At 44.1% G+C, this 69226-nt stretch overlaps 1 protein-coding gene and 1 pseudogene across 1 annotated transcript in view; one reads left to right on the plus strand and one right to left on the minus strand.

Annotated features, from left to right (window-relative positions):
* The window catches only part of LOC139393738 (high-affinity choline transporter 1-like), a 23457-nt gene extending 13060 nt beyond the window's left edge, over window positions 1-10397 (plus strand). Inside the window, exons 6-9 of the mRNA XM_071142092.1 lie at window positions 5058-5211; window positions 6382-6599; window positions 7223-7393; window positions 9826-10397. Of these exons, the coding sequence (XP_070998193.1) occupies window positions 5058-5211; window positions 6382-6599; window positions 7223-7393; window positions 9826-10185 (903 nt within the window). The 3' untranslated portion in view covers window positions 10186-10397. The remainder of the gene's footprint in view (window positions 1-5057; window positions 5212-6381; window positions 6600-7222; window positions 7394-9825) is intronic.
* Window positions 10398-42565: 32168 nt separating this feature from the next.
* Window positions 42566-58297, minus strand: LOC139393735 (high affinity choline transporter 1-like; annotated as a pseudogene).
* Between the last annotated feature and the right edge of the window lie 10929 nt (window positions 58298-69226).

Consider the following 69226-nt stretch of genomic DNA (forward strand, 5'->3'; position numbering starts at 1 on the left):
TACATTACAGTCATATCACCAGTCTCTACATTACAGTCATATCACCAGTCTCTACATTACAGTCATATCACCAGTCTCTCCTCTCCTCTACATTACAGTCATATCACCAGTCTCTACATTACAGTCATATCACCAGTCTCTCCTCTCCTCTACATTACAGTCATATCACCAGTCTCTACATTACAGTCATATCACCAGTCTCTACATTACAGTCATATCACCAGTCTCTCCTCTCCTCTACATTACAGTCATATCACCAGTCTCTACATTACAGTCATATCACCAGTCTCTACATTACAGTCATATCACCAGTCTCTCCTCTCCTCTACATTACAGTCATATCACCAGTCTCTCCTCTCCTCTACATTACAGTCATATCACCAGTCTCTACATTACAGTCATATCACCAGTCTCTACATTACAGTCATATCACCAGTCTCTACATTACAGTCATATCACCAGTCTCTCCTCTCCTCTACATTACAGTCATATCACCAGTCTCTCCTCTCCTCTACATTACAGTCATATCACCAGTCTCTACATTACAGTCATATCACCAGTCTCTCCTCTCCTCTACATTACAGTCATATCACCAGTCTCTACATTACAGTCATATCACCAGTCTCTCCTCTACTCTACATTACAGTCATATCACCAGTCTCTCCTCTCCTCTACATTACAGTCATATCACCAGTCTCTCTACTCTCCTCTACATTACAGTCATATCACCAGTCTCTCTTCTCTCCTCTACATTACAGTCATATCACCAGTCTCTCTTATCTCCTCTACATTACAGTCATATCACCAGTCTCTTCTCTCCTCTACATTACAGTCATATAACCAGTCTCTACATTACAGTCATATCACCAGTCTCTACATTACAGTCATATCACCAGTCTCTCCTCTCCTCTACATTACAGTCATATCACCAGTCTCTCCTCTCCTCTACATTACAGTCATATCACCAGTCTCTCCTCTCCTCTACATTACAGTCATATCACCAGTCTCTCTACTCTCCTCTACATTACAGTCATATCACCAGTCTCTCTTCTCTCCTCTACATTACAGTCATATCACCAGTCTCTCTTATCTCCTCTACATTACAGTCATATCACCAGTCTCTTCTCTCCTCTACATTACAGTCATATCACCAGTCTCTCTACTCTCCTCTACATTACAGTCATATCACCAGTCTCTTCTCTCCTCTACATTACAGTCATATCACCAGTCTCTCTCCTCTCCTCTACATTACAGTCATATCACCAGTCTCTTCTCTCCTCTACATTACAGTCATATCACCAGTCTCTCTCCTCTCCTCTACATTACAGTCATATCACCAGTCTCTCTCCTCTCCTCTACATTACAGTCATATCACCAGTCTCTCCTCTCCTCTATAATACAGTCATATCACCAGTCTCTCTCCTCTCCTCTACATTACAGTCATATCACCAGTCTCTACATTACAGTCATATCACCAGTCTCTCTCCTCTCCTCTCCATTACAGTAATATCACCAGTCTCTACATTACAGTCATATCACCAGTCTCTCTCCTCTCCTCTACATTACAGTCATATCACCAGTCTCTCTACTCTCCTCTACATTACAGTCATATCACCAGTCTCTTCTCTCCTCTACATTACAGTCATATCACCAGTCTCTCTCCTCTCCTCTACATTACAGTCATATCACCAGTCTCTACATTACAGTCATATCACCAGTCTCTCTCATCTCCTCTCCATTACAGTCATATCACCAGTCTCTACATTACAGTCATATCACCAGTCTCTCTCCTCTCCTCTCCATTACAGTCATATCACCAGTCTCTACATTACAGTCATATCACCAGTCTCTCTCCTCTCCTCTACATTACAGTCATATCACCAGTCTCTTCTCTCCTCTACATTACAGTCATATCACCAGTCTCTACATTACAGTCATATCACCAGTCTCTCCTCTCCTCTACATTACAGTCATATCACCAGTCTCTTCTCTCCTCTACATTACAGTCATATCACCAGTCTCTACATTACAGTCATATCACCAGTCTCTTCTCTCCTCTACATTACAGTCATATCACCAGTCTCTTCTCTCCTCTACATTACAGTCATATCACCAGTCTCTCTCCTCTCCTCTCCATTACAGTCATATCACCAGTCTCTCCATTACAGTCATATCACCAGTCTCTCTCCTCTCCTCTACATTACAGTCATATCACCAGTCTCTCTCCTCTCCTCTACATTACAGTCATATCACCAGTCTCTCCTCTCCTCTACATTACAGTCATATCACCAGTCTCTTCTCTCCTCTACATTACAGTCATATCACCAGTCTCTCTCCTCTCCTCTCCATTACAGTCATATCACCAGTCTCTCCATTACAGTCATATCACCAGTCTCTCCTCTCCTCTACATTACAGTCATATCACCAGTCTCTCCTCTCCTCTACATTACAGTCATATCACCAGTCTCTTCTCTCCTCTACATTACAGTCATATCACCAGTCTCTCTCCTCTCCTCTCCATTACAGTCATATCACCAGTCTCTCCATTACAGTCATATCACCAGTCTCTATCCTCTCCTCTCCATTACAGTCATATCACCAGCCTCTACATTACAGTCATATCACCAGTCTCTCTCCTCTCCTCTCCATTACAGTCATATCACCAGTCTCTCCTCTCCTCTATAATACAGTCATATCACCAGTCTCTCTCCTCTCCTCTACATTACAGTCATATCACCAGTCTCTCTCCTCTCCTCTCCATTACAGTCATATCACCAGTCTCTACATTACAGTCATATCACCAGTCTCTCTCCTCTCCTCTCCATTACAGTAATATCACCAGTCTCTACATTACAGTCATATCACCAGTCTCTCTCCTCTCCTCTACATTACAGTCATATCACCAGTCTCTCCTCTCCTCTATAATACAGTCATATCACCAGTCTCTCTCCTCTCCTCTACATTACAGTCATATCACCAGTCTCTCTCCTCTCCTCTCCATTACAGTCATATCACCAGTCTCTACATTACAGTCATATCACCAGTCTCTCTCCTCTCCTCTCCATTACAGTAATATCACCAGTCTCTACATTACAGTCATATCACCAGTCTCTCTCCTCTCCTCTACATTACAGTCATATCACCAGTCTCTCTACTCTCCTCTACATTACAGTCATATCACCAGTCTCTTCTCTCCTCTACATTACAGTCATATCACCAGTCTCTCTCCTCTCCTCTACATTACAGTCATATCACCAGTCTCTACATTACAGTCATATCACCAGTCTCTCTCATCTCCTCTCCATTACAGTCATATCACCAGTCTCTACATTACAGTCATATCACCAGTCTCTCTCCTCTCCTCTCCATTACAGTCATATCACCAGTCTCTACATTACAGTCATATCACCAGTCTCTCTCCTCTCCTCTACATTACAGTCATATCACCAGTCTCTTCTCTCCTCTACATTACAGTCATATCACCAGTCTCTACATTACAGTCATATCACCAGTCTCTCCTCTCCTCTACATTACAGTCATATCACCAGTCTCTTCTCTCCTCTACATTACAGTCATATCACCAGTCTCTACATTACAGTCATATCACCAGTCTCTTCTCTCCTCTACATTACAGTCATATCACCAGTCTCTTCTCTCCTCTACATTACAGTCATATCACCAGTCTCTCTCCTCTCCTCTCCATTACAGTCATATCACCAGTCTCTCCATTACAGTCATATCACCAGTCTCTCTCCTCTCCTCTACATTACAGTCATATCACCAGTCTCTCTCCTCTCCTCTACATTACAGTCATATCACCAGTCTCTCCTCTCCTCTACATTACAGTCATATCACCAGTCTCTCCTCTCCTCTACATTACAGTCATATCACCAGTCTCTTCTCTCCTCTACATTACAGTCATATCACCAGTCTCTACATTACAGTCATATCACCAGTCTCTTCTCTCCTCTACATTACAGTCATATCACCAGTCTCTTCTCTCCTCTACATTACAGTCATATCACCAGTCTCTCTCCTCTCCTCTCCATTACAGTCATATCACCAGTCTCTCCATTACAGTCATATCACCAGTCTCTCTCCTCTCCTCTACATTACAGTCATATCACCAGTCTCTCTCCTCTCCTCTACATTACAGTCATATCACCAGTCTCTCTCCTCTCCTCTACATTACAGTCATATCACTATTCTCTCTTCTATCTTCCAACCATTTATTTTCTCTACTGCTCAAAACTCTTTGCTCCACCTTGATAAGGAGGAATCAATATGCAATACACTCGTTCATTACAAACTGAGTCAAGACTTTGAGTGACGTTCAGTTGTGTAATAGCAAAAGAGACTGAACAGCTGAATCCCCGTACCGTTGGAATGGCAGCACTCTCTCACATCCTATCAAAGCTCCCTCCTCTCATGCCATGAGATATTCAAGTATTTTTTCCACTAACATGACACAGCACTTTCCACAGACGCTTTCACCCTCATTAAGGACATGGTCTTGTGTTAACCATGACCCAGGAGTTTCTACAATCTCAACCAGTGTTGGCACCATCTTATCTTGTTGTTGTTAGGCCATGCAACCTATCTGTGGTTTCCAGTCTCAAGCTTTCTAACAGACAGTCCCCCAAAAACCACAAACAGCCCTTTCCTCAACTTCACCATGACTCTACAATACAAAAAACATCCTGGAGACTCAAGGCCTCATTCTACTTCTCCTTAAACAACACAAACAGAACTTATTAATGTAAGTCATTTAGCAGGGACTCTTATCCAGAGGGACTTACAGGAGCCGTAAGGGCTAAGTGCCTTGCTCAAGGGCACCTCGGCAGATTTATCACCTAGTCTGCTCAGGGATTCAAACCTTAACAGCGATTCTACCTGCCACCATTTCACAATCTAACAACCTCCTTTATGTTCTTGTCATCCTCCTTGTCATCTTCCATTTCTCCTCGGTCTCCTTATCCTCCCCCTCCTATTCTCCCTCCCTCCCCTCCTCCCTTTCTCCTCCCTCCTCTCCGTCATCTCCTCCCCTCTCTCCTCAGGCGTTGGGTAGCTTGTCTTTCCAGTGTTTCCACCAGAGGACGCTTTCTGCCTCTTCCTCGTTTAACGCCCAGGTCACCTGCTTCGCGGCTGCTGCCATGGTCCTCATCCTGGGGATCCCCTCTGTCCTGGTCGGGGCTGTAGCCGCTTCCACAGGTAATAAAGTACAAAAAGGTTTTCCAATCCCGGAGCGGACAAGGTGAATCATCTGTTGTTGTGCCCTTGTGCAAGGCACTGAAACCCTTATTGCTCCAGGGGTGAAATGGTCGTCTCTGACCCCAACTCTCCGCCGGCGTCTCGGGGGGAGTTGGGATATGTAGATAAAAACACATTTGATTTTTTATTTCACCTTTATTTAACCAGGTAGGCTAGTTGAGAACACCTTTATTTAACCAGGTAGGCTAGTTGAGAACACCTTTATTTAACCAGGTAGGCTAGTTGAGAACACCTTTATTTAACCAGGTAGGCTAGTTGAGAACACCTTTATTTAACCAGGTAGGCTAGTTGAGAACACCTTTATTTAACCAGGTAGGCTAGTTGAGAACACCTTTATTTAACCAGGTAGTCCAGTTGAGAACACCTTTATTTAACCAGGTAGGCTAGTTGAGAACACCTTTATTTAACCAGGTAGGCTAGTTGAGAACACCTTTATTTAACCAGGTAGGCCAGTTGAGAACACCTTTATTTAACCAGGTAGGCCAGTTGAGAACAAGTTCTCATTTACAACTGTGACCTGACCAAGATAAAGCAAAGCAGTGTGACAGAAACAACACAGAGTTACACATGGAATAAACAAAACATAGTCAATAATACAATAGAAAAAAAGTATATATACAGTGTGTGCAAATTAGGTAAGATAAGGGAGGTAAGGCAATAAACAGGCCATAGTGGCGAAATATTTACAATATAGCAATTAAACACATGTTCTCTTGTTCAAGAATAACGGACAAATATAAGCACCTCCAAGTTAATATTATTAAAGGGGATATAAAGTTTCAGAGAAGAAGAGTTGTGTGTCGTTGACTGGTTTGTCTGTTATCTGATGTCCGTATACTGCTCCTATCATCTACCTCACATCCTGAACCATAACACACTCCAATCTAGTGGCCGTGTCCTGGTGTTGTGGCTAGAGTGCATGTTTTGTTATTACTCTCTGTGGAGCACGAGATCCTTTGAATACATCTGGTTTCCCTGCAGCTCACATGAGCGGATTGCAAAATGAAAGAATTTAAATAACTCATACGCATGTTTATGCTTTTAGACTTCATCAAAGTGCGATTGTCAAAATGACCAAACTTTATTGAGACTTTCCTGGTGTGTCTCCAGACTGGAACCTGACATCGTACGGGTCTCCGTCTCCGTATGAGCGCAACGAGACGGGATTGGTGCTCCCCATCGCCCTGCAGCACCTGGCTCCGCCCTACGTGTCTGTCATCGGCATCGGGGCCATCGCCGCCGCAGTGATGTCATCCGTGGACTCTGGCCTGCTCAGCTCCGCCTCCATGTTCTCCTCCAACATCTACAAGAACATCATTCGGAAGCAGGTGAAGAGTTGGGTGCAGGCTTTTGTTCTATCCCATCACTTACACCTCATTCTAATAAATTGGTGTGTGACGAGATACTCAATACAGTAGAGGTGACTAAGGAATTTAGGTCTGTTTTCCCATACACAGATTAATAAACCTACTAGTCCAGAACTGAAACACATTCTCAATGGAGATGATGATCCATTATGTTCATTAGTCCTGTTCTAGGTCATAGGTCATGTATCAGAAAATCACCACTAAATGCATAAATAAGTGTTTTTTTCCTATTTCATAAATTTTTGGGACATTGGCAAGACATTTTTCAATTCCCATTTGAAAACATTGCATTGGGTTCTATAGTGTACTGGCATTTTGGGACAAATAGCCTAACTCCGTGCTCCCTCTTGTGACTTCTCTGAGTATTACACCACAGGGCTGTTCAAGCTCTTCTGACTTCTCTGAGTATTACACCACAGGGCTGTTCAAGCTCTTCTGACTTGGATAATTATGACTGCTGTGCCTCCATCTTGGATCTGTCCTGACCACTGTGCCTCGGTCTTGGATCTGTCCTGACCACTGTGCCTCCATCTTGGATCTGTCCAGCCCACTGTGCCTCCATCTTGTATCTATCTCTCCTCTAGGCCTCAGACAGGGAGATACAGTGGGTGATCCGTGTGTCGGTGGTGGTGGTGGGGCTGTGTGGGATGGCCCTCACTCTCCTCCACAACAGTACCTATGCCCTGTGGATCCTGGCGTCTGATCTCTCCTACACCATCATCTTCCCTCAGCTCATCTGCGTCCTCTTCTTCCAGGTGTGTGTGTGTGTGTGTGTGTGTGTGTGTGTGTGTGTGTGTGTGTGTGTAACATGCAGAGGTGATATTGTGTGGGCCTTATCTTTTCCCTGCATCACAAACATGGTGGTGTGTCACTAGCCTGAGTGCCAGTCTGTTTGTGATGTCGTCATGCCAACTCACTCATCATCATGCCAAATGGTCGGCTTGACATCTAGAGATGGCAAGAGCACAAACCGGCCCTAGCCACAAAGCGTCTCAGAGTAGGAGTGCTGATCTAGGATCAGGCCCCAACCTGTCCATATCATCTTATTCATTATGATCAGGTTCCAACCTGTCCATATCTAAATCATTATGATCTAGGATCAGGTTCCAACCTGTCCATATAATCTCATTAATTATGAACTAAAAGGCTAAACTGATCCTAGATCAGAACTCTTACTCAGAGAGGCTTTGTGGATACAGGCCCAGGTTATAATTCGTCTGGCTACCCAGAGTCCTTGCTCCAGCCAAACGCTAGGCCACACCCACAGATGTTAGTTTATTCTCCACAATGAGTCTGGATCTGAGTACCTCCCCGATTCTTCACCGAATGTGAACACATTCAGGGCCGTCTGATTAGTCCAGAAACCAATGGGTTGGACCAGAACCAAAACACATGTGGGTAAAACAGCGGTTTGAAAATGTGTAATTGGCTTTGATACTCTGATGAGTTATTTTACTGCTGCTCTTTAATTATTTGTTACTTTTATTTCTTTACTTTAAAAACAAAACTGCATTATTGGTAAAAACTTCTTAGAGCTGTAATCCCGTTAACGGGATCGATATGACAACAGCCAGTGAAAGTGCAGGGCGCCAAATTCAAACAACAGAAATCTCATAATTAAAATTCCTCAAACATACAAATATTTCACACCATTTTAAAGATACACTTCTTCTTAATCCCACCACAGTGTCCGATTTCAAAAAGGCTTTACAGCGAAAGCACCACAAACGATTATGTTAGGTCACCGCAAAATAACAGAAAAACTGGCATTTTTCCAGCCAAAGACAGGAGTCACAAAAATCAGAAATAGAGATACAATTAATCACTAACCATCACTTCATCAGATGACACTCATAGGACTTCATGTAACACAATACATATATGTTTTGTTCGATTAAGTTCATATTTATGTCCAAAAACCTCAGTTTACATTGGCACTATGTTCAGAAATGCCTCTAAAATATCCAGAGAAATTGCAGAGAGCCACATCAAATAACAGAAATATTCATCATAAACTTCGATGAAAGATACATGTTTTACATAGAATTAAAGATAAACTTGTTCTTAATGCAACCGCTGTGTCAGATTTCAAAAAAGCTTTACGGCAAAAGTACAACATTCAATAATCTGAGAACAGCGTTCAGCCACAAAAGGAAGCCATACAGTTACCCGCCAAATTGTGGAGTCAACAAAAGCCATAAATAGCATTATAAATCTTCACTTACCTTTGCTGATCTTCGTTGGAATGCACTCCCAGGACTCCCACTTCCACAAGAAATGTTTGTTTTGTACGGTAATGTCCATCATTTATGTCCAAATAGCTACTATTGTTAGCGCGTTTGGTAAAACAAATCCAAAGTCAGGAAGCGCGGTCACTAAAAGCAGAAGAAATTTCAAAAAGTTCCCATAACAGTCAGTAGAAACATGTCAAACGATGTATTGAATCAATCTTTAGGATGTTTTTAACATAAATCTTCAATAAATGTTCCTCCCGGAGAATTCCATTGTCTTCAGAAGTGCGATGGAACAGAGCTCCCTCTCACGTGAACACGCATGGTCAGCTCATGATAGACCTTACTCATTCCCCTCTCCTTCGCCCCCACTTCACAGTAAAAGCATCAGACAAGGTTCTAAAGACTGTTTACATCTAGTGGAAGCCGTAGGAAGTGCAAACTGACCCATATCCCACTGTGTATTCAATAGGCGATGAGTTGAAAACCTACAAACCTCAGATTTCCCACTTCCTGGTTTGATTTTTTTCTCAGGTTTTTGCCTGCCACATGAGTTCTGTAATACTCACAGACATCATTCAAACAGTTTTAGAAACTTCAGAGTGTTTTCTGTCCAATACTAATAATAATTTGCATATATTAGCAACTGGGACTGAGGAGCAGGAAGTTTACTCTGGGCACCTTTTCATCCAAGCTACTCAATACTGCCCCTGCAGTAAGTTAGCATTTCAATGTATTCGGCGCATGTGACAAATACAATTGGATTTGATCCAATCGCTGATGACCCTGTTTTGCACAATGCCCCTCATTGTCCCTCGTCCCCACAAACGACTTCAACGATGGCACTGGAACTAAAGTATGTAGGAAACGACAGAGCAGAAAAATAAGTTAGTGTGAGTCATCAGGCTAGGCTAGAATATCACTTCTTCAAAACAAATCTCTTCATCTTCCAACAGGTCTCCAACGGCTATGGAGCCGTGGTGGGATACCTCGTAGGGGGCCTGATGAGACTCCTCTGTGGGGAGCCCATCTTCAACCTCGCCCCTGTCCTCCACTTCCCTGGATGCACCCTGGAGGACGGCGTCTACGTCCAGCGCTCCCCCATCAGGACCATATGTATGCTTCTGGCCCTGGCGGCCATCTTGGGTTTCTCCTGGCTGGCTCAGCTGATGTTCAATAAGGTCTGGTTGCCCGAGAGGTGGGATGTGTTCCAGGTAAAGTTCCAGACTTTGCCACTTGGTGGCGCCAGAGAGATGAAAGAGAAGGAGGAGGATGGTGCAGTCTCTGAGCCAATGCTTGACACCACAAAGTGTTAAAGTTTTGATCTACCTACTTTTACAGGCCGGTTTCCCAGACACTTCCCTGGACTACAAAGCACTTTGTTTTGGTGCATATTTTTTGTTTATTGGACAAGATAGAGAAAGGAAAGATTTATTGAACATCCAAATCATTCTAAAGAAGGCTATTTAAAATCGATTGTGTAGCTCAATTAAGTTACTTATATGATTTGAACATAAAGAGTGAAAAAGGCTGTAACATCGGTACCACCGACTTGCATTGGATTTGTTCCACAAAAGCATGGATTGCGGTCGTACCTTGTCCATAGACTGATTACAGGGTAAGGCAATCAATCCTATTATGTCATTTGGGTGAACTCTCTCTTTAGTCTAGGAGTAGGCTTAATGATCTGTGTCTGGGAAACTTCATTACCTCATCCCCAGATTACCTCATCCCCACCAGATTACCTCATCCCCACCAGATTACCTCATCCCCACCAGATTACCTCATCCCCACCAGATTACCTCATACCCACCAGATTACCTCATCCCCACCAGATTACCTCATCCCCACCAGATTACCTCATACCCACCAGATTACCTCATCCCCACCAGATTACCTCATCCCCACCAGATTACCTCATCCCCACCAGATTACCTCATCCCCAATCCTAACCAGAGCCATTAAGGGGTGAAACTAAGATCAGACCTCTTATCAGTGGTTATTTAGAGGCAATTTCTAGCCTACCTACTCCTCATATCATACTGAAAGTTATGTGATGCTCACTTGAGAGGATCTTGGTGATAACATTTTATATACACTTTGAAATAAACAATTTCCCTTCCTATTCATAGTTAAAATGGTCATGGTGAATTGATTTACAAGCCTTGTTGTGAAAATGTATCTTTTTCTCAATTTGGGGAAACTGTTTTTTACATCTTCACTGTTGTTGTAAAGATATCTGTGGTTTAAAGGGTTGGATGATTCAGCGTCACTTGGAGAACAAGGAGCTCCAGGAAAGCCGAAGCCCACTAGGAGGGAGGGGTATACTACCCCATTATACTAGTAGGGGGGGGGGGGTATACTACCCCATTAAAGTATACTACCCCATTACAGGAGGAGTTTGAGACCACCTTCCTGAACGACCAGGCCAAGCACCACGCCTCCATCAGGCTCCTCAGCTGTAGTGGCGGGGGAAGGAGCGCTCAGGATCCATTCTGAGGACCAACTGTTCTGGGAGAGACCAGCTCTCTTTAAAAGGGATGGGCTACATCCAAACCATAGAGGATCCAGTGTAACTCTCCAGCAACATTGTCTGCTGTCTGTCTGTAGTCTGTCTGTAGTGAATACATTGCTACTTTGCAAACTCATTCCATCCAACCTGTAATCCCCAGGCCCAGACTACAAAAAGAGCCTGGATCAAATGAGAGTAATCTGCCATGCAAACTCATCACATGTCAGCTACAGGCCCTAAACTATTTCTCAGACTTGGCCTGTTTAATATTATATCTCTTACTCCTAAAGCTGCACTTATAAATTAACTTCTTACTGACAGTCAGATAGATGTGATCAGTTTAACAGAGACCTGGTATTACTGACAGCCAGATAGATGTGATCAGTTTAACAGAGACCTGGTATTACTGACAGTCAGATAGATGTGATCAGTTTAACAGAGACCTGGTATTAATGACAGTCAGATAGATGTGATCAGTTTAACAGAGACCTGGTATTACTGACAGTCAGATAGATGTGATCAGTTTAACAGAGACCTGGTATTACTGACAGTCAGATAGATGTGATCAGTTTAACAGAGACCTGGTATTACTGACAGTCAGATAGATGTGATCAGTTTAACAGAGACCTGGTATTAATGACAGTCAGATAGATGTGATCAGTTTAACAGAGACCTGGTATTACTGACAGTCAGATAGATGTGATCAGTTTAACAGAGAGCTGGTATTACTGACAGTCAGATAGATGTGATCAGTTTAACAGAGAGCTGGTATTACTGACAGTCAGATAGATGTGATCAGTTGAACAGAGACCTGGTATTAGTGACAGTCAGATAGATGTTTGTTCACCCACACTGGCCCATTTTTGGGATTTGATGCCTCCATTTTTTCCTCTCCAGATAATGACACTTTTGCACACAAAAAAAACAGGTCAGGTAGGCTCAGTGGGCTAAAAGGTTTTACTGTAAACCTCTCTTCTGAAGGACCTGAGTTCTATCAGTTTGGGACCGTAGGCTCAGTGGGCTTAAAGGTTTTACTGTAAACTTCTCTTCTGAAGGACCTGAGTTCTATCAGTTTGGGACCGAGTATCTACACCGAGTGAACAAAACATTAAGAACACCTTCTCTTTCAATTCAATTCCAAAGGAAAAGCTCAAGCTGGAAACATATTATAAAACCAACAATTATAAATCAACAGAAATAGTAAGTAATTTACTGATATATATTTAGCCTAGGTACACGCCATCTCTAAATCTGGTACCAGGATTCGATAACTAGGAGCGCTCATGTTAATGGCGTTTACGATTAAGAAAAGTGCCTAGTTCCAAATAGAACTCACAATACTGAATCCAAACACGGAATCCGTTTCCGGTTGTCCACGGTTTCCGGTTGTCCACGGTTTCCGGTTGTCCACGGTTTCCGGTTGTCCACGGTTTCCGGTTGTCCACGGTTTCCGGTTGTCCACGCGCGCGTCACCAAAATGTCTTGAAAGGCGCACAGCCGAAATGTTGAAAGGGACTTTGGCTGTCCCTTTGGCTGTCCCTTTGGCTGTCCCTTTGGCTGTCCCTTTGGCTGTCCCTTTGGCTGTCCCTTTGGCTGTCCCTTTGGCTGTCCCTTTGGCTGTCCCTTTGGCTGTCCCTTTGGCTGTCCCTTTGGCTGTCCCTTTGAATGCTGCAGATCCTATTTGGAAAACGACTCATCCAGGACTCTTCCATTAAAAACGCCACCAGTTCAGGGAACTACTATTAAATCTCTCTATTACCTGTCAGTAAATATATATATCATGAGTTACATCCAGACCACAGCACCCACATCCACATCCACATCCACACCCCCACCCCAACCAATCAACACCCCCCCCACGTCAACCATGCCCCCACCCCAACCAATCAACACCCCCCCCACGTCAACCATGCCCCCACCCCAACCAATCAACACCCCCCCCACGTCAACCATGCCCCCACCCCAACCAATCAACACCCCCCCCACGTCAACCATGCCCCCACCCCAACCAATCAACACCCCCCCCACGTCAACCATGCCCACACCCCATTTAGGCCCCCTCAGATCAGACCTATGCCCACCCCATGCACCCCACCCCCGCAAAGAGGGCCTCAACATGGAAGTCACACATACGGAACAGGAACATTTTACATTTGGCAAGAAATTCAAAAGGAAATTATCTTAACAGAGAAAAATGGCAGGGTAGCCTAGTGGTTAGAGCGTTGGACTAGTAAACGGAAGGTTGCAAATTCAAATCCCCGAGCTGACAAGGTACAAATCTGTTGTTCTGCCCCTGAACAGGCAGTTAACCCACTGATCCTAGACCAGTTAACCCACTGTTCCTAGACCAGTTAACCCACAGTTCCTAGACCAGTTAACCCACTGATCCTAGACCAGTTAACCCACTGATCCTAGACCAGTTAACCCACTGATCCTAGACCAGTTAACCCACAGTTCCTAGACCAGTTAACCCACTGATCCTAGACCAGTTAACCCACTGATCCTAGACCAGTTAACCCACAGTTCCTAGACCAGTTAACCCACTGATCCTAGACCAGTTAACCCACTGATCCTAGACCAGTTAACCCACAGTTCCTAGACCAGTTAACCCACTGATCCTAGACCAGTTAACCCACTGATCCTAGACCAGTTAACCCACAGTTCCTAGACCAGTTAACCCACAGTTCCTAGACCAGTTAACCCACTGATCCTAGACCAGTTAACCCACAGTTCCTAGACCAGTTAACCCACTGATCCTAGACCAGTTAACCCACTGATCCTAGACCAGTTAACCCACTGATCCTAGACCAGTTAACCCACAGTTCCTAGACCAGTTAACCCACTGATCTTAGACCAGTTAACCCACTGTTCCTAGACCAGTTAACCCACTGATCCTAGACCAGTTAACCCACTGTTCCTAGACCAGTTAACCCACTGATCCTAGACCAGTTAACCCACTGATCCTAGACCAGTTAACCCACTGTTCCTAGACCAGTTAACCCACTGATCCTAGACCAGTTAACCCACTGTTCCTAGACCAGTTAACCCACTGATCCTAGACCAGTTAACCCACTGATCCTAGACCAGTTAACCCACTGTTCCTAGACCAGTTAACCCACTGTTCCTAGACCAGTTAACCCACTGATCCTAGACCAGTTAACCCACTGATCCTAGACCAGTTAACCCACTGTTCCTAGACCAGTTAACCCACTGTTCCTAGACCAGTTAACCCACTGTTCCTAGACCAGTTAACCCACTGATCCTAGACCAGTTAACCCACTGTTCCTAGACCAGTTAACCCACTGATCCTAGACCAGTTAACCCACTGTTCCTAGACCAGTTAACCCACTGATCCTAGACCAGTTAACCCACTGATCCTAGACCAGTTAACCCACTGTTCCTAGACCAGTTAACCCACTGTTCCTAGACCAGTTAACCCACTGATCCTAGACCAGTTAACCCACTGATCCTAGACCAGTTAACCCACTGATCCTAGACCAGTTAACCCACTGTTCCTAGACCAGTTAACCCACTGTTCCTAGACCAGTTAACCCACTGTTCCTAGACCAGTTAACCCACTGTTCCTAGACCAGTTAACCCACTGTTCCTAGACCAGTTAACCCACTGATCCTAGACCAGTTAACCCACTGATCCTAGACCAGTTAACCCACTGATCCTAGACCAGTTAACCCACTGTTCCTAGACCAGTTAACCCACTGTTCCTAGACCAGTTAACCCACTGATCCTAGACCAGTTAACCCACTGTTCCTAGACCAGTTAACCCACTGTTCCTAGACCAGTTAACCCCACTGTTCCTAGACCAGTTAACCCACTGATCCTAGACCAGTTAACCCACTGATCCTAGACCAGTTAACCCACTGATCCTAGACCAGTTAACCCACTGATCCTAGACCAGTTAACCCACTGTTCCTAGACCAGTTAACCCACTGATCCTAGACCAGTTAACCCACTGTTCCTAGACCAGTTAACCCACTGTTCCTAGACCAGTTAACCCACTGATCCTAGACCAGTTAACCCCACTGTTCCTAGACCAGTTAACCCACTGTTCCTAGACCAGTTAACCCACTGATCCTAGACCAGTTAACCCACTGTTCCTAGACCAGTTAACCCACTGATCCTAGACCAGTTAACCCACTGATCCTAGACCAGTTAACCCACTGATCCTAGACCAGTTAACCCACTGTTCCTAGACCAGTTAACCCACTGTTCCTAGACCAGTTAACCCACTGTTCCTAGACCAGTTAACCCACTGATCCTAGACCAGTTAACCCACTGATCCTAGACCAGTTAACCCACTGTTCCTAGACCAGTTAACCCACTGTTCCTAGACCAGTTAACCCACTGATCCTAGACCAGTTAACCCACTGTTCCTAGACCAGTTAACCCACTGTTCCTAGACCAGTTAACCCACTGATCCTAGACCAGTTAACCCACTGTTTCTAGACCAGTTAACCCACTGTTCCTAGACCAGTTAACCCACTGTTCCTAGACCAGTTAACCCACTGTTCCTAGACCAGTTAACCCACTGTTCCTAGACCAGTTAACCCACTGTTCCTAGACCAGTTAACCCACTGATCCTAGACCAGTTAACCCACTGTTCCTAGACCAGTTAACCCACTGTTCCTAGACCAGTTAACCCACTGATCCTAGACCAGTTAACCCACTGTTCCTAGACCAGTTAACCCACTGATCCTAGACCAGTTAACCCACTGATCCTAGACCAGTTAACCCACTGTTCCTAGACCAGTTAACCCACTGTTCCTAGACCAGTTAACCCACTGTTCCTAGACCAGTTAACCCACTGATCCTAGACCAGTTAACCCACTGATCCTAGACCAGTTAACCCACTGTTTCTAGGCCGTCATTGAAAATAAGAATTTCTTCTTAACTGACTTGCCTGGTTAAATAAAAATAAAGCTGCATACAAACAGTCTATTTTTTGAGTGAGGCAGCTCCAAAACGCAGGTGTTTCAGCCTAGCTTAGTGCTTTCTGTGGTGGTGGGGCAAGCCAGCAGAAAATACGGAGCGTATTGGCTCAGTGTTCTGTCACTCATGGGGACACTATGTCACCGCCAAGTCTAAGGGTAGAGCTAGAAAATTCTAGCCCCTTGGCTGCTGCCATAGAGTTACATTAGAAGTGCCTATCCAAGAAGGCTCAAGGTTCATTGGCCACAGATGAAATGACGTCAAATCACGTTACATGTACAGTAGCTTTGATTGGACTGATCGTGTCAACAACATACTTTCAAAATCTTAGCTAGCAGTCATCATCATGAAATCAAGTCGACAATCTACTGGAAAATATTTTTTAATCCTTGTCAAATTAAGATAAATAATGAAGATAAATAATAGATAAAACGTATCGGTGCTCATCGGGCCATGAACATTAAACAACAAGTTGGAAATCGCAAATCCAACAATGAGTGGTTTGGAAGGAATCAGTGACAGTGGCCAACTGCAAGCATTGCAAAGCAATCATTAGCCTGTTTTTCAGTTGAGTGGCTTTGTGGTCCCAAATCTGGGATTTACGGGGCTCTCTTCCAAGTTTAAAATGATAAACATTCAACATTGGCCATGCTGTCAATTAAGCATGATTTGTGCCACACTCAAAACAATTTAACTCGGAACTGTGAAAACTTGACTTCAGTGAGTTGAAGACAACTGGGAAAGTTGGGAGGAAAACAACTAGCTCCGACTGGGAAAATAAGCTTTGGACGGCCATCCAACTTGGAATTGTAAATCTGGTCATCCAACTTGGAATTGTAAATCCGGTCATCCAACTTGGAATTGTAAATCCGGTCATCCAACTTGGAATTGTAAATCCGGCCATCCAACTTGGAATTGTAAATCCGGTCATCCAACTTGGAATTGTAAATCCGGTCATCCAACTTGGAATTGTAAATCCGGTCATCCAACTTGGAATTGTAAATCCGGTCATCCAACTTGGAATTGTAAATCCGGTCATCCAACTTGGAATTGTAAATCCGGTCATCCAACTTGGAATTGTAAATCCGGTCATCCAACTTGGAATTGTAAATCCGGTCATCCAACTTGGAATTGTAAATCCGGTCATCCAACTTGGAATTGTAAATCCGGTCATCCAACTTGGAATTGTAAATCCGGTCATCCAACTTGGAATTGTAAATCCGGTCATCCAACTTGGAATTGTAAATCCGGTCATCCAACTTGGAATTGTAAATCCGGTCATCCAACTTGGAATTGTAAATCCGGTCATCCAACTTGGAATTGTAAATCCGGTCATCCAACTTGGAATTGTAAATCCGGTCATCCAACTTGGAATTGTAAATCCGGTCATCCAACTTGGAATTGTAAATCCGGTCATCCAACTTGGAATTGTAAATCCGGTCATCCAACTTGGAATTGTAAATCCGGTCATCCAACTTGGAATTGTAAATCCGGTCATCCAACTTGGAATTGTAAATCCGGTCATCCAACTTGGAATTGTAAATCCGGTCATCCAACTTGGAATTGTAAATCCGGTCATCCAACTTGGAATTGTAAATCCGGTCATCCAACTTGGAATTGTAAATCCGGTCATCCAACTTGGAATTGTAAATCCGGTCATCCAACTTGGAATTGTAAATCCGGTCATCCAACTTGGAATTGTAAATCCGGTCATCCAACTTGGAATTGTAAATCCGGTCATCCAACTTGGAATTGTAAATCCGGTCATCCAACTTGGAATTGTAAATCCGGTCATCCAACTTGGAATTGTAAATCCGGTCATCCAACTTGGAATTGTAAATCCGGTCATCCAACTTGGAATTGTAAATCCGGTCATCCAACTTGGAATTGTAAATCCGGTCATCCAACTTGGAATTGTAAATCCGGTCATCCAACTTGGAATTGTAAATCCGGTCATCCAACTTGGAATTGTAAATCCGGTCATCCAACTTGGAATTGTAAATCCGGTCATCCAACTTGGAATTGTAAATCCGGTCATCCAACTTGGAATTGTAAATCCGGTCATCCAACTTGGAATTGTAAATCCGGTCATCCAACTTGGAATTGTAAATCCGGTCATCCAACTTGGAATTGTAAATCCGGTCATCCAACTTGGAATTGTAAATCCGGTCATCCAACTTGGAATTGTAAATCCGGTCATCCAACTTGGAATTGTAAATCCGGTCATCCAACTTGGAATTGTAAATCCGGTCATCCAACTTGGAATTGTAAATCCGGTCATCCAACTTGGAATTGTAAATCCGGTCATCCAACTTGGAATTGTAAATCCGGTCATCCAACTTGGAATTGTAAATCCGGTCATCCAACTTGGAATTGTAAATCCGGTCATCCAACTTGGAATTGTAAATCCGGTCATCCAACTTGGAATTGTAAATCCGGTCATCCAACTTGGAATTGTAAATCCGGCCTCTTTCTAGAGCTACGACCTGAAGATCAATGACATCAGAGAACTCTGAAAAAAAAACAAGGTACAATCTAAAATGTCCAACACCATAGATAGACTGACAACACTGCAAAATAATTCATTTGAAACAGTTCAATCAGTGTATGTAAAAGGAACCATGTAGACCACAGGGCCTGTATTCGTAAAGCATCTCAGAGTTAGGAGCGCTGGTCTAGTATCAGTTTTGAACCATGTAGGACTTGCATCACATAGACCACAGGGCCTGTATTCGTAAAGCATCTCAGAGTTAGGAGCGCTGGTCTAGTATCAGTTTTGAACCATGTAGGACTTGCATCACATAGACCACAGGGCCTGTATTCGTAAAGCATCTCAGAGTTAGGAGCGCTGGTCTAGTCCAGTTTTGAACCATGTAGGACTTGCATCACATAGACCACAGGGCCTGTATTCGTAAAGCATCTCAGAGTTAGGAGCGCTGGTCTAGTATCAGTTTTGAACCATGTAGGACTTGTATCACATAGACCACAGGGCCTGTATTCGTAAAGCATCTCAGAGTTAGGAGCGCTGGTCTAGTATCAGTTTTGAACCATGTAGGACTTGCATCACATAGACCACAGGGCCTGTATTCGTAGAGCGTCTCAGAGTTAGGAGCGCTGGTCTAGTACAGTTTTGAACCATGTAGGACTTGCATCACATAGACCACAGGGCCTGTATTCGTAGAGCGTCTCAGAGTTAGGAGCGCTGGTCTAGTATCAGTTTTGAACCATGTAGGACTTGCATCACATAGACCACAGGGCCTGTATTTGTAGAGCGTCTCAGAGTTAGGAGCGCTGGTCTAGTATCAGTTTTGAACCATGTAGGACTTGCATCACATAGACCACAGGGCCTGTATTCGTAGAGCGTCTCAGAGTTAGGAGCGCTGGTCTAGTATCAGTTTTGAACCATGTAGGACTTGCATCACATAGACCACAGGGCCTGTATTCGTAGAGCGTCTCAGAGTTAGGAGCGCTGGTCTAGTATCAGTTTTGGACCATGTAGGACTTGCATCACATAGACCACAGGGCCTGTATTTGTAGAGCGTCTCAGAGTTAGGAGCGCTGGTCTAGTATCAGTTTTGAACCATGTAGGACTTGCATCACATAGACCACTGGGCCTGTATTTGTAGAGTGTCTCAGAGTTAGGAGCGCTGGTCTAGTATCAGTTTTGAACCATGTAGGACTTGCATCACATAGACCACAGGGCCTGTATTTGTAGAGTGTCTCAGAGTTAGGAGCGCTGGTCTAGTATCAGTTTTGAACCATGTAGGACTTGCATCACATAGACCACAGGGCCTGTATTTGTAGAGCGTCTCAGAGTTAGGAGCGCTGGTCTAGTATCAGTTTTGAACCATGTAGGACTTGCATCACATAGACCACAGGGCCTGTATTCATAGAGCGTCTCAGAGTTAGGAGCGCTGGTCTAGTATCAGTTTTGAACCATGTAGGACTTGCATCACATAGACCACAGGGCCTGTATTCGTAGAGCGTCTCAGAGTTAGGAGCGCTGGTCTAGTATCAGTTTTGAACCATGTAGGACTTGCATCACATAGACCACAGGGCCTGTATTCGTAGAGTGTCTCAGAGTTAGGAGCGCTGGTCTAGTATCAGTTTTGAACCATGTAGGACTTGCATCACATAGACCACAGGGCCTGTATTCGTAGAGCGTCTCAGAGTTAGGAGCGCTGGTCTAGTATCAGTTTTGAACCATGTAGGACTTGCATCACATAGACCACAGGGCCTGTATTCATAGAGCGTCTCAGAGTTAGGAGCGCTGGTCTAGTATCAGTTTTACCCTTTTAGATGACAACTAATGGATAAGGGGGGACTTTTAGATGGATAAGGGGGGACGATGGATAAGGGGGGACTAACTAATGGATAAGGGGGGACTTGATCCTAGATCAGCGATCCTAACTATGAAACGCTTCGACTTCCCTGCAGTTTGGTGGGAGTATGACACATGAAATATTCTCTGCTGGCCACATAACTACAGTGCCTTGCGAAAGTATTCAGCCCTCTTGAACTTTGCGACCTTTTGCCACATTTCTGGCTTCAAACATAAAGATATAAAACTGTATTTTTTTGTGAAGAATCAACAACAAGTGGGACACAATCATGAAGTGGACCGACATTTATTGGATATTTCAAACTTTTTTAACAAATCAAAAACTGAAAAATTGGGCGTGCAAAATTATTCAGCCCCCTTAAGTTAATACTTTGTAGCGCCACTTTTTGCTGCGATTACAGCTGTACGTCGCTTGGGGTATGTCTCTATCAGTTTTGCACATCGAGAGACTGACATTTTTTCCCATTCCTCCTTGCAAAACAGCTCGAGCTCAGTGAGGTTGGATGGAGAGCATTTGTGAACAGCAGTTTTCAGTTCTTTCCACAGATTCTCGATTGGATTCAGGTCTGGACTTTGACTTGGCCATTCTAACACCTGGATATGTTTATATTTGAACGATTCCATTGTAGATTTTGCTTTATGTTTTGGATCATTGTCTTGTTGGAAGACAAATCTCCGTCCCAGTCTCAGGTCTTTTGCAGACTCCATCAGGTTCTCTTCCAGAATGGTCCTGTATTTGGCTCCATCCATCTTCCCATCAATTTTAACCATCTTCCCTGTCCCTGCTGAAGAAAAGCAGGCCCAAACCATGATGCTGCCACCACCATGTTTGACAGTGGGGATGGTGTGTTCAGCTGTGTTGCTTTTACGCCAAACATAACGTTTTGCATTGTTGCCAAAAAGTTCAATTTTGGTTTTATCTGACCAGAGCACCTTCTTCCACATGTTTGGTGTGTCTCCCAGGTGGCTTGTGGCAAACTTTAAACAACACTTTTTATGGATATCTTTAAGAAATGGCTTTCTTCTTGCCACTCTTCCATAAAGGCCAGATTTGTGCAATATACGACTGATTGTTGTCCTATGGACAGTCTCCCACCTCAGCTGTAGATCTCTGCAGTTCATCCAGAGTGATCATGGGCCTCTTGGCTGCATCTCTGATCAGTCTTCTCCTTGTATGAGCTGAAAGTTTAGAGGGACGGCCAGGTCTTGGTAGATTTGCAGTGGTCTGATACTCCTTCCATTTCAATATTATCGCTTGCACAGTACTCCTTGGGATGTTTAAAGCTTGGGAAATCTTTTTGTATCCAAATCCGGCTTTAAACTTCTTCACAACAGTATCTCGGACCTGCCTGGTGTGTTCCTTGATCTTCATGATGCTCTCTGCGCTTTTAACGGACCTCTGAGACTATCACAGTGCAGGTGCATTTATACGGAGACTTGATTACACACAGGTTCATTGTATTTATCATCATTAGTCATTTAGGTCAACATTTGATCATTCAGAGATCCTCACTGAACTTCTGGAGAGAGTTTGCTGCACTGAAAGTAAAGGGGCTGAATAATTTTGCACGCCCAATTTTTCAGTTTTTGATTTGTTAAAAAAGTTTGAAATATCCAATAAATGTCGTTCCACTTCATGATTCTGTCCCACTTGTTGTTGATTCTTCACAAAAAAATACAGTTTTATATCTTTATGTTTGAAGCCTGAAATGTGGCAAAAGGTCGCAAAGTTCAAGGGGGCCGAATACTTTCGCAAGGCACTGTATGTTACATCAAAGGCTTAGTGCAGTACTGCATCAGCCCGTCAGCTAGTTACATGACCCAGATACAAACCGCACAATTGGCCCAGCGTCGCCCGGGTTAGGATTTGGCCATGGTTGGCCATCATTGCAAATAGGAATTTGTTTTTAACCGACTTGCCTAGTTATATATATATATATAAATAAATAAATAAATAAATATATAAATATGTAAATATACAGTATAAAAATATAAATATATAAATATATAAATATATAAATATATAAATATATAATATATATAAATATATAAAATATATAAATATATAATATATATAAATATATAAAATATATAAATATATAATATATATAAATATATAATATATATAAATATATAAAATATATAAATATATAAATATATAAAATATATAAATATATAATATATATAAATATATAAAATATATAAATATATAAATATATAAATATAAATGTATAAATATATATAAATAAATATAAATATATAAATATAAATATATAAATATATAAATATATAAATATATAAATATATAATATATATAAATATATAAATATATAATATATATAAATATATAAATATATAAATATATAAATATATATAAATATATATAAATAAATATAAATATATAAATATATAAATATATAAATATATAATATATATAAATATATAATTATATAAATATATAATATATATAAATATATAAATATATAAATATATAATATATATAAATATATATAAATAAATATAAATATATAAATATAAATATACATAAATAAAAAGACAGTTTGGGATAAACAGTCCAAACAATCTGACCTGGGTTCAAATAGTATTTGACATCTTTAAAATACGTTGAGCGTTTGTTTTAGCCTGCCTGGAGTGGCAGAGAAGGGTTTGCACTTTTGAGGACTTTTCTATTGGTTCCAATGCAACTGAATAAATGGAATCCATAAAATACTGAGTCTTTCAGTCTTGACAAGATGGTGTATGTGTGGTGCAGGTGTCAACACACACTGAACTGACAAGATGGTGTATGTGTGGTGCGTGTGTCTACACAAACTGAACTGACAAGATGGTGTATGTGTGGTGCAGGTGTCTACACAAACTGAACTGACAAGATGGTGTATGTGTGGTGCAGGTGTCAACACACACTGAACTGACAAGATGGTGTATGTGTGGTGCAGGTGTCAACACACACTGAACTGACAAGATGGTGTGTGTGTGTCTACACACACTGAACTGACAAGATGGTGTGTGTGTCTACACAAACTGAAATGCCAGTTGCATCGACAGTTTAAATAGCCAAAGAACACTGTCGATACCGTGCTCTCTAACCTCTCTACCATGCTCTCTAACCTCTCAAACCTCTCTAAGCTCTCTACTGCGCTCTCTAACCTCTCTACCGTGCTCTCTAACCTCTCTACCGTGCTCTCTCACCTCTCTACCGTGCTCTCTAACCTCTCTACCGTGCTCTCTAACCTCTCTACCGTGCTCTCTAACCTCTCTACCGTGCTCTCTAACCTCTCTACCATGCTCTCTACCGTGCTCTCTACCGTGCTCTCTACCGTGCTCTCTACCGTGCTCTCTACCGTGCTCTCTACCGTGCTCTCTACCGTGCTCTCTAACCTCTCTACCGTGCTCTCTAACCTCTCTAACCTCTCTACCGTGCTCTCTAACCTCTCTACCGTGCTCTCTCACCTCTCTACCGTGCTCTCTAACCTCTCTACCGTGCTCTCTACCGTTCTCTCTACCGTGCTCTCTACCGTGCTCTCTACCGTGCTCTCTCACCTCTCTACCGTGCTCTCTACCGTGCTCTCTAACCTCTCTACCGTGCTCTCTACCGTGCTCTCTCACCTCTCTACCGTGCTCTCTAACCTCTCTACCGTGCTCTCTCACCTCTCTACCGTGCTCTCTCAAGTCTCTACCGTGCTCTCTCACCTCTCTACCGTGCTCTCTAACCTCTCTACCGTGCTCTCTACCGTGCTCTCTACCATGCTCTCTACCGTGCTCTCTAACCTCTCTAATGTGCTCTCTAATCTCTCAAACCTCTCTACTGTGCTCTCTAATCTCTCTAACCTCTCTACCGTGCTCTCTAACCTCTCTACCGTGCTCTCTACCGTGCTCTCTACCGTGCTCTCTACCATGCTCTCTACCGTGCTCTCTAACCTCTCTAATGTGCTCTCTAATCTCTCAAACCTCTCTACTGTGCTCTCTAATCTCTCAAACCTCTCTACCGTGCTCTCTAACCTCTCTACCGTGCTCTCTACCGTGCTCTCTAACCTCTCTAATGTGCTCTCTAACCTCTCAAACCTCTCTACTGTGCTCTCTAATCTCTCTAACCTCTCTACCGTGCTCTCTAACCTCTCTACCGTGCTCTCTAACCTCTCTACCGTGCTCTCTAACCTCTCTACCGTGCTCTCTAACCTCTCTACCGTGCTCTCTAACCTCTCTACCGTGCTCTCTAACCTCTCTACCGTGCTCTCTAACCTCTCTACTGTGCTCTCTAACCTCTCTACCGTACTCTTTAACCTCTCTAACCTCTCTACCGTGCTCTCTAACCTCTCTAACTGTGCTCCCTAACCTCTCTACCGTGCTCCCTAACCTCTCTACCGTGCTCCCTAACCTCTCTACCGTGCTCTCTAACCTCTCAAACCTCTCTACTGTGCTCTCTAACCTCTGTAACCTCTCTACCGTGCTCTCTAACCTCTCTACCGTGCTCTCTAACCTCTCTACCGTGCTCTCTAACCTCTCTAACCAAGGTGCATTAAGGGGCGAATCCTAAACATCCACTTAAGTAACCTTTTCATCTGGTCTCCCGTTGAGAGTGAAGAAAGGCAAATACAAGTATCCTACACCAGTGTTTGAACACTGTGTGGTAAAATATCAATGTATCTGTTACAAAACGTATCATACAATATGACCTCATATTTAGTATTACAAGTGTACGATATAGGATTGGCATTCAAGCCCTCCTCCTGTACATATGTCACGTTCGTTGTACGAAGGAGACCAAGGTGCAGCGTGGTCTGCGTTCATTCTTCTTTATATAAAGAATGAAACACTGAACAAAATAACAAAATAACAAAACGAACCGTGAAGCTACATGAATAGTGCAGACAGGGAACTAAACATAGAACAAGAACCCACCAACACCAAAGGGAAATGGCTGCCTAAATATGATCCCCAAATCAGAGACAACGATAAACAGCTGTCTCTGATTGGGAACCATATCAGGCCACCATAGACATACAAATCACTTAGACCTACAAAACTCTAGACATACAAAAAACCCTAGACGATACAAACAACCCTAGGCGATAGAAAAACTAGCGTACCCACCCTAGTCACACCCTGACCTAACCAAAATATAAAGAAAACAGAGATATCTAAGGTCAGGACGTGACAACAAAAGCCAGGCTTTTCACCTGCCTCTGAAAGTCATCACCGCGTCCAACTAAAATGTCACTACCCTTATTTAGCTGGAAGGTGAACCGCCAGGGTTAGCGAGGATGCTAATCCGTCAGCCAAGTTTAGCAAAACTGGTGGCACGCCAACACAACATCATTTTAGTTGTTTACCACCTGGCAAGTTGGCTGGGTCTCTTCAAGTGTGTGTGTGTGTCCTCAGTGTGTGTGTGTTTGTGTGCCCACAGTGTGTGTGTCCTCAGTGTGTGTGTGTGTGTGTGTGTGTGTGTGTGTGTTTTCAGTGTGTGTGCTCAGTGTGTGTGTGTGTACAGTGTGTGTGTGTTCAGTGTGTGTTTGTGTGCCCTCAGTGTGTGTGTGTGTGTGTCCTCAGTGTGTGTGTGTGTGTGTGTGTGTGTGTGTGTGTGTGTGTGTGTGTGTGTTCAGTGTGTGTGTGTGTGCTCAGTGTGTGTGTGTGTCCAGTGTGTGTGTGTGTTCAGTGTGTGTGTCCTCAGTGTGTGTGTGTCCTCAGTGTGTGTGTGTCCTCAGTGTGTGTGTGTGTGTGTGTATGTGTGTGTTCAGTGTGTGTTTGTGTGCCCTCAGTGTGTGTGTGTGTGTGTGTGTGTGTCCTCAGTGTGTGTGTGTGTGTGTTCAGTGTGTGTGTGTGTGTGTGTTCAGTGTGTGTGTGTGGCAAGGCCATGTCAGCAGACCTAGTAATTTTCCTCTATTCAAAGCACCCAGCAGGTTGAGGCTAGGGCAGGGAGCCAACTGTGGTAGACAGACCTCAGGGTGGGGCTTCTATAACCATGGTTGGGTTTCGATCGCTGAGGGAAAACGTTTCAGTGGTGGGAAGAAAAAGGCTTGTGCAAGTGTGAGTTTCACACAGTGTGTCTGATTGGTTGAAAGGCCCGTGTGTCTGGTTGGTTGAAAGGCCCGTGTGTCTGATTGGTTGAAAGGCCCGTGTGTCTGGTTGGTTGAAAGGCCCGTGTGTCTGATTGGTTGAAAGGCCACAGACAGAAGAGCAGGAGGGTTTGATAGGGTGACTGTGGTAAGACAGACAGAAGAGCAGGAGGGTTTGATAGGGTGACTGTGGCAAGACACACACATAACAAAACACATAAACACACACTGTATGAGGGCCACTGTGGTAGTAAGCCACAGAAATACAACCTGACTAAAAGGTTAGAATTTAGAAGACTAGTGCCATGGCTGTGGGTTCAACTTCCCCCAGAGATCACACACACACACTAGCCTACTGAAATAGGTTAAGCAGGTAGGAGCCAGGGTAACGTTAAGGAATGTCTAGGTGGGTGACAAGACACACTGAAATATCGCTCGTCTCAAGTCTGGATGTTAGAAGAGTAGGAGGGTAACTTTGTGGTGTGTGTTGGTGATTCACTTCATGGAGTGTCTGTGGTAAGAAGAGGTGCCGAAATGACAGAGTGGCTTCAGAGCTCTATGTCCTCTGGGTAAAAAGTTCTCTAAATGACTGTAATTGGCATGTCAGCCAGCCACAGTGAACCAGATCCACCTCCTATGGTGACACAGGCCTCTGTGCTCCAGCAGGTTACAGACTGACAATAACACTCCCACAGGTTACAGACTGACAATAACACTCCCGCAGGTTACAGACTGACAATAACACTCCCGCAGGTCATAGACTGACAATAAACACTCCCACAGGTTAGGGCATATCAAGTCACATATGAAGTCCCTCTTGTATCAGAGCAGAGAACTGGGTCGACCTCTAACCACACCAGGTAGTGTTTACGTTCTGTAGCCTGGTCCCAGATCTGCTTGTGCCGTCTGCTTTACGGTGTCAATAACCACAGTTGAAATTGGCAACACAGCACAAAACAGATCGGGCAACAGGCTATTGTTACTGTGGATCAGACATCCTTTTAACTTAAGAGACAACATCCACCTCCTTAAACTCTGATACAAAATGACTGTCCTCCTCATTAACAACATGCTAAAGGGACAGTGAACTGCTACCTGGAGTCTCTTTAATAACTCTACCGACATGTTCATAATGCCTCAGTTGCCGCGACTAACCGGTGCCCTGGTATTTAGCCAACACAGTGACTCTGTACCGGTGCCCTGGCTCCTCCACAGTGACTCTGTACCGGTGCCCCGGTATTTAGCCTCCACAGTGACTCTGTACCGGTGCCCCGGTATTTAGCCTCCACAGTGACTCTGTAACAGTGCCCCTGTATATAGCCTCCACATTGACTCTGTACCAGTACCCCCTGTATATAGTCTCCACATTGACTCTGTACCGGTACCCCTGTATATAGCCTCCACATTGACTCTGTACCGGTGCCCCCTGTATATAGTCTCCACATTGACTCTGTACCGGTGCCCCCTGTATATAGCCTCCACATTGACTCTGTACCGGTACCCTGTATATAGCTTCCACAATGTCTCTGTACCGGTACCCCCTGCATATAGCCTCCACATTGACTCTGTACCAGTACCCCCTGTATATAGCCTCCACATTGACTCTGTACTGGTACCCCCTGTATATAGCCTCCACATTGACTCTCTACCGGTACCCCCTGTATATAGCCTCCACATTGACTCTGTACCAGTACCCCCTGTATATAGCCTCCACATTGACTCTGTACCGGTACCACTGTATATAGTCTCCACATTGACTCTGTACCGGTGCCCCCTGTATATAGCCTCCACATTGACTCTGTACCGGTGCCCCCTGTATATAGCCTCCACATTGACTCTGTACCGGTACCCCTGTATATAGTCTCCACATTGACTCTGTACCGGTGCCCCCTGTATATAGCCTCCACATTGACTCTGTACCGGTACCCCTGTATATAGTCTCCACATTGACTCTGTACCGGTGCCCCTGTATATAGCCTCCACATTGACTCTGTACCAGTACCCCCTGTATATAGCCTCCACATTGACTCTGTACCATAATACCCTGTATATAGCCTCCAAATTGACTCTGTACCGTAATACCCTGTATATAGCCTCCACATTGACTCTGTACCGTAATACCCTGTATATAGCCTCCACTTGACTATGTACCGTAATACCCTGTATATAGCCTCCACATTGACTCTGTACCGTAATACCCTGTATATAGCCTCCACATTGACTCTGTACCGGTACCCCTGTATATAGCCTCCACATTGACTCTGTACCGGTACCCCTGTATATAGTCTCCACATTGACTCTGTACCGGTGCCCCTGTATATAGCCTCCACATTGACTCTGTACCAGTACCCCCTGTATATAGCCTCCACATTGACTCTGTACCATAATACCCTGTATATAGCCTCCAAATTGACTCTGTACCGTAATACCCTGTATATAGCCTCCAAATTGACTCTGTACCGTAATACCCTGTATATAGCCTCCACATTGACTCTGTACCGTAATACCCTGTATATAGCCTCCACTTGACTATGTACCGTAATACCCTGTATATAGCCTCCACATTGACTCTGTACCGTAATACCCTGTATATAGCCTCCACATTGACTCTGTACCGTAATACCCTGTATATAGCCTCCACATTGACTCTGTACCGTAATACCCTGTATATAACCTCCACATTGTTGTTTTACTGCTGCTCTTTTATTTCTTAAAACGGCATTATGGGCTTGTAAATCAGTATTTCACTGTGAGGTCTACTACACCTGTTGTATTCAGCATTTCACTGTGAGGTCTACTACACCTGTTGTATTCAGCATTTCACTGTAAGGTCTACTACACCTGTTGTATTCAGCATTTCACTGTAAGGTCTACTACACCTGTTGTATTCAGCATTTCACTGTAAGGTCTACTACACCTGTTGTATTCAGCATTTCACTGTGAGGTCTACTACACCTGTTGTATTCAACATTTCACTGTAAGGTCTACTACACCTGTTGTATTCAGCATTTCACTGTAAGGTCTACTACACCTGTTGTATTCGGCATTTCACTGTAAGGTCTACTACACCTGTTGCATTCAGCATTTCACTGTAAGGTCTACTACACCTGTTGTATTCGGCATTTCACTGTGAGGTCTACTACACCTGTTGTATTCAACATTTCACTGTAAAGTCTACTACACCTGTTGTATTCAGCATTTCACTGTAAGGTCTACTACACCTGTTGTATTCAGCATTTCACTGTAAGGTCTACTACACCTGTTGTATTCAGCATTTTACTGTAAGGTCTACTACACCTGTTGTATTCAGCATTTCACTGTGAGGTCTACTACACCTGTTGTATTCAGCATTTCACTGTAAGGTCTACTACACCTGTTGTAATCAGCATTTCACTGTGAGGTCTACTACACCTGTTGTAATCAGCATTTCACTCTGAGGTCTACTACACCTGTTGTAATCAGCATTTCACTGTAAGGTATACTACACCTGTTGTATTCAGCATTTCACTGTGAGGTCTACTACACCTGTTGTATTCAGCATTTCACTGTGAGGTCTACTACACCTGTTGTATTCAACATTTCACTGTAAGGTCTACTACACCTGTTGTATTCAGCATTTCACTGTGAGGTCTACTACACCTGTTGTATTCAGCATTTCACTGTAAGGTCTACTACACCTGTTGTATTCGGCATTTCACTGTAAGGTCTACTACACCTGTTGTAGTCAGCATTTCACTGTAAGGTCTACTACACCTGTTGTAATCAGCATTTCACTGTGAGGTCTACTACACCTGTTGTATTCAGAATTTCACTGTAAGGTCTACTACACCTGTTGTATTCAGCATTTCACTGTAAGGTCTACTACACCTGTTGTAATCAGCATTTCACTGTGAGGTCTACTACACCTGTTGTAAGTCAGCATTTCACTGTAAGGTCTACTACACCTGTTGTATTCAGCATTTCACTGTAAGGTCTACTACACCTGTTGTATTCAGCATTTCACTGTGAGGTCTACTACACCTGTTGTATTCAGCATTTCACTGTGAGGTTGTATTTGGTGCATGTGACTAATACAGTTGGATTTGATGACAGCAGGGCTCTCCAAACCCGTTCCTGGAGCGTGTATAGTCCTGCGGGTTTTCAATCCAACCCCAGTTGTAACTAACCTGGTTGATCTTATCAACCAGCTAATTCTTAGAATCAGGTGTGTTAGATTAGGGTTGGAGTGAAAACCTGCAGGATTTTAGCTCTCCGGGAACAGGGTTGGAGAGACCTGTCCTATAGACTTCCAGTCATTACAAATGGATCCACAAACAAACTTTATTAACTTTCTTCAAAACTGAAAGCTTACAAATATTATCCATGAGTTAATCTGACTCTGGGTATAGTAGGAAAATGGTTTATTCATGTTAATCTGGCTCTGGGTATAGTAGGGAAAGGGTTTATTCATGTTAATCTGACTCTGGGTATAGTAGGGAAAGGGTTTATTCATGTTAATCTGACTCTGGGTATAGTAGGGAAAGGGTTTATTCATGTTAATCTGACTCTGGGTATAGTAGGGAAAGGGTTTATTCATGTTAATCTGGCTCTGGGTATAGTAGGGAAAGGGTTTATTCATGTTAATCTGGCTCTGGGTATAGTAGGGAAAGGGTTTATTCATGTTAATCTGACTCTGGGTATAGTAGGGAAAGGGTTTATTAATTGCCAAAACCTTTGAGGAAATACAGGAGATTGGGTGTAGGCCAACAAGCTAGGCTACATCTAGTGCTTTTGAAGTCAGCCATTGTAAATATAGACAAACTTGCCTCAAAGGATTAAGGAAATATGGATATATACAGTGGGGCAAAAAAGTATTGTCAATTTTATATAATTTATATCCTGGTTTTTATAACATACCACCACACCTTTTATTGGAATAAGGTATGAAGCCATTGTGACACTTGGCAAACCTAATGTGTGTGTGTGTAAGCTGATATGGTGACAGAGGAGATGAAGGCGGTCAACTGGTGCTAGTTGAGTCATAGGAACACAATAGATTAGTGCTGAATGTCAGAAAAACACCCGCACGCCTGCTGGCTGACAACACTATCGCCTGCACACAGCAGTACAGCAGAGGCCTGGCTGACAACACTATCGCCTGCAGAACAGCAGAGGGCTGAATCACATGGTTTGCTTTCACCGTAAAGCTTTTCGGTAATTGAATGTTCACTATTTCTGTCTTTGGATTTTCCATTAATCATTGTAACATCAGCAATAACACAAAAACAACTTTTGATTGTCTCGCCAAATCAAGGTTTCTTTAATTCTTGGCGCACCCATTTCAACGGGATCATTTGTCAATTACTAAAAATATTACATTTATGAAATCACAAGTGCAATATACCAAAACACAGCGTAGCTTGTTGTTCAGCCACCTGGCATGTCAGATTTCCAAAAAGCTTTACGGTGAAAGCAAACCATGTGATGAGGACAGCTCTGACAAAACATTACGAACAGCTTGCAGTAAAGTAGATTGGTCACGAAAGTCAGAAAGCAATAAAATGACTCGCTTACCTTTGATTTTTGTACACACGACTCCGTTACATGTTCGATAAAGATTATATTAAAAAAAAACTCAATTTGGTTGGCACGTTTTGTTTAGTAATCCACAGGCTCGTGCGGTTACGACGGGCAGACAAATTCTAAATAGTATCCGGAAAGTTCGTAGAAACATGTCAAGTGTTTATAATCAATCCTCAGGTTGTCTTTACAATAAATAATGGTTAATATTTCAACCAGACAGTAGCCTTTTCAATAGGAGAGAGAAAGTGTCACGCTGCAGAGGTGCACGCATGAACAAATCTAAGGACATCTGGCTATCCACTGACACCATGTGATCCTTCTAGCTCATTTTTCAGAATTAAAGCCTGAAACTGTGGGGAGAACAAGTATAACACTCGGCCGATTTTCCTACTTACAAAGAATGTAGAGAGGTCTGTCAGTTTTATCATAGGTACACATCAACTGTGAGAGACATCCAGAAAAATCACATTGTATGATTTAAGTCATTAATTTGCATGAGGGGGGGGGGGGGGGGTCCAAAACAAACTGCCTGTGTAAACAGCCTAGTAGAAATCCCTTAATATGAAAACAAGGTCAGTCAAGATCAATTGAACAAATGCCAGCAACACATTGATTAGTCTTCATGGCTTTTATTGAGTCAGTGACTTAGGCAGCCATGAGGATCCAGTCCAGAATGGAGAGTTCAGGTTTGAGAAACAGTCCCTCTGGGATGTAGCTTGTGAGTAATGACAGCAGCCATTTTAGGATTCCACCTGCTTCTCCTGTTCAATGACTGTAGGTGAGAAGAACAGCTTAAAACGGAGAGCAATAGAGAATTGTGACAGCGATGCTAACGTGACAAAGTTAACCACCGAAATTCAAGTTGGCATACCCATCAGAGTGCCTTAATTCAATGTCTAGTAGTTCTAGTAGCCATCAGGTTTCATAATAAAACCAGTGGCTACTACGGCATTGTATTTACCCTCTTTGGTAGGTAGAGTGTTCTTCTCCTCAGTCTCAGTCTTCTTCAGTTTAGTCATGTCAAACTGAGCGATCTCACTCACATCTGGTTTGTCTGCCATTGTTGATTTGGGTTCTAATGAAACAGATTGGTGTTAAATAAACAGCCAATGACATGCCAGTATGATAAAGTTCCCAGACTTGATGTGGAGTAATACTATTAGGCAAACATTTTACTGAAGTTATTCACCTGCTGACAGTCTAAAACATAAGCTATTGGAGCACAGGCCTACCTTAAACCTCCACAGGTACTGCACCACACAAAATGGTTTGTAAATAAGGAAGGAATGAACGCCTTCATTTCCGGAATCTATTTATGAGAATGGAAAGGAACGCTGATTACTATCAGGAGGGGCCTTCTAATTTTCTAAGTGGTGGCACCTGTTCATTCACCTGTTTAACATCCAATTAGCATAATTACGTAATACTGTGTAACACCGAATGAAGTGAGCACCCAACTGTAGGATTTTGAATTAACAGAAAAAAAACTGTTCTGTCACCTGTAATTTATTGTAAAAACCATGCCAATTTTTCTCAAGCTCATTTGATCGACGATTCGGTTTTGTTTACATCCAAATTGAAAAGATAGATAAAATAAAAACTTTGTGTCTTTAAAAATGACCAGAGCCAATCAGAAGGCAGGCCTGGGAGTTGGTTCGTTATATATATATATATACACACATACCATCTTTGGTCAGCTAGCTGGATAATACTGATACAGTAGCTATATACCATCTCTGGTCAGCTAGCTGGATAATACTGATACAGTAGCTATATACCATCTCTGGTCAGCTAGCTGGATAATACTGATACAGTAGCTATATACCATCTCTGGTCAGCTAGCTGGATAATACTGATACAGTAGCTATATACCATCTTTGGTCAGCTAGCTGGATAATACTGATACAGTAGCTATATACCATCTTTGGTCAGCTAGCTTTTGTTTGCTACTCTTATTGTTGGCTATTCCAACATGACATGTAGCCAAATATTCTACATTGAAGCCAGTGACATAGAAGTCATGTCAATACCAGCTCGAGAATGACGACTGGGCATGATGATGTTATGACTGTATACAGATTGTTGGAAATACAGTCGTGTTGATATTATATTTACAGTGACAACAGTCACACAACAACACAGAGTGCTCTGACTGAATGAATGTTTCACGCCGCGGTTTTAAACCCTACAGTCGCTAAATCAAACCGTTACTAAATCGTTAAATCAAACACTTAACAGGGGACACTTTTGGTCACCTTTACGTCTTGACGTTCTGCTCTCAAACGGAGTCTCCAGTTCGGTTCTTTCCGTATTCAGCCGCGTTATGAATCCGAGCTAACTCCCAGGCCTGCCTTCTGATTGGCTCTGGTCATTTTTAAAGACACGTGATGTTTTTTTTATCTATTTTGTCAATTTGGATGTAAACAAAACCGAATCGTTGATCAAATGAGCTTGAGAAAAATTGGCATGGTTTTTACAATAAATTACAGGTGACAGAACAGTTTGTTCTGTTAATTCAAAATCCTACAGTTGGGTGCTCACTTCATTCGGTGTTACGCAGTATTACGTAATTATGCTAATTGGATGTTAAACAGGTGAATGAACAGGTGCCACCACTTAGAAAATTAGAAGGCCCCTCCTGATAGTAATCAGCGTTCCTTTCCATCTCATAAATAGATTCCGGAAATGAAGGTGTTCATTCCTTCCTTATTTACAAACCATTTTGTGTGGTGCAGTACCTGTGGAGGTTTAAGGTAGGCCTGTGCTGCAATAGCTTATGTTTTAGACTGTCAGCAGGTGAATAACTTCAGTAAAATGTTTGCCTAATAGTATTACTCCACATCAAGTCTGGGAACTTTATCATACTGGCATGTCATTGGCTGTTTATTTAACACCAATCTGTTTCATTAGAACCCAAATCAACAATGGCAGACAAACCAGATGTGAGTGAGATCGCTCAGTTTGACATGACTAAACTGAAGAAGACTGAGACTGAGGAGAAGAACACTCTACCTACCAAAGAGGGTAAATACAATGCCGTAGTAGCCACTGGTTTTATTATGAACCCTGTTGGCAACTAGAACTACTAGACCTTGAATTAAGGCACTCTGATGGGTATGCCAACTTGAATTTCGGTGGTTAACTTTGTCACGTTAGCATCGATGTCACAATTCTCTGTTGCTCTCCGTTTTAAGCTGTTCTTCTCACCTACAGTCATTGAACAGGAGAAGCAGGTGGAATCCTAAAATGGCTGCTGTCACTACTCACAAGCTACATCCCAGAGGGACTGTTTCTCAAACCTGAACTCTCCATTCTGGACTGGATCCTCATGGCTGCCTAAGTCACTGACTCAATAAAAGCCATGTAGACTAATCAATGTGTTGCTGGCATTTGTTCAATTGATCTTGACTGGGCTTGTGTTCATATTAAGGCATTTCTACTAGGCTGTTTACACAGGCAGTCTGTGTAAACCAATTGGTCTGTTTACAAATCAGGTCTCTTGCTAATAATTGTTCTTACAACATTTATTTAGCCAGCCTGTGTGACTGCGGTATTCATCTGATTTGTCTATTTCCCTCCATGAATTAGTGTAGTGTTCCATTTGACCCTTATATAATTGCTGTCTAAGTGACATTACGATATACACTGTAACTAAGAGACAGGCTTTGTTTCTCAGGTTAGTCCCTCCCTGACAAGGGAACACAGATCCAGTTAAGAATGACGTTGTTTTAATTCAACCTTTTATTCACTGTACTGAATAACCCCCTTGGGGATTTACAATGTACAACCTTGCAATAGGACGGCCAGCCTTCCATAACCTCTGTCTGTCTTAGACCACATGCACGGTGTGAGAGGGAGAAATGGATGTAGTTAATATTGGGTTATCATTAGCAAGGTCCCTAAGGAAAAAGCTTGCATTATAATTGAAATCATGTTTCCAAAATGTGACGTTGCCAAAACTTTGCCGCTACATTAGAACCAAGGAAATCTAATAGCTGTAAGCGTTCTAGGATATCACTTTATACTGAACGAAAAATATAAATGCAAAAATTGTTACAGTTCATATTTGGAAATCAGCCAATGGAAATTCATTAGGCCCTAATCTATGGATTTCACTCAACGGCAGGGCTGCAGTAATAGGTGGGCCTGGGAGGGCAGCCAATCAATTAGTTTTTACCCCCCCCACCACCCCTCTGATTCCACAGGTGAAGAAGCTGAGTGTGGCGGTCCTGGGTTGGCATGGTTACATCTGTTCTGTGGTTGTGGCCGGTTGAACGCACTTCCAAATTCTCTATGACGGCGGCAGCTTATGGAGAAATGAAGTTCTCATTACAACAGAGCTGGTGGGCTTCCCTGCAGTCAGCATGCAGCCACCTGACAGAATACTCATTACAACAGTGCTGGTGGGCTTCCCTGCAGTCAGCATGCAGCCACCTGACAGAATACTCATTACAACAGCGCTGGTGGGCTTCCCTGCAGTCAGCATGCCAATTGCACGCTCCCTCAACTTGAGACATCTGTGGCATGTGTTGTGACAGAACTGTACATTTTAAAGTGGCCTTTTATTGTCCCCAGAACAAGGTGCACCTGTGTAATGAGTATTCTGTTTAACCAGATTCTTGATATGCCACACCGGTCAGGTGGCTGGATTATTTTAGCCAAGGCAAAATGCTCACTAACGGGGATTTTAAATTTGTGCACAATTTAAGTTAAGCATTTTGTACGTATGGAACATTTCTGGGATTTTGTTTTATCACGGGACCAACACTTTACATGTTGCGTTTATATTTTTGTTCATTGTATGTTCCCGTGAGGCAACTTCTGGTTTGGAGTAGCTCAAGCTGGAAATGGGGATGATTCTCAATCACATCTCAAGTTACATTTCTATCTACACCTCTCCAGTCTTCCCCCACTGATGAAAGCCTCCATACTGCTGCACAGAATACTACCGCTGCTTTTGAATTCAACTACATTTGGTAACTAAGTACATAACATAACTGGGTTGTGTTCATTAGGACACGAAATGGGATAGGGTTTTGCAACACACAATGAAAAATAGTCCAGGTAGTCCTTCCCTGTTTCAGTCCGTTTGGTGCCTAATGAACACGACCCCTGGAGGTACAACATAAACACCTTTCACACATTCTAGTTCACAATCTGAGGTGTTTTTATTCTGTTGCAAACTGAATGTGTTGCAACCAAAAATAGTTTCTATTGGACAAATTCCGGTAAGTCCCTCCCCTTTTCATCTGCTTCCATTTTAAGAAGCCTTTTGCAACAGAACTGTTCTTTCCAACTCTTTGGCTACATGTTGCTCTTTGATAAAGCAGTATATCATATATACTTCATAATATCTAAAGCGATGACTGTACAGTACAAGAGTATATTACAAATCACAATTCACACGTATAAAAAGAGGCCTGGTCGTCCGTCCGCAGGGTCCTCAGTGCTGTATCAGTTATGTTCATGTATAAAAAGAGGCCTGGTCGTCCGTCCGCAGGGTCCTCAGTGCTGCATCAGTTCTGTTCATGTCGCAGGGAAACGAAACGCATCATTCAATAACTAGCTGAAGCATGTCTGTTCTTACTGGTTGAGTCCCAAAAGGTACCCTATTCACTATGTAGTGTACTACTTTAGACCAGAGCCCTTTGGGTCCAGGAGCCGATGTCCCAAAAAAACATCTTAAGGCTAAGTTAATCGGAAACTGGATCCTGGTTAATAGTATAGTATAGACTGCCTCAAGGCACACCTGTTAATTGAAATGCATTCCAGGTGACTTCCTCATGAAGCTGGTTGAGAGAATGCCTAGCGTGTGCAAAGCTGTCATCAAGGCAAAGGGTGGCTAACTTTGAAGAATCTACATGATCCCATATGTGTCATTCCATAGTTTTGACGTCTTCACTATTATTCCACAATGACAAAAATAGTACACATAAATAAAACACTCTTGAATGAGTAGGTGTGTCCAAAACGTCTGACTGGTGCTATATATATATATATATATATACCCATATATATCTATACCCATATATATATATATACCCATACATATATATACCCATATATATCTATACCCATATATATATACCCATACATATATATACCCATATATATCTATACCCATATATATATATACCCATACATATATATACCCATATATATCTATACCCATATATATATACCCATACATATATATACCCATATATATCTATACCCATATATATATATATACCCATATATATATATATATATACCCATATATATATATCTATACCCATATATATATATATATATACCCATATATATACACCCATACATATATATACCCATATATATCTATACCCATATATATATATATACCCATATATATATATATATATACCCATATATATATATCTATACCCATATATATATATATATACACCCATATATATACACCCATACATATATATACCCATATATATCTATACCCATATATATATATATATACCCATATATATATATATATATACCCATATATATATATCTATACCCATATATATACACCCATACATATATATACCCATATATATCTATACCCATATATATATATATACCCATATATATACACCCATACATATATATACCCATATATATCTATACCCATATATATATATATACCCATATATATATATATATATATACCCATATATATATATCTATACCCATATATATATCTATACCCATATATATATCTATACCCATATATATCTATACCCATATATATCTATACCCATATATATATCTATACCCATATATATATCTATACCCATAAGGTGTCACTTTGTGATACAGTCAACGTCAGGTAAAGTGAAAAATGTATTTCCAATGAAATCAAGGAAACTATATAATAGACCCCTTCTACAACTGTCACTCAAACATTCTGAATTCCAAATCAGGTACTGTAGCCCCTCCCTCCTGGCCACTACTGTAGATCTGAGAGGATCTGATTGGTGGAAGCATTAGGGTAACAGTTCCACCCAGCCAATCATAAAAAGGCCAGATGAAAGCGTCACCGTGATGCTTATATGAGATCCATAGGAGTGTCTAGGACAGGGGTGTCAAACTCATTCTCTGGAGGGCCTCGTTGTCTGCTGGTTTTAGGTTTTTCCTTTCAAGTAAGCCCTCGGAAACCAGGTGAGGGGAGTTCCTTACTAATTAGTGACCTTAATTCATCAGTCAAGTACAAGGCAGGAGCGAAAACCTGTAGACACTCTGCCCTCCGTGGAATGAGTTTGACATCTAGGGTGTAGGGGCTAAGATGTAGGGGCTAAGTAGTAGAAGCTAAGGCATAGGGACTTGAGTGTCAGGCCCTAGTTTAAAGGGGCTAGACTGTAGGGCCCTAGTTTAAAGGGGCTAGGGTGTAGGGCCCTAGTTTAAAGGGGCTAGGGTGTAGGGCCCTAGGAATTAGGGGCTTGTAAATTTGGAGTTCAGAAACAGAGAGTTTCTCTCTGTACAACACTTTGTTTGGTATGAAAATGTAAATACAAAACACACAAATAAAAAGAGGTTGGACCTCCATGTAAACCACAGCTCTGCATATAGAACCATAGAACACACCTCCATGTAAACCACAGCTCTGCATATAGAACCATAGAACACACCTCCATGTAAACCACAGCTCTGCATATAGAACCATAGAACACACCTCCATGTAAACCACAGCTCTGCATATAGAACCATAGAACACACCTCCATGTAAACCACAGCTCTGCATATAGAACCATAGAACACACCTCCATGTAAACCACAGCTCTGCATATAGAACCATAGAACACACCTCCATGTAAACCACAGCTCTGCATATAGAACCATAGAACACACCTCCATGTAAACCACAGCTCTGCATATAGAACCATAGAACACACCTCCATGTAAACCACAGCTCTGCATATAGAACCATAGAACACACCTCCATGTAAACCACAGCTCTGCATATAGAACCATAGAACACACCTCCATGTAAACCACAGCTCTGCATATAGAACCATAGAACACACCTCCATGTAAACCACAGCTCTACATATAGAACCATAGAACACACCTCCATGTAAACCACAGCTCTGCATATAGAACCATAGAACACACCTCCCTGTAAACCACAGCTCTGCATAAAGAACCATAGAACACACCTCCCTGTAAACCACAGCTCTGCATATAGAACCATAGAACACACCTCCATGTAAACCACAGCTCTGCATATAGAACCATAGAACACAACTACACTGTACAAAAACCTCTTAGAAAACAGAGAAAGGTTTTGTTTGCGTTGCTGAATCTGGCCAGAGAGGGGGAGAGAGTGGAAGGAGAAAAAGGGGAGTAGAGGGGATGAGGTGAAGGAGAAAGAGGAGGGGGGGTGGAGAGGAGTATCTAGCATTCTTGAGTTTTTGTTGTTGTGTGCAGTCGTACTAAATTGCCAGATTTATCACACAACACACACAAACAAACAAACAAAATGGCTGCTTTTAAGACTGGGGCTTCTGGTCACCCCAGATTTTATTTTTTACCTTTATATATCTAGGCAAGTCAGTTAAGAACAAATTCTTATTTACAATGACGGCCTACCCCGGCCAAACCCGGACGACGCTGGGACAACTGTGTGCCGTCCAATCACGGCCCGGATGTGATACAGCCACTAGGGAGCCAGAGTTACAGTATAAAAGTTATATTCAGAGAGGATCAATCGGATAGTTGTTTCACAGTCTCTACCCTTCACCCCCCAAATCACAGTGTCAAAACTGACCCACAAAACATAAACAAACACAAAAAAAAATACAAATGTCCTTGAACTTTTATCGAGATTTAGAAAGTTGGACTAGAAGACAGACAGGTGTGTTTCCATTCAAATGTCTTGTGTTGATAACAACTGGACGTAGTGAGGTCACACCTTGTGTTGATAACAACTGGACGTAGTGAGGTCACACCTTGTGTTGATAACAACTGGACGTAGTGAGGTCACACCTTGTGTTGATAACAACTGGACGTAGTGAGGTCACACCTTGTGTTGATAACAACTGGACGTAGTGAGGTCACACCTTGTGTTGATAACAACTGGACGTAGTGAGGTCACACCTTGTGTTGATAACAACTGGACGTAGTGAGGTCACACCTTGTGTTGATAACAACTGGACGTAGTGAGGTCACACCTTGTGTTGATAACAACTGGACGTAGTGAGGTCACACCTTGTGTTGATAACAACTGGACGTAGTGAGGTCACACCTTGTGTTGATAACAACTGGACGTAGTGAGGTCACACCTTGTGTTGATAACAACTGGACGTAGTGAGGTCACACCTTGTGTTGATAACAACTGGACGTAGTGAGGTCACACCTTGTGTTGATAACAACTGGACGTAGTGAGGTCACACCTACAACAACACATTTTGCGTGAGAATGGACTAATAGTTGCCACATTTTAATCATTCTCATGTGCCTAGTTGTTGCCACGGTGAAACGTCCACTCCTGTAGATCTGTAATAATTGGATGGTGAAACTTGCATTCAGCCAATCAGAAAAGCAAAGCGAGGGCAATTCAGGCATTCTTGAAAGTCAAGACAATCCCTTTCCCTGCAAATGAACATAAAAAACGTTGTCGTTTAAAAAATAGTTTTAGCAAGCAGTAGGCATTTAGAATGAACCGTAGGGTATGAACTGCTTTATAGTTGTGTGATGACATCACGTGCCCCGTGTGTACCTTTTATAAGTCATTCGGCAATCATCGTTGATTTGAAAAAAAAACACAGTTTCGATCATTTGTCGCAATAAAGAAAGTCAGACAAAATAAAACTCCACCCCTTGTGGAAAATGAAAAGTCGTTCATTGGAACGTCTCTCCCAGAGCTGCCGTTGGTCTTCGCCACATTGCTTTTGTGTAACTAGCCCGGGTCACTGGAAACTGCCGAGTGTCTGGCCATTTTTTTTACCAGCAACACAATGCTTTATGATGTCATAATGGGTGTTCTTTCTGATGTTGTTGTTGTTGTTGTTGTTGTTGCATGTTTTTCGACCATCCTCCCGTCTCCAAAATCCTTAGAGTCCTCAGCAGAAACACAAAATGTCCGCCCGACCAAACAAAACCCTTTGCCTCAACATGGCCCCTCAGCAGCCTCCTGTGATGCTCACCCACTCATCCACCCATGGCCGTCCTCAGCAGCCTCCTGTGATGCTCACCCACTCATCCACACCTGGCCCATCAGCAGCCTCCTGTGATGCTCACCCTCTCATCCACCCATGGCCGTCCTCAGCAGCCTCCTGTGATGCTCACCCACTCATCCACCCATGGCCGTCCTCAGTTTCCATCGCCCCCCTCTGTTCAGCAGCTGGTGTCCAGAAGCTGCTTGTTCACCACCGCCTCCTTGGCCTCCTTGGCCTCCTTGGCCTTTTTACTCTCTTCTTTCTTCAGCCTGGTCAGCGCTGTCACTTTGGCCTGCGACCTCTTGATCTGAAACACGTCCCATCTCTCCGACAGCAGGCCCTTGTTGAAGATGACGGAGGTGACGCCGGAGGCGACGAGGATGGAGCAGAGAGACGTCAGCATGATGGTGGTACGGAACGGGAAGAACTGGGTCATCACGCCCTCCGCGTCCTTCCTGAACCCAGGGAAGTGGATGACAGGGGGAAGGTTGATGAGGGGTTCCCCACTCAGGATACGGAGGACCAACGCTAGGAGATACCCCACACTGGCACCGTAGCCGTTGGACACCTAGCGGAATGAATGAACCAATCACTAGATAGATGAATAGATACTGTAGATGGATATCACGACATGCAGAATTCACAAATAATCTCTACATACATCCACCACAGGAGGCTGGTGGCACTATAATTGGGGAGGACGTGCTGGTGGTAATGGCTGGAGCGGAATAGGTGGAATGGTATCAAACACACGGATTACAGGTGTTTGATGCAAGTCCATTTGCTCCGATTGGGCCATTATTATGAGCCGTTCTCCCCTCAGCAGCCTCCTGTGATGCTCACCCACTCATCCAGCCCTACCTTGAAGAAGAGGACACAGACAAGCTGTGGGAACATGATTGTGTATGACATGTCGACGCCCACCAGCCAGAAAACCAGGACACTGTTATCCAGGAAGGTCAGGGCCGTCCCCGCCAGGCCACACACCACCACCGAGGTACGGATCACCCACTGCATCTCCCTGTCTGAGGCCTGGAGGAGAGATAGACACAAGATGGAGGCACAGTGGTCAGCACAGATCAAGACAGATACAGGATGGAGGCACAGTGGTCAGCACAGACCAAGACAGATCCAAGATGGAGGCACAGTGGTCAGGCCAGATCCAAAATGGAGACACAGTAGTCAGCACAGATCAAGACAGATCCAAGATGGAGCCACAGTGGTCAGGACAGATCCAAGATGGAGCCACAGTGGTCAGGACAGATCCAAGATGGAGCCACAGTGGTCGGGACAGATCCAAAATGGAGGCACAGTGGTTAGGAGAAACACAATACAGGAAGCGGATGATGCTGTCTGGTCAGAACGAGGATGATGCTGTCTAGTCGGAACGAGGATGATGCTGTCTGGTCAGAACGAGGATGATGCTGTCTGGTCAGAACGAGGATGATGCTGTCTGGTCAGAACGAGGATGATGCTGTCTGGTCAGAAAGAGGATGATGCTGTCTGGTCAGAAAGAGGATGATGCTGTCTGGTCAGAACGAGGATGATGCTGTCTGGTCAGAACGAGGATGATGCTGTCTGGTCAGAAAGAGGACGATGCTGTCTGGTCAGAATGAGGATGATGCTGTCTGGTCAGAACGAGGATGATGCTGTCTGGTCAGAAAGAGAATGATGCTGTCTGGTCAGAAAGAGGATGATGCTGTCTGGTCAGAAAGAGGATGATGCTGTCTGGTCAGAAAGAGGATGATGCAGTCTGGTCAGAAAGAGGACGATGCTGTCTGGACAGAAAGAGGACAATGCTGTCTGGTCAGAAAGAGGACGATGCTGTCTGGTCAGAAAGAGAATGATGCTGTCTGGTCAGAAAGAGGATGATGCTGTCTGGTCAGAAAGAGGATGATGCTGTCTGGTCAGAAAGAGGATGATGCTGTCTGGTCAGAAAGACAATGATGCTGTCTGGACAGAAAGAGGATGATGCTGTCTGGTCAGAAAGAGGATGATGCTGTCTGGTCAACATGTTGTCCTTAGGATTCAACTCACTGCTCCTAGCGTGTCTGTCTGTCTGTCTGTCTGTCAGTCAGTCACTAGGCCCCATTACTTCTCGAAGCCAGCAGTAGGCATGTGTGTGTAATATAGTGGTATGATAATCTGGCAGTAGGTATGTGTGTGGATAATATGTAATTTTGTGATTGGCTGTAAATATCATGCAGCTGCCCACACAACACAAGGTTGTCTATACATAATGCTCTTAACCAATCAAAAGCCCTCGTTTTCAGACCCCCAACAGAGAAAAACAGGAACGAAAAACATGTTTCCCAAGAAACAGTTGAATTCAAAAAATATGAAATCCTCTGTCTCCTAGAACAGCAGGAGGGCCAAATGGAGACGTGTGCGTGTGCGCGTGTTTTCATACAAGTGAGCGTGTCAAAATAGAAGTGCTTGCTACAACAGGATTGCGGTTGTTTTGCCAACAGTCTGTTTTCTGTCTCAATGTATGCTAGTGGTGTTGATGTTTGTCTGAGTTTGGTCATTTGGGGACGTTTCGGTGGTTCTGTGATGTTTTAAGACGACTTGTTGGTGTTTGTGACATTTTAAGAGCCCTTTTAGGATGACTTTCTAACGTCACAATAACGTCATAAAAATAAAAAAAATCCACTGATGGGTTTTGTGACGTCCCCGATGCCGATGACGGAGACGTAGGAGGGGGTGAGGTACTGCAGGGCGATGGGGAGGATGGACCCGGCCTGGCCACGCTCGTATGGGGTTGGAGAACCATAGCTAGTCAGGTTCCAGTCTGAACAACACATAAATAAACATTAGTCATTGGTCCAGTTTGTGAAATAATATTTTTATTTTAGGTTCACAAACCCTCACGGACCCTTTTCTAGTGCAACAACTGGCTGCTGTGTGGCAATTTTGTGCTTGTTGCATAACCTCTAACAAACAGACACTTCCTGTGGAGTTGTACTGTTCTGTCACATACCCTCACTACGGTGTGTGTGTGTGTGTGTGTGTGTTGTGTGTGCTGTGTGTGGTGTGTGTTGTGTGTGTGGTGTGTGTTGTGTGTGTGTGTTGTGTGTGTGTGTTGTGTGTGGTGTGTGGCGTGTGTGTGTGTGTGGTGTGTGGCGCGTGTGTGTGGTGTGTGGTGTGTGGCGCGCGTGTGTGGTGTGTGGCGCGTGTGTGTGGTGTGTGGTGTGTGGCGCGCGTGTGTGGTGTGTGGCGCGTGGCGTGTGCGTGTGTGTGTTACCTGTGGATGCAGCGACAGCCCCCAACCAAGACAGACGGGACGCCCAGCACCAGGCAGAAAGCTGAGGAGGCGAAGCAGGTGACCTGAGCCTGGGTGTAGGACGACGCTGATAGGATCCTCTGGTAGAAGGCCTGATAGGCCAGGCCTCCCAGAGCCTGAGAACACAACATGTCATCACTAACAGGTGCTAAGTGGCATAAACAAATCCACGTCCAGCCACCCGTGTGGGTTTGACATTTTAAAAAGCCTTTAATGAGGCCATTATTAAATTACACCAATGTGCATTGTCCTACGCCTTCATCAAGGTGTCTGTTTTGTCATTTAGAGAATATAGTGAATATATCATTTTAATGTGGTGGGGCACCAGGAGAAACAAAAATACAACTATTTACAAAAATAAACACATTTAGGACATTTCTTTACACCATGATATGTTCTAGTCCATTCCAAGGCAATAACAGACGTATTGTTGAATCAATATAGTGAAAAACCATAGTTTATTTACTGTATTTATATTGAGATGTGGCGGTCTCCCACCCTGGCTTTTTAAAATGTTATTTAATCTTTATTTAACCAGGCAAGTTAGTTAAGAACTAATTCTTATTTTCAATGATGGCCTAGGAACGACAGATTTTTCAATCTTGTCAGCTCTGGGATTTGAACTTGCAACCTTCCGGTTGTTAGTCCAACGCTCTAACCACTAGGCTACCCTGGCGCATAATGACTTTTGTAATTCTTCAACACTAGGACTTCAATATAACATCTTGAGTTGTTCTGTTATTAAATGGAAACATGCTGATCTGAATGTTGTTCCCGGTTTTGATGACACTCCCGGCACATACACATTAAAAGACTGTAGAATGAATGCGCCTTAATTGGCCACACCCCTACGATTGTAATCAGGAAGTGGGATTGCATTCCTCTGCATCGCGGCCACATGGTGAGTCTGCCAACATTTCAAAGAACATTTGTGAACAAGTTAATAAATCTTCCGTATTTTTTAAGAAGTATCAATACTGAAGATATATGTTTCTAATGGTTTTGGGACTAAAAATATGTTTTTTAGGGATGTATATCAGTCCAAAATATAGCTGCTAGTCATATCTTAGCTATGGGGAATCATTTAAAGTCCAAAATAAGTTTAAATTATCAAAACTAAAATGGTCACAATCTAAACAATGTGATTGGTTTTGGTTATGACACTTGATTGTTACTCCAATGGTATTTCTTTACATCGATTTGAAAAACACATCTGCTGTGATAATCTACATTAAACACGTACATGATTATTTGTAGATTTGTTAAGGACAGTCGGGGACATCCGTAAGGTGGCAACATGACTATTTATTAAGGACAGTCAGGGACATCCGTAAGGTGGCAACATTATTATTTATTAAGGACAGTCGGGGACATCCGTAAGGTGGCAACATTATTATTTATTAAGGACAGTCGGGGACATCCGTAAGGTGGCAACATGATTATTTATTAAGGACAGTCGGGGACATCCGTAAGGTGACAACATGATTATTTATTAAGGACAGTCAGGGACATCCGTAAGGTGACAACATGATTATTTAATAAGGACAGTCAGGGACATCCGTAAGGTGGCAACATGATTATTTAATAAGGACAGTCAGGGACATCAGTAAGGTGACAACATTATTATTTATTAAGGACAGTCAGGGACATCCGTAAGGTGGCAACATGATTATTTATTAAGGACAGTCAGGGACATCCGTAAGGTGGCAACATTATTATTTATTAAGGACAGTCGGGGACATCCGTAAGGTGGCAACATTATTATTTATTAAGGACAGTCAGGGGACATCCGTAAGGTGACAACATTATTATTTATTAAGGACAGTCAGGGACATCCGTAAGGTGGCAACATGACTATTTATTAAGGACAGTCAGGGACATCCGTAAGGTGGCAACATGATTATTTATTAAGGACAGTCGGGGACATCCGTAAGGTGACAACATGATTATTTATTAAGGACAGTCAGGGACATCCGTAAGGTGACAACATGATTATTTAATAAGGACAGTCAGGGACATCCGTAAGGTGGCAACATGATTATTTAATAAGGACAGTCAGGGACATCCGTAAGGTGACAACATTATTATTTATTAAGGACAGTCAGGGACATCCGTAAGGTGGCAACATGATTATTTATTAAGGACAGTCAGGGACATCCGTAAGGTGGCAACATTATTATTTATTAAGGACAGTCAGGGACATCCTTAAGGTGGCAACATGATTATTTATTAAGGACAGTCAGGGACATCCGTAAGGTGGCAACATTATTATTTATTAAGGACAGTCAGGGACATCCGTAAGGTGCCAACATGATTATTTAATAAGGACAGTCAGGGACATCCGTAAGGTGGCAACATTATTATTTATTAAGGACAGTCGGGGACATCCGTAAGGAGCCAACATGATTATTTATTAAGGACAGTCAGGGACATCCGTAAGGTGCCAACATGACTATTTATTAAGGACAGTCAGGGACATCCGTAAGGTGCCAACATGATTATTTAATAAGGACAGTCAGGGACATCCGTAAGGTGCCAACATGATTATTTAATAAGGACAGTCAGGGACATCCGTAAGGTGTCAACATGATTATTTAATAAGGACAGTCAGGGACATCCGTAAGGTGGCAACATTATTATTTATTAAGGACAGTCGGGGACATCCGTAAGGTGGCAACATTATTATTTATTAAGGACAGTCGGGGACATCCGTAAGGTGGCAACATGATTTGAAGTACAGCAGAAAGACAGAGATCTTCTCTGAGAACAGAGAGGATAAAAACAGACCCTGTGCGATATCGAGAATATCTGGAAAAAAAGGGAAAGAAATGCTAAAAGAAAGGAAGAAGGGAAAGGTCAAATTAGTTTTGTGGGTTTTTTTTCTGAGAGGGAGAAGAGGTAGATAGAGGTCAAGTCAAAGACAACACAGTGCAGCAGTGAAAATGCACGAAGACGGAGCCAGAGGATCCCAGAGAGGAGAATGTAATGGCACTGCTATACCATGGTGGAGCAGAGGCTCTCTAGAGGAGAATGTAATGGCACGGCTATACCATGGTGGAGCAGAGGCTCTCTAGAGGAGAATGTAATGGCACGGCTATACCATGGTGGAGCAGAGGCTCTCTAGAGGAGAATGTAATGGCACGGCTATACCATGGTGGAGCAGAGGCTCTCTAGAGGAGAATGGAATGGCACAGCTATACCATGGTGGAGCAGGGGCTCTCTAGAGGAGAATGGAATGGCACAGCTATACCATGGTGGAGCAGGGGCTCCCAGAGAGGAGAATGTAATGGCACGGCTATACCATGGTGGAGCAGGGGCTCTCTAGAGGAGAATGGAATGGCACAGCTATACCATGGTGCAGCAGGGGCTCTCTAGTGGAGAATGGAATGGCACAGCTATACCATGGTGCAGCAGGGGCTCTCTAGAGGAGAATGGAATGGCACAGCTATACCATGGTGGAGCAGGGGCTCTCTAGTGGAGAATTCACCTGCCCCTCATGTATATAAAACCATGTGGTTCTCGCACAGCCACATGCAACGGCACAAACGCAACCTCATCAACAACCACAATTGGGAGCAGTGTCATCATCAACATCGACGGCAAGTTAGTGTGTGTACCTACGTCTGTGTGTGTGTGTGTGTGTACCTACGTCTGTGTGTGTGTGTGTGTGTGTACCTACGTCTGTGCGTGTGTTTTCGGTCACTCACCAGGACCATGAAGTCGTCAATCCACTTCCCCGCGTCTCTAAGCTCCAGCTTGCCGACCCAGGGGGCCTGGAACGTCTCGTTGAATGCGGTCAGAGTGATGTCCATGGAGTTTGGGTTGGTCATCATAAATGGCACACAGATCCACTGTGAGAGGAGAGTAGAGGTGAGGGGAGAGGGGGGGGGTGATGCAAGGGTACACATTGGTCCAATGAGGCTGTTTCTTTTTTTAAATCTCAATATCGAATAATTAAGTGCTGTAATTGTTTTCAATGAAAATGGTAAAAAAAAAGAAACAAAAATCACTTCTTAACCAAGAATTGATCTACTGTCTGGAAGTGGTCTGTTATTGTCCGAGAGGTTTGGAACTCTTTCTTATTGGTCTATTAACTCATTTCCCGCTTGGTGATGTCACCAGGCAGGCCAAAACTCCATCCTAGAACAACTAGCAGAAACTTCAGTCGGCTCTTACACTAAAATGGCATTATCATAATTTTCACAATTTCACGGTATTATTCTAGCCTAGTGTGGAAATATATATAAAACACCAGAAAATCTCGATTTGAATGCACTGGGCCTTTAAGTATATTGGCATTTCCTTTCAAATAAAGTTGGATTCGATTCAAAATGGCCGCCTGTCACTCACCAGACTGAGGAAGATGAGGATGAGCTGGATGACATCGGTGTAGGCTACAGAGTAGAGTCCTCCCAGTAGAGTGTAGATGATGGCCACCACAGAGCTGATACAGATGGAGTAGACATAGTGCAGGTCCAGAATCACACTCATAGTGCCACCTGCAGCACACAGGGAGGGCAACGGAACACTGAGCTACGGAACACTGAGCTACGGAACACTCAGAACACTGAGCTGCGGAACACTGAGCTGCGGAACACTGAGCTACGGAACACTGAGCTACGGAACACTCAGAACACTGAGCATCATCAACAATAGAATGTTCACAGACCGTTATCAATTAGCTGATAACCTACTGCTGTATAGATGAACCACTCTGCTTCTCCTTCTGGGGACTAAATGCTGGTTCTAATACTGCATAAATGTATTGCAAATATTAAAGTAATATCATAGAAACAGTGGTGATCCTGGTCAAGTACACTATAATACTTTTCTATTGCTATATACTATTAACAGTACATATTCTAAATGTAACTTTTTTATATACATACAGTTGTTACATACACCTTAGCCAAATACATTTAAACTCAGTTTGTCATAATTCCGGACATTTAATCCTTGTTAAGACTCCCTGTCTTAGGTCAGTTAGGATCACCACTTTATTTTAAGAATGTGAAATGTCAGAATAATAGTAGAGAAAATTATTTATTTCAGCTTTGATTTCTGTCATCACATTCCCAGTGGGTCAGATGTTTACATACATTCAATTAGTATTTGGTAGCATTACCTTTAAATTGTTTAACTTGGGTCAAACGTTTCAGGTAGCCTTCCACAAGCTTCCTACAATAAGTTGGGTGAATTTTGGCCCATTCCTCCTGACAGAGCTGGTGTAACTGAGTTAGGTTTGTAGGCCTCCTTGCTCAGGGCTTTGAGATGGCCACTCCAATACCTTGACTTTGTTGTCCTTAAGCCATTTTGCCACAACTTTGGAAGCATGCTTGGGGTCGTTGTCCATTTGGAAGACCCATTTGCGACCAAGCTTTAAATTCCTGACTGATGTCTTGAGATGTTGCTTCAATATATATCATTTTCCTCCCTCATGATACCATCTCCTGCAGCAAAGCACCCCCACAACATGATGCTGCCACCCCCACAACATGATGCTGCCACCCCCACAACATGATGCTGCCACCCCCGTGCTTCACGGTTGGGATGGTGTTCTTCGGCTTGCAAGCCTCCACCCTTTTTCCTCCAAACATATCAATGGTCATTATGGCCAAACAGTTTCATCATAGCAGAGGACATTTCTCCAAATGTCCGATCTTTGTCCCTATGTGTAGTTGCAAAACGTAGTCTGGCTTTTTATTGAGGTTTTGGAGCAGTGTCTTCTTCCTTGCTGGGCAGCCTTTCAGGTTATGTCGATATAGGACTCGTTTAACTGTGGATGTAGATACTTTTGTACCCGTTTCCTCCAGCATCTCTCCAAGGTCATTTGCTGTTGTTCTGGGACTGATTTGCACTTTTCGTGGTCCCATGGTGTTTATACTTGCGTACTATTGTTTGTACAGATGAACGTGGTACCTTCAGGCGTTTGGAAATTGCTCCCAAGGATGAACCAGACTCGTGGAGGTCTACAGTTTCTTTCCTGATGTCTTGGCTGATTTCTTTTGATTTTTCCTATGATGGCAATCAGAGGCACGGAGTTTGAAGGTAGGCCTTGAAATACATCCACAGGTACACCTCCAATATACTCAAACAATGTCAATTAGCCTATCAGAAGCTTCTAAAGCCATGACAACATTTTCTGGATTTTTCCAAGCTGTTTAAAGGCACAGTCCACTTAGTGTATGTAAATTTCTGACCCACAGGAATTGTGATACAGTGAATTATAAGTTAAATAATCTGTCTGTAAACAATTGTTGTAAAAATGACTTGTGTCATGCACAAAGTAGATGTCCTAACCGACTTGCCAAAACTATAGTTTATTAACAAGATATTTGTGGAGTGGTTGAAAAACTAGTTTTAATGACTCCAGTCTAAGTGTAGGTAAACTAGTTTTAATGACTCCAGTCTAAGTGTAGGTAAACTCGTTTTAATGACTCCAGTCTAAGTGTAGGTAAACTAGTTTTAATGACTCCAGTCTAAGTGTATGTAAACTAGGTTTAATGACTCCAGTCTAAGTGTATGTAAACTAGTTTTAATGACTCCAGTCTAAGTGTATGTAAACTAGTTTTAATGACTCCAGTCTAAGTGTATGTAAACTAGTTTTAATGACTCCAGTCTAAGTGTATGTAAACTAGTTTTAATGACTCCAGTCTAAGTGTAGGTAAACTAGTTTTAATGACTCCGGTCTAAGTGTATGTAAACTAGTTTTAATGACTCCAGTCTAAGTGTAGGTAAACTAGTTTTAATGACTCCAGTCTAAGTGTATGTAAACTAGTTTTAATGACTCCAACCTAAGTGTATGTAAACTAGTTTTAATGACTCCAGTCTAAGTGTAGGTAAACTAGTTTTAATGACTCCAGTCTAAGTGTATGTAAACTAGTTTTAATGACTCCAGTCTAAGTGTATGTAAACTAGTTTTAATGACTCCAGTCTAAGTGTATGTAAACTAGTTTTAATGACTCCAGTCTAAGTGTATGTAAACTAGTTTTAATGACTCCAGTCTAAGTGTATGTAAACTAGTTTTAATGACTCCAGTCTAAGTGTAGGTAAACTAGTTTTAATGACTCCAGTCTAAGTGTATGTAAACTAGTTTTAATGACTCCAGTCTAAGTGTAGGTAAACTAGTTTTAATGACTCCAGTCTAAGTGTATGTAAACTAGTTTTAATGACTCCAGTCTAAGTGTATGTAAACTAGTTTTAATGACTCCAGTCTAAGTGTATGTAAACTAGTTTTAATGACTCCAGTCTAAGTGTATGTAAACTAGTTTTAATGACTCCAGTCTAAGTGTATGTAAACTAGTTTTAATGACTCCAGTCTAAGTGTATGTAAACTAGTTTTAATGACTCCAGTCTAAGTGTATGTAAACTAGTTTTAATGACTCCAGTCTAAGTGTAGGTAAACTAGTTTTAATGACTCCAGTCTAAGTGTATGTAAACTAGTTTTAATGACTCCATTCTAAGTGTAGGTAAACTAGTTTTAATGACTCCAGTCTAAGTGTAGGTAAACTAGTTTTAATGACTCCAGTCTAAGTGTATGTAAACTAGTTTTAATGACTCCAGTCTAAGTGTAGGTAAACTAGTCTTAATGACTACAGTCTAAGTGTATGTAAACTAGTGTTAATGACTCCAGTCTAAGTTTATGTAAACTAGTTTTAATGACTCCAGTCTAAGTGTAGGTAAACTAGTTTTAATGACTCCAGTCTAAGTGTATGTAAATTAGTTTTAATGACTCCAGTCTAAGTGTATGTAAACTAATTTTAATGACTCCAGTCTAAGTGTAGGTAAACTAGTTTTAATGACTCCAGTCTAAGTGTATGTAAACTAGTTTTAATGACTCCAGTCTAAGTGTAGGTAAACTAGTTTTAATGACTCCAACCTAAGTGTATGTAAACTAGTTTTAATGACTCCAGTCTAAGTGTATGTAAACTAGTTTTAATGACTCCAGTCTAAGTGTATGTAAACTAGTTTTAATGACTCCAGTCTAAGTGTATGTAAACTAGTTTTAATGACTCCAGTCTAAGTGTAGGTAAACTAGTTTTAATGACTCCAGTCTAAGTGTAGGTAAACTAGTTTTAATGACTCCAGTCTAAGTGTATGTAAACTAGTTTTAATGACTCCAGTCTAAGTGTAGGTAAACTAGTTTTAATGACTCCAACCTAAGTGTATGTAAACTAGTTTTAATGACTCCAACCTAAGTGTATGTAAACTCCCGACTTCAACTGTACATACTGTCTGTCCATTGATGGCATTTTGTTCAGTTTAGATCAGCAATGGGTTCTAGCCTCGACCTAAGCAGGGCAGGGTCTGTTTCAAACCTTGAAGCAACCAAAGAGCAATGGTCAAGCAACAGGCCTGCCAAAAATGTATATTTTTTAGAACCGAAGAAAGCAAAACTGCTCATATCGGAAGAAGCCTACTGAGTCTCTGAGTTGCTTCTCTCACTCGAAGATTCATCATAAATCACCATCATCAGGTTACATCATAACTATTAAGAACTAAGGAACTAAAGAATATTAAATAATAATAATAATAATAATAATAATGCACAACAAATATAAAAATAAAAAAATAGAGAAAATAATGAATCAATCAATAAGTAGATAAACATGAGTAAATCCAGGTCTACCTCCCTCCAATCAGGGCCAGGGTCAGCTCGGCCCCGCCCAGCTCGGCCCCGCACAGCTCGGCCCCGCCCAGCTCGGCCCCGCCCCCCCCCCCAGCTCGGCCCCGCCCCGCCCCGCCCGCCTGGCCAAGACGCACCTACGTCCTTAAACAGAAAAGTGTCAGATCGCCACATCGCTGACTACTAGGTTTTTCAGCCTGCCTGTGACCTTTTGACCTCTGCTCTTGACCTTTGACTTGAACTTCACCCCGTATATTTAAATGTTTGACCACTGATGTCGAGGAGTATCTATTTTTTTATATTTTCTTTAGCCCCTTCAGAGATTGTGTGTGTGTGTGTGTGTGTGTGTGTGTGTGTGTGTGTCGAGGGTTGGAGAACATACTGTACTGCAGGACCAGTTGGTTACCTAGGCAACATTCAAACGTTGTATCAGTTGGTCATTCTTGGTCCACAATAAAACATTGAATCAGTTGGTTACCTAGGCTGACCAGCGTCCTAGCGACCCACAGGACGTCTGCAATGAGCGCTGGGAAGATGAGCAGGCTGCTCAGGACGTTGCCATACTTTATCTGGAACGGATCCATCATTGTCACGTACTTGTTTTCCCTCATTGGCTTGGCGAAGAAAAAACCACCTGCGTCAGAAAAGAGAGAAAAGAGAGAGAGGAGTATGGGGATGGAGGGGGGAGAGAGAGGAGTATGGAGGGGGGAGAGAGAGGAGGAGGAGGATAGAGGGGAGAGAGAGGAGGAGGGGGATGGAGGGGGGAGAGAGAGGAGGAGGGGGATGGAGGGGGGAGAGAGAGGAAGAGGGGGATGGAGGGGGGAGAGAGAGGAAGCGAGGGATGGAGGGGGGAGAGAGAGGAAGAGGGGGATGGAGGGGGGAGAGAGAGGAAGAGGGGACGGAGGGGGAGGGAGAGGAGGGATAATAAAACATAGGAAACTGAAAACAAACAGGTGACCTCTGATTACACAACACCTGTTTCTGTTATTGCCAGCCGAGTGGATAAACAATGGATCCAAACAACACCAAGGGGATCATGTTACGTTTCCTGATTTCCAATCAAAGCTACGCTTGACAAAACGCTAAACACACACACACACACACACACACACACACACACACACACACACACACACACACACACACACACACACACACACACACACACACACACACACACACACCCCACCACTCACCCCATAGCCCATAACTATGACAAATCATTTCCCTCTCACTTTACGACTGTGTTCTTTTGTTGGTTACGTGCAGGACAGCTGTTTCATTCGTGTGTGTGTGTGTGTGCGTGTGTGTGTGTGTGTGTGTGTGTGTGTGTGTGTGTGTTTAGCGTTTTGTCAATCGTAGCTTTGATTGGAAATCAGGAAACGTAACATGGTCCCCTTGGTGTTGTTTGGATCCATTGTTTATCCATTCTGCTCTAGCGATGCAGTTACACAAAAATCACGTCCAAATGGCACCCTATTCCCTGACCCATAGGGGAATAGGGCTCTGGTCTAAAGTAGTGCACTATATAGGGAATAGGGCTCTGGTCTAAAGTAGTGCACTATATAGGGAATAGGGCTCTGGTCTAAAGTAGTGCACTATATATGGAATAGGGCTCTGGTCTAAAGTAGTGCACTATATAGGGAATAGGGCTCTGGTCTAAAGTAGTGCACTATATAGGGAATAGGGCTCTGGTCTAAAGTAGTGCACCAAATAGGGAATAGGGCTCTGGTCTAAAGTAGTGCACTATACAGGGAATAGGGCTCTGGTCTAAAGTAGTTCACTATATAGGGAATAGGGCCCTGGTCTAAAGTAGTGCACTATATAGGGAATAGGGCCTGGTCTAAAGTAGTGCACTATATAGGGAATAGGGCTCTGGTCTAAAGTAGTGCACTATATAGGAAATAGGGCTCTGGTCTAAAGTAGTGCACTATATAGGGAATAGGGCTCGGGTCTAAAGTAGTGCACTATATAGGGAATAGGTCCCTGGTCTAAAGTAGTGCACTATATAGGGAATAGGGCCTGGTCTAAAGTAGTGCACTATATAGGGAATAGGGCTCTGGTCTAAAGTAGTGCACTATATAGGGAATAGGGCTCTGGTCTAAAGTAGTGCACTATATAGGGAATAGGGCCCTGGTCTAAAGTAGTGCACTATATCGGGAATAGGGCCCTGGTCAACAGTAGTGCACTATATAGGGAATAGGGCCCTGGTCTAAAGTAGTGCACTATATAGGGAATAGGGCTCTGGTCTAAAGTAGTGCACTATATAGGGAATAGGGCTCTGGTCTAAAGTAGTGCACTATATAGGGAATAGGGCTCTCGTCAACAGTAGTACACTATATAGAGAATAGGGCTCTGGTCAACAGTAGTACATTATATATTAGTGCACTATATGTGTGTATCAAGAATGGTCCACCACCTAAAGGACATCCTATCGGCCCTGGTCAAACTACACCCTACTCCCCTATGGGCCCTGGTCAAACTACACCCTACTCCCTATATAGTGCACTACTTTAGACCAGAGCCCTATTCCCTATAAAGTGCACTACTTTAGACCAGAGTGCCGCAGTCGATAAGGGCAGAGAACCTTAGCTTTAGTACCTCACTCTACTGTTTCATAACACATATCCTGTTTCGGCCTGCTGAGCACGTTTCCAGATGACCTCATAGCACACAGGTGTGTTTATAACTGTGTTACTGGGTAACAGAAGGGTTAGTGCTAGAGTGGATCAGGTGAAGGTACGTCTAAAATTGGGCCCCTCTTCCGTATATACAGCTCATATCAGCTATTAGTACCAGGATCAGACCGTGGGGTTAGAGGTTAGAGGTCATATGACTCACCCAGGAAGAAGGTGAGTACGTAGGGGACTGGCATCAGAGCCCAGACCAGACCCAGGGTAGGGTTGTAGACAGCCTCCGCTATACCCAGGATAAACCCTCCTCCAACCCACGTAGCTGTAGGGAGGAGAGGGGGAGAGGGGGAGAAGGGAGGGAGGGAGGGAGGGAAAGAGAGGGAGGGAGGGAGGGAGGGGGAGAGGGAAAGAGAGGGAGGGAGGGAGGGAGAGAGAGAGAGGGAAAGAGGGAAAGAGAGAAAGAGCGAGATAGAGAGAGAGAAACACACATAAACATGGGCCAATACATACCAATGCAGCAACACCTACTTCTGAGAGTCCCACTGTAGACGCTCAACTAACTATCAACAAGCTGTCAACAGATGTTTAGTGGCGTCCAGTAGGCATGCAGTCGAAAGACATCTGATATTCAACACTTGCCCCAGTGCTCGTAAACAGATATGCAGTTGACCCATTGGTTGTTGATATTTGTGTAAAAGCTCTCAGAATAAACTGATCCTTCATGTCTTTTCTATTTCTATGCTGCAATCTCCTTCCCTCTCTCATTTCCTCCCTCTTTCCCTCCCTCCCTCTTTCCCTCCTTCTCTCCCTCTTTCCCTCCCTCCCTCTTTCCCTCCCTCTCTCCTTCCCTCCTTCCCTCCCTTCCTCTTTCCCTCCATCCCACCAATCAGTGTGATGATTCCGACCAGTATATTGAAGAAACTTGTCAGGTTTATGGTAACAGTAAACCCCACTCTGTTTGGGCATGGTCTCTACAAGCCCCAATCTGATTGGCTGCTTACCAGTCAGAGTGAAGATCCCCACCAACAGGTTGATGTTGCGTCCGGCGAGCAGCGTGATCTCCATCCCGTCCGACCCGGTACACTTCCTCTCCACCTTCTTGGAGCGCATCGAGGCCCAGATCCCCGTGCCTAGGATCAGCAAGTAGAAGATCGCCATGACGATCAGGCCCGGAACGTTCAGAGACATTTTAACCTTGTTCTCCTTCCTCTTCTCACCGAAGCAAATGATTGTTCAATGAGAGAGAGAGAGAGAGAGAGAGAGAGAGAGAGAGAGAGAGAGAGAGAGAGAGAGAGAGAGAGAGAGAGAGAGAGAGAGAGAGAGAGAGAGAGAGAGAGAGAGAGAGAGAGAGAGAGAGAGAGAGAGAGAGAGAGAGAGAGAGAGATATCTGTAAACAAAGGAAAAAGGACAAAGAAAGACGAAGGTTTCATGCATTGGGGGAGATGTACATACAGTGAATGTACATCAGGCTTGCCCATCCCTCCTCTCTACTGCAGCCTCTGCAGGATCCCTAGCTCTCCAGGAGGACGGTTGGCCTGGACGGGGTTAGGGCTCAATTCCATTACAATTACAGTCAATTCCAGAAGTAAAGTCCATTCCAATTCCAAATATTCAGAGTTGAAAAGCATTGAAGATAATTGGAATTGTAATTTCAGGGTACTTCCTGAATGGACTGTAGTTGAAATGGAATGGAGCCCAACCCTGAGTTGACCATTCCTGCTGTACACTACCATGCAAACAGCAGAGAAGACAGGATCAAAGAAAGGAAGGGAAAGTTCAGAATATACATATAGATACATAGATATACTATAGGAACACTTCCAATAATCTGTACAACAGGGGGGTGGGGCTGAGGGAGGGTAACAGAGGGGGGTGTTGGGGTGGGGCTGAGGGAGGGTAACAGAGGGGGGTGTTGGGATGGGGCTGAGGGAGGGTAGGCAGAGGGGGGTGTTGGGATGGGGCTGAGGGAGGGTAGGCAGAGGGGGGCGTTGGGATGGGGCTGAGGGAGGGTAGGCAGAGGGGGGTGTTGGGATGGGGCTGAGGGAGGGTAAGCAGAGGGGGGTGTTGGGATGGGGCTGAGGGAGGGTAAGCAGAGGGGGGTGTTGGGATGGGGCTGAGGGAGGGTAAGCAGAGGGGGGTGTTGGGATGGGGCTGAGGGAGGGTAACAGAGGGGGGTGTTGGGATGGGGCTGAGGGAGGGTAGGCAGAGGGTGGTGTTGGGATGGGGCTGAGGGAGGGTAACAGAGGGGGGTGTTGGGATGGGGCTGAGGGAGGGTAACAGAGGGGGGTGTTGGGATGGGGCTGAGGGAGGGTAACAGAGGGGGTGTTGGGGTGGGGCTGAGGGAGGGTAACAGAGGGGGGTGTTGGGATGGGGCTGAGGGAGGGTAAGCAGAGGGGGTGTTGGGATGGGGCTGAGGGAGGGTAGGCAGAGGGGGGCGTTGGGATGGGGCTGAGGGAGGGTAACAGAGGGGGGTGTTGGGATGGGGCTGAGGGAGGGTAAGCAGAGGGGGGCGTTGGGATGGGGCTGAGGGAGGGTAACAGAGGGGGGTGTTGGGATGGGGCTGAGGGAGGGTAAGCAGAGGGGGGAGTTGCACAAATAGAACTGACATCTTAACAGAACCACATGACAACATAGTTGATCGCTGAGGAACATTCACCACGTGCATACTGTCAAGCTCAATTACAATAAACAAACAGCTAATAAATAAACAAGGAACTCAACGACAGGAAGCCAGTCCATGATCAGCTGATACAGGGACAAGGAGGAGAGGAAGTGGAGAGAAAGAAAGAAAGGATGTAGGAAGAACACAAATACAAAAGCTATTTACTCTGAAGTCAGACTGGTCATGGAGGGGGGGGGGGGGTGAAGGATGGAGTGGGGGGGGGTGAAGGATGGAGTGGAGGGCGCTGACTGGTCATGGAGGGGGTGGGGGGGGGGGGTGAAGGATGGAGTGGGGGGGTGAAGGATGGAGTGGGGGGGGTGAAGGAGGGAGTGGGGGGGGTGAAGGATGGAGTGGGGGGGTGAAGGAGGGAGTGGGGGGGGTGAAGGAGGGAGTGGGGGGGGTGAAGGATGGAGTGGGGGGGTGAAGGAGGGAGTGGGGGGGGGTGAAGGAGGGAGTGGGGGGGTGAAGGAGGGAGTGGGGGGGGTGTAGGAGGGAGTGGAGGGCGTAAAGGAGGGAGTGGGGGGGTGGGGGCGTGAAGGAGGGAGTGGGGGGGGGGTGAAAGATGGAGTGGGGGGGGGTGAAGGATGGAGTGGGGGGGGGTGAAGGATGGAGTGGAGGGCGCTGACTGGTCATGGAGGGGGTGGGGGGGTGAAGGATGGAGTGGGGGGGGGTGAAGGATGGAGTGGGGGGGGTGAAGGAGGGAGTGGGGGGGTGAAGGAGGGAGTGGGGGGGGGTGTAGGAGGGAGTGGAGGGCGTAAAGGAGGGAGTGGGGGGGTGAAGGAGGGAGTGTGGGGGGGCGTGAAAGAGGGAGTGGGGGGGGGGGTGAAGGAGGGAGTGGGGGGGGGCATGAAGGAGGGAGTGGGGGGGTGAAGGAGGGAGTGGGGGGGGGGGGGGGCATGAAGGAGGGAGTGGGGGGGGGGTGAAGGAGGGAGTGGGGGGGGCGTGAAAGAGGGAGTGGGGGTGGGGGTGAAGGAGGGAGTGGGAGGGGGTCATGAAGGAGGGAGTGGGGGGGGGTGAAGGAGGGAGTGGGGGGGTGAAGGAGGGAGTGGGGGGGCATGAAGGAGGGAGTGGGGGGGGGTGAAGGAGGAAGTGGGGGGGGGCATGAAGGAGGGAGTGGGGGGAGGTGAAGGAGGGAGTGGGGGGGGTGAAGGAGGGAGTGTGGGGGGCGTGTAGGAGGGAGTGGGGGAGGGGGGCGTGAACGAGGGTGTGGGGGAGAGATGGGCGGGGTCTCACCCGGCAGCGCTGAGCATTGTTTACAAAATGTCCGCCGACCCCCCTCTTCTTCAGGGAACGAGGCCCCCAAGGTTTTATGGACCGAAACCTCGTGGTTGATCATGGAGGATTTAACTGGCGGTAGACAGAAGTGTATTGGTGTATATAGAGGCCTGTTGTGGTGTTAAGGTAGAAGTGTATTGGTGTATATAGAGGCCTGTTGTGGTGTTTAGGTAGATGTGTATTGGTGTATATAGAGGCCTGTTGTGGTGTTTAGGTAGAAGTGTATTGTTGTATACAGAGGCCTGTTGTGGTGTTCAGGTTCAGGTAGAAGTGTATTGGTGTATACAGAGGCCTGTTGTGGTGTTCAGGTTCAGGTAGAAGTGTATTGGTGTATACAGAGGCCTGTTGTGGTGTTCAGGTTCAGGTAGAAATGTATTGGTGTATACAGAGGCCTGTTGTGGTGTTCAGGTTCAGGTAGAAGTGTATTGGTGTATACAGAGGCCTGTTGTGGTATTCAGGTTCAGGTAGAAGTGTATTGGTGTATACAGAGGCCTGTTGTGGTGTTCAGGTTCAGGTAGAAGTATATTGGTGTATACAGAGGCCTGTTGTGGTGTTCAGGTTCAGGTAGAAGTGTATTGGTGTATATAGAGGCCTGTTGTGGTGTTCAGGTAGAAGTGTATTGGTGTATATAGAGGCCTGTTGTGGTGTTCAGGTAGAAGTGTATTGGTGTATATAGAGGCCTGTTGTGGTGTTCAGGTTCAGGTAGAAGTGTATTGGTGTATGCAGAGGCCTGTTGTGGTGTTCAGGTTCAGGTAGAAGTGTATTGGTGTATATAGAGGCCTGTTGTGGTGTTCAGGTTCAGGTAGAAGTGTATTGGTGTATATAGAGGCCTGTTGTGGTGTTCAGGTAGAAGTGTATTGGTGTATATAGAGGCCTGTTGTGGTGTTCAGGTAGAAGTGTATTGGTGTATATAGAGGCCTGTTGTGGTGTTCAGGTTCAGGTAGAAGTGTATTGGTGTATACAGAGGCCTGTTGTGGTGTTCAGGTTCAGGTAGAAGTGTATTGGTGTATATAGAGGCCTTTTGTGGTGTTCAGGTAGAAGTGTATTGGTGTATATAGAGGCCTGTTGTGGTGTTCAGGTAGAAGTGTATTGGTGTATATAGAGGCCTGTTGTGGTGTTCAGGTTCAGGTAGAAGTGTATTGGTGTATACAGAGGCCTGTTGTGGTGTTCAGGTAGAAGTGTATTGGTGTATATAGAGGCCTGTTGTGGTGTTCAGGTTCAGGTAGAAGTGTATTGGTGTATATAGAGGCCTGTTGTGGTGTTCAGGTAGAAGTGTATTGGTGTATATAGAGGCCTGCTGTGGTGTTCAGGTTCAGGTAGAAGTGTATTGGTGTATATAGAGGCCTGTTGTGGTGTTCAGGTTCAGGTAGAAGTGTATTGGTGTATATAGAGGCCTGTTGTGGTGTTCAGGTTCAGGTAGAAGTGTATTGGTGTATATAGAGGCCTGTTGTGGTGTTCAGGTAGAAGTGTATTGGTGTATATAGAGGCCTGTTGTGGTGTTCAGGTAGAAGTGTATTGGTGTATATAGAGGCCTGTTGTGGTGTTCAGTCCCAGGACTCCTGTTCAGATCATATTTACTACCAGTGTCGACACACATCACTTAGGTCGACACACATCACTTAGGTCGAGACACATCACTTAGGTCGACAATCATCACTTAGGTCGAGACACATCACTTAGGTCGACACACATCACTTAGGTCGAGACACATCACTTAGGTCGAGACACATCACTTAGGTCGACAATCATCACTTAGGTCGAGACACATCACTTAGGTCGACACACATCACTTAGGTCGAGACACATCACTTAGGTCGAGACACATCACTTAGGTCTACACACATCACTTAGGTCTACACACATCACTTAGGTCTACACACATCACACACACACACACACACACACACACACACACACACACACACACACACACACACACACACACACACACACACACTATAACTCGATACCTCTCTCACTACACACACCACTCCTGGGGCTGGGATAGGGTTAGGCTGGGGTAGGGTTAGGCTGGGGTAGGTTTTGTCTGGGGTAGGGTTTGGCTTGGGTAGGGTTAGGCTGGGATAGGGTTAGGCTGGGGTAGGGTTAGGCTGGGGTAGGGTTTGTCTAGGGTAGAGTTTGGCTGGGGTAGGGTTAGGCTGGGGTAGGGATAGGCTGGGGTAGGGATAGGCTGGGGTAGGCTGGGGTAGGGTTAGGCTGGGGTAGGGATTGGCTGGGGTAGGGATAGGCTGGGGTAGGGATTGGCTGGGGTAGGGATAGGCTGGGGTAGGGATTGGCTGGGGTAGGGTTAGGCTGGGGTAGGGATAGGCTGGGGTAGGGTTAGGCTGGGGTAGGGATAGGCTGGGGTAGGGATAGGCTGGGGTAGGGATAGGCTGGGGTAGGGTTTGGCTGGGGTAGGGATAGGCTGGGGTAGGGTTAGGCTGGGGTAGGGATAGGCTGGGGTAGGGTTAGGCTGGGGTAGGGATAGGCTGGGGTAGGGTTAGGCTGGAGTAGGGATAGGCTGGGGTAGGGATAGGCTGGGGTAGGGATAGGCTGGGGTAGGGATAGGCTGGGGTAGGGATAGGCCGGGGTAGGGATAGGCTGGGGTAGGGATAGGCTGGGGTAGGGTTAGGCTGGGGTAGGCCGTCATTGTAAATAAGAATTTGTCCTTAACTGACCTTCCTAGATAAATGAAGGTTAAATAAAATGTCAAGGGTGTTCATAATGCTTTGTCAACACAGTATATAAGTTAGGGGGGTGGGTGGATCAACTTTAATAGGACAAATAGATTGTGGCTTCAATTAATGTTATTGTCTGGATCATTTCCAATCCTCCATATATTTATTTCTTAACATATCTTTTAAAATATTCTTTCCTTTATTTTGTTCGTCTAAGTTTACACCAGGTTCAGATAAATTATCTACATAGACGGTGTGATTGGTCGACTTCTGTGATGCATTGAAACATGATTCTGTCTGTGTTGTCACAGGGTATAATTAGTCTGGTTGAACAGCCATACCAACACGTCTCCTCTCACTCTCCAGGAATGTCTCTCAGTAGTTTTCCAACGTTCTCCCCGACTCTCTCTGTGTGTGTGTGTGTGTGTGTGTGTGTGTGTGTGTGTGTGTGTGTGTGTGTGTGTGTGTGTGTGTGTGGTAGTGTGTGTATGCGGGTTAGTGTGTGTATGCGGGTTAGTGTGTGTATGTGGGTTAGTGTGTGTGTTTGTGGGTTAGTGTGTGTGTTTGTGTGTGTGTGTGTGTGTGTGGGTTAGTGTGTGTATGCGAGGGCCACCGTTATACAACACAATCATGTGAAGACCTGAGTCTAAGATATCACGTTTCAGGCCTGTCCTACACCATACTGTCTGTCCTACACCATACTGTCTGTCCTACACCATACCGTCTGTTCTACACCATACTGTCTGTCCTACACCATACTGTCTGTCCTACATCATACTGTCTGTCCTACACCATACTGTCTGTCCTACACCATACTGTCTGTCCTACACCATACTGTCTGTCCTACACCATACCGTCTGTCCTACACCATACCGTCTGTCCTACACCATACTGTCTGTCCTACATCATACTGTCTGTCCTACACCATACTGTCTGTCCTACACCATACTGTCTGTCCTACACCATACTGTCTGTCCTACACCATACTGTCTGTCCTACACCATACTGTCTGTCCTACACCATACTGTCTGTCCTACACCATACCGTCTGTCCTACACCATACTGTCTGTCCTACACCATACCGTCTGTCCTACACCATACTGTCTGTCCTACACCATACTGTCTGTCCTACACCCTACTGTCTGTCCTACACCCTACTGTCTGTTCTACACCACACTGTCTGTTCTACACCATACTGTCTGTCCTACACCATACTGTCTGTCCTACATCATACCGTCTGTCCTATACCATACTGTCTGTCCTACACCATACTGTCTGTCCTACACCATACTGTCAGTCCTATACCATACTGTCTGTCCTACACCATACTGTCTGTCCTATACCACACTGTCTGTCCTACACCTTACTGTCTGTCCTTCACCCTACTGTCTGTCCTAATTGACATAATTTGAGTCAGTTGGAGGTATACCAGGTGTACCTGTGGATGTATTTCAAGATCTACCTTCAAACTCAGTGCATCTTTGCTTGACATCATGGGAAAATCTAAAGAAATCAGCCAAGACCTCAGAAAAATAATGTGGACCTCCACAAGTCTGGTTCATCCTTGGGAGAAATTTCCAAACACCTGAAGGTACCACGTTCATCTGTACAAACAATAGTACGCAAGTATAAACACGATTGGACCATATAGCCGTCATACCGCTCAGGAAGGAGGCACGTTCTGTCTCCTAGAGAGGAATGTACTTTGGTGCGAAAAGTGCAAATCAGTCCCAGAACAACAGCAAATGACCTTGTGAAGATGCTGGAGGAAACGGGTACAAAAGTATCTATATCCGCAGTAAAATGAGTCATATATCGACATAACCTGAATGGCATCTCAGCAAGAAAGAAGCCACTGCTCCAAAACCGCCATAAAAAAGCCAGACTACGGTTTGCAACTGCAGATGGGGACAAAGATCGTACTTTTTGGAGAAATGTCCTCTGGTCTGATGAAACAAAAATAGAACTGTTTGGCCACAATGACCATCGTTATGTTTGGAAGAAAAAGGGAGAGGCTTGCAAGCAGAAGAACACCATCCCAACCGTGAAGCACGGGTGTGGCAGCATCATGTTGTGGGGGTGCTTTGCTGCAGGAGGGACTGGGGCACTTCACAAAAGGAAGGAAAATTATGTGAATATATTGAAGCAACATCTCAAGACATCAGTCAGGAAGTTAAAGCTTGGTCGCAAATGGGTCTTCCAAATGGACAATGACCCCAAGTATACTTCCAAAGTTGTGGCAAAATGGCCTAAGGACAACAAATCCATATCTGTTGGGTAAAACGCCACAGTGTGTAGTCACACTAGGAAGATGTGTGGCCCATTGCTTTGAGAAAAGGGCAACCAGAGGAGCACAAACAACATTGTGAATACAAACTATATTGATCTGTTTATTTATCTTCACATTGTTACAACGAAGACATAATATAACAACATTTATCAGTGTTTACTAAAGTTTCTCTTGTTTATTTCCCTTGTGTTGAGTGTCTATTCCCTTTGGCAACGTAAACACATGTTTGAGAGAGAGAGAGAGAGAGAGAGAGAGAGAGAGAGAGAGAGAGAGAGAGAGAGAGAGAGAGAGAGAGAGAGAGAGAGAGAGAGAGAGAGAGAGAGAGAGAGAGAGAGAGAGAGAGAGAGAGAGAGAGAGAGAGAGAGAGAGAGAGAGAGAGAGAGAGAGAGAGAGAGAGAGAGAGAGAGAGAGAGAGAGAGAGAGAGAGAGACAGAGAGAGAGAGAGAGAGAGAGAGAGAGAGAGAGAGAGAGAGAGAGACAGAGACTCAAAAACAAGATACTGTCGTCTTTGACTTTTATCTCAATGAAAAAGTACAGTTATTTCCCCAGCATTTACATACAAGTATTACGAACCAAGTTGACCTGGTTCAGTTGTGATTGGCACCCGTGGGTTTAAATTGGGTTGTGCTGGGTAAACCGAGGCATGCAATTCTCTTTAAGCTATTCTGGGGAGGTATGTATTCACTGTTACATAACCCCTGGAGACCTACTGTCAAGACATGCAGCTCTATCAACACATGGAAGAAGTGTACACACACACACACACACACACACACACACTTACATACACACACACACACACACTTACATACACACACTTGAACTCAATGCACCTTTTTAACAACGCAAATGTCATCACAAGCACACAGGTAGATTACACACACACACACACACACACACACACACACTACCCACACACATCTGTGACGACACAAATGACATCAACCTACACAACCTCAGAAAAGACACAAACATACAACACAAACACTCACACGTTTCTCTGTCCGTACAGCATCTTACTGTCAGTCAGATGAACCACGTTGACCTTTCAGCAGTAAGATAAAACACACGGTAGTCTACAGTAGCAGCGTCTAGGGGGAAGTATAATAAATACCATAAACGTATACATACCTAAATGAATAACAGATAACGTCCCAAATAGTGTTGCAGGTCTGTCAGTCTGTCTGTCAGTTCAGTCTGTTCAGGGTATTCACATAAACATGGGGAGTCTCTCCCAGTCACTCTCTCTCTCTTTCTGGATGGACGGATGGATAGACAGATGGACGGATGAAGGAGGATTTAAAGACCAACAGAGTGATGACAGACAGACCTCTGTCACAGAGGAAGAGAAGAACAGAACAGCAACAGGTGTAGGTCTGTCTAGGTGTTAACGTGAGGAGGGGGTCTGGAGCTGTGAGGCAGGAAAGAACACTCTAGAATGATTCGGTTCTCCCTCCTGCCGTTATAAACTCCAGGGGAGGTGGAGGGGGAGTGTCATATGTCACAAAGTGCAGGAAGCTGCCAGCAAGCGCTCTGATTGGTGGCTACATCAATATCCTTGTAGGTGCTCGGTCAATGACGACCCAGTGGAATATATTACCATGCTCCCAAATTGTCACATAAAACCCCACATGTTGTTAAATTAGACTGCTGGACATTTTTTGTTGTTCTCTCTCTCAATGCATGGGGCTTTACTGGCATGGGAAACATATGTTTACATTTTCAAAGCAAGTGAAGTAGATAATAAACAATAAAAACAGTAAACATTATACTCTCTGTCTTTCTCTCTCTCTCTCATAACTCTTCGTGTTGTTGTTTGTTTAGTGTTTTACAATTTTCCCACAAGTGGTTAGATTCTATCGATCATTAAATTACATTGAGCTGGTTTCTGATGTCTGCTGGACATGTTTAGATTTGATAGGGAAGTTGAAAGGTCAAATATACTGTAGGCTTTCTACTGGCAGGTTTACTCCTTCGCTATCTCAGTGAAACGTTTTCTCCAGGAAGTTGTCTAAACGGTATTACATTTGTTGTTGTCTAATTGTTGTCTGGTAGGTTGCTATACTACTTTCCTTCCATCTATAGCATTTCAAAGGAGCGTACAGTATGTTGGGCTTTGATGCCTCATGATTGAGTATTGCTCTGTTCAGGTAGACTGTGATTTTGCTGTGATCTAATAGCGGTGGTAGTGAGTTGACTGTGAACGCTCTGAGAGACTCTGGGTTGAGGTCAGTGGGCTGACTGTGAACGCTCTGAGAGACTCTGGGTTGAGGTCAGTGGGCTGACTGTGAACGCTCTGAGAGACTCTGGGTTGAGGTCAGTGGGCTGACTGTGAACGCTCTGAGAGACTCTGGGTTGAGGTCAGTGGGCTGACTGTGAGCGCTCTGAGAGACTCTGGGTTGAGGTCAGTGGGCTGACTGTGAACGCTCTGAGAGACTCTGGGTTGAGGTCAGTGGGTTGACTGTGAGCGCTCTGAGAGACTCTGGGTTGAGGTCAGTGGGCTGACTGTGAGCGCTCTGAGAGACTCTGAGAGACTCTGGGTTGGGCCTGCCATTAGAGTCCCCTTGAAGCCTGCCATTAGAGTCCCCTTGAAGCCTGCCATTAGAGTCCCCTTGAAGCCTACCATTAGAGTCCCCTTGCAGCCTACCATTAGAGTCCCCTTGAAGCCTACCATTAGAGTCCCTTTGAAGCCTGCCATTATATTCCCCTTGAAGCCTACCATTATATTCCCCTTGAAGCCTGCCATTATATTCCCTTTGAAGCCTGCCATTATATTCCCCTTGAAGCCTACCATTATATTCCCCTTGAAGCCTACCATTAGAGTCCCCTTGCAGCCTACCATTAGAGTCCCCTTGAAGCCTACCATTAGAGTCCCCTTGAAGCCTACCATTAGAGTCCCTTTGAAGCCTGCCATTATATTCCCCTTGAAGCCTACCATTATATTCCCCTTGAAGCCTACCATTAGAGTCCCCTTGCAGCCTACCATTAGAGTCCCCTTGAAGCCTACCATTAGAGTCCCCTTGAAGCCTACCATTAGAGTCCCTTTGAAGCCTACCATTATATTCCCCTTGAAGCCTACCATTATATTCCCCTTGAAGCCTACCATTATATTCCCCTTGAAGCCTACCATTATATTCCCCTTGAAGCCTACCATTATATTCCCCTTGAAGCCTACCATTATATTCCCCTTGAAGCCTACCATTATATTCCCCTTGAAGCCTACCATTATATTCCCCTTGAAGCCTACCATTATATTCCCCTTGAAGCCTACCATTATATTCCCCTTGAAGCCTACCTTTAG

Source organism: Oncorhynchus clarkii, unplaced genomic scaffold (assembly GCF_045791955.1).
Source record: "Oncorhynchus clarkii lewisi isolate Uvic-CL-2024 unplaced genomic scaffold, UVic_Ocla_1.0 unplaced_contig_5668_pilon_pilon, whole genome shotgun sequence".
Lineage (NCBI taxonomy): Eukaryota > Metazoa > Chordata > Actinopteri > Salmoniformes > Salmonidae > Oncorhynchus > Oncorhynchus clarkii.